The sequence below is a fragment of the Neopelma chrysocephalum genome, unplaced genomic scaffold (assembly GCF_003984885.1).
Source record: "Neopelma chrysocephalum unplaced genomic scaffold, ASM398488v2 Primary Assembly neopelma1_74, whole genome shotgun sequence".
Classification (NCBI taxonomy): domain Eukaryota; kingdom Metazoa; phylum Chordata; class Aves; order Passeriformes; family Pipridae; genus Neopelma; species Neopelma chrysocephalum.
The window spans coordinates 8,069,669-8,139,390 of NW_020897735.1; the positions used below are offsets into that span (position 1 = coordinate 8,069,669).

At 49.6% G+C, this 69,722-nt stretch overlaps 1 protein-coding gene and 1 long non-coding RNA gene across 8 annotated transcripts in view; both read left to right on the top strand.

The window, feature by feature from the left end:
• The first annotated feature begins 2,644 nt into the window (after positions 1–2,644).
• Positions 2,645–60,101, top strand: NACC2 (NACC family member 2). 7 transcript variants are annotated; one of them, XM_027687623.1, is made up of 6 exons: positions 2,645–2,738; positions 40,159–41,091; positions 49,948–50,115; positions 52,628–52,733; positions 53,030–53,127; positions 54,934–55,546. In XM_027687623.1, the coding sequence occupies exons 2-6, from the start codon at positions 40,221–40,223 to the stop codon at positions 55,431–55,433; spliced, it is 1,743 nt and encodes a 580-aa protein (XP_027543424.1). In that variant the 5' UTR covers positions 2,645–2,738; positions 40,159–40,220; the 3' UTR covers positions 55,434–55,546. The 7 variants fall into 7 exon arrangements, with proteins under 7 accessions (XP_027543424.1, XP_027543427.1, XP_027543426.1 ...); XM_027687626.1 differs by lacking the exon at positions 2,645–2,738 and adding an exon at positions 29,920–30,006; XM_027687625.1 differs by lacking the exon at positions 2,645–2,738 and adding an exon at positions 32,568–32,643.
• A 5,328-nt stretch (positions 60,102–65,429) lies between these two features.
• Positions 65,430–69,722, top strand: part of LOC113969827 — a 6,377-nt gene continuing 2,084 nt past the window's right edge. The window contains exons 1-3 of the long non-coding RNA XR_003534941.1: positions 65,430–65,676; positions 66,471–66,585; positions 69,274–69,722. The exon at positions 69,274–69,722 is cut by the window's right edge and continues 2,084 nt beyond it. This is a non-coding gene — a long non-coding RNA (uncharacterized LOC113969827). The remainder of the gene's footprint in view (positions 65,677–66,470; positions 66,586–69,273) is intronic.

Below are 69,722 nucleotides of genomic sequence, written 5' to 3' on the forward strand. Positions count from 1 at the left end.
GGGATGACCTGGTGTGGGCTGTGGTGCTCAAGGAGGGACAGGGGGATGGTGCTGGTCATCCCACAGGGGTCTTTGCCCCAAGGAGCAGACCCAGGAGGTGGATGGGGTGTTTTGGGCACACCCTGGGACATCTCCTGTGCCAGGCAGAGCTCTTGCAGGAGGTATTTCATATATTCCACATGTTTGAGCTGGAATGAAACTCAGCAGCTCTGCTCTGCTGGCAGGTGGCCAACAGGGACACCACCACCCAATTCCCTTCTCCATGGAATGGAGAGTGGGTGTCCATGCAGGGCAGAATCATGGAATCACAGACTGGTTTGGGTTGGAAGGGACCTTAAAGATCATCCAGTCCCACCCCCTGCCATGGGCAGGGACACCTTCCACTATCCCAAGTTGTTCCAAGCCCCGTCCAACCTGGCCTTGGACACTTCCAGGGATGGGGCAGCCACAGCTCCTCTGGGCAACCTGTGCCAGGGCCTCCCCACCCTCACAGGGAACAATTTTTTCCTAGTATTTATTCTAAATCTACCCTCTTTCAGCTTAAATCCATTCCCCCTCTTCCTATTACAGTTCCTGATGAATTGATGTTGAGATGCTTCAATGAAAACCAAAGGAGGGGAGCTGGGAACGTCACGTTTGAAGGGAATACAACTGCTCTGCCTCACAATGCAGTTTTGGGACATGTTTCTCATGCATCATTTCTGAAAAAAAAAAAACAAACCGATTTTATCTTGAGCAGAAAAGAAAATGTGTTTGTCCTGACCTGACACTGTTTTTATAAAGTGTCAAGTGCTAATGAAATTCCTCAGCCTTGAGCAGTTCTAGGCATCCGATGTTGATTTTTAAAATATGGGGATATTTCACTGCGGATTTTAAGGCAGCCTCGAAATGATGAATGTTCGGGAGAGCGAGAGAGGAAAGAAACTTCCAGATTCCGAGAAGTTCTGACACGATCTCGCATGCAAAGCAGGCAGCAAACAGAGGTGTCGTAGAGAGGGGCTTTGTTACTCCTTTGAAATGTGTTTAGCAGAGTCGGGCCGGCACCGCACACTTTCATCATGCAAATGTGCTGATTTTCATATTTTGGGCTTAGAGAAGCAACAAAGCAAAATGTCTTTTTATTTTTTTTTAGGCCAGAGGACGAGGTCTGGAATGGAAATGTGCCCGCAAGGCTGGAGCAGTCCCACCTCAGATAACTCTGCTTTTTGTCTGTGATGCTTTAAAAGGCTTTTTCCCCAGGAGAAGGGGATGGAAGAAGGGGCAGCCCAGGATATCGGGAGCTGTGGGTCCACAGGTCCCAGTTTTCCAGGGATGTCTCCCTGTGACATAAAATCTGGGCTGTGAGACCATCAAAGACCAAAACTCCAGTGGGTTTTCCCAGGGATGGGAGCTCTGGGCCCCCCGGGCCTCCCTTGGTGCTTCCCTTGAGTGGTGGGGATGGAGGAAGGATCCAGAGCTGGGAGTGCTCCCTCGGGATGCAGAATCCCAGTGGATGCAGCCAGTGGGATTGGGGGATGCCCACGGTGCAGAGTTCAGTAAATGCACCAAGACTGATAAAATCAAAGAAAAAAAATTACATGATGAATAAAGTAACAAAATAAAGGAATAACGGTAAATAAAACCAAAAGGAATAAGATTAAATGAAAAAAATATAAAATTAAGGGAAAAAATAGAAAATGAAGTGAAAAAATAAAGGAAAAATAAATTAGAAACAAGAAATGAAAATGAAATAAAAAGGAAATGACAAAATGGAATGAAAAATGAAAAAACAGAAAGAAAAACAGAAAATAAAATATGAAATAATAAAATGAAATAAAATATAAAGCAATAATAAAATAAAGTAAAATAAAAGAATAAAGTGAATAAATAGATGATAAAATATAAAGCGATAATAAAATAAAATAAATTAAAAATAAGGGAAATAAAATATAGCAAAAATAAAATAAAATAGAATAAAATGAATACATAATAAAAAAATAGAATAAAATAGAATAAAATAAATGAATAATAAAATAATAAATAAATACAAATTAAATAAAAATTAAATTAAAAATTAGATAAAAATAAAATAATTATTCAACAAAAATAAAATAAAAATAAATTAAAATGAAATGAAATTAAATAAAAAATAAAATTAAATAAATAAAAAATAAATGAAATAAAATAAAATAAATAAAAATAAAAATAAATAAAAATAAAATTAAATAAATAAAAAATAAATGAAATGAAATAAAATAACTAAAAATAAAATAAAATAAATAAAAATAGAATTAAATAAATAAAATAAAATAAATAAAAATAAAATACAAATAAATAAAATAAAATAAAAAATAAAATAGAATACAATGAGTAGAATAAATTAAATCCCGAGGGAACGATCCCGGCTCCCGCCGTTCCCGCCCCGTTCCCGGGCCGTGCCCGCCCCTCCCGCGGCCCCGGGTGGGGGGTGAGCGGGGCCGGGGGCGTTCGGGGGTCCCGCCCCCCGCGGCTCCTCCCGCCGGTGCCCCCGGAGGGGCCGGTGCCGCCCCCCTCGCCCCGTCCCCCGCCCGCCCCCGGGCGGCCCTGGCGCGGAGCCGCTGCCGGTGCCGGTCCCGCCGGGCCGGTCTGTGCGGCGGCTGCCGGCGCTGCTGGGCGAGGTCAGGGAAAGTCCATGTGAGGAGCGGCTGGAATCACTTCCTGCCGCCGCCCGGCCCCGCCGCGCCAGGCCCAGGGCAGCCTCGGGGGCCGGCGCCCCGCAGGTGAGCGCCGCGCCGGGACCCCGCGCTCGGGGGGGGAACCCCCGGCCGGGCACCCCCCGCCCCCGGCCCCGCACCGAGACCCCGCGGCCGCCGCAGCGCCCGGACCGCCCCGGGGGGGGCTCGGGGGGTTGGGGGGGGGGGTGAAGGGACACACGCGCATCGCGCCCTCCGCCCGCATCCTCCGGGGGTCCCCGGGGGGGCTCGGTCACACCGCGGGGTGCGGGGGGGGGCGCGGGTTGGGAGGGGAAGGGGTGACACCCCCCCCCACCCCCACCCCCGGCGTGGGGAGCGGGGTTTGGGGGGGGTCGCGGAGTTCCTGCCGGTCCTGCGGCAAAGGTGGGAACTGGGGGGTTGTTGGACACTCGCCCCCTCCCCAAGCTTGGAGGGGCTGCGGGGCTGAAGGTCGGGATCAGGGATAAATGCGGACTTTTCGCTCGCGCGGGGAGGAAAACGCTGCGAAAGGGGGGATATTTAAAAGGAAAAGGCGGCGGAACGCTGGAATTGGGGGTTGGGGGAGGATCCCCGAGTCGGGGGGGGGGGCGAAGTGCCCTCCTGGGGGGGGCTCATGGGGGGTCTCGCCATGTACCGTGCCCCCCCATCCCAGCGCGGGGACCCCTCTGTCCGGAGGGGCTTCGTGAGCTTCGTGGTGGAAAAAACTGGGATGAAAGAGCTGGGTTTGGATTTGGGGAGCGCCGGCGCTCCCCTGCCCACTGCAGCAGCTGTAGTTACAGCGCTGAAGGACTTCTCCAAACATCTTCCCTGCCGTAGGAAAACCCAACGCCAGCGGCACATCGCGTGCTGCTCCCGCCGGCCCGAGCGATGGCAAAGTGCAGGATCACTTCCAGCCAAGCCTCCATTACCCGCCGGGTCATTAATTTGAATATTCCCTTTTCTCTCCCCCTCCTCCCGTCCTTTCCGGAGGCATTTGCGAGGTTGCGGGCAGCTTGATGTGCTCTGTGCCTGCCAAGTGTTTGCCTCTCGCCCTGGGTAATTGAGGGGCTGGCGTGCCGGCTCACCTTCTCCAGCTGAAATATTAAACAGCAGGAGAAGCTGGAATCGGTAAACAAACCGGGAAAATTGCTGCTTCTCCGTGGGGAGAGCTGGGGGGACTCTGGCAGAGGGGTCCCCAGGAGACCCGGTCCTGCTCCAAACTGCAGCCTCCTGGCACAGCTAAGCCCGAATTTCCTGCCTGATTCACAGCCTGCTCTGAAATTATATAAGTTTTTCACCAAAAAGAATAAAGCTGAGCTGTTCCTTCCGAGCTGAATTGCTGAGGATAATAAGTCTGTGACCCCAAGGTGTGGATAATGGAGGTGATAGTAGTTGGATTTGAAGCAAGCAGCAAATATAAAATAATTAGGGTTCTTCTTCTCCTCCGGAGAATAAATGTCCTTCTGTGGTTGTAACTGCTGTGTTTTGGGTTTTTTCCTCCTGCAGAGGCCTTTTAATTAAGGCTTCATGGGGGAAAAGCTGTCGCATTGGGACACTGGAGGGTGGGGATGGATTTCTGGAACTTAAAATTTGTCAAAAAACCCTCCCAAGGCAGCTGGAAATACAGAGAGTGGGGTAAATCCAGGCGTCAGGGCAGGAGCAGGGGGGTCTCTGCAGCATTGGAGGGGTCCCACTGGGACCCTTCCTGTGTTGGCTGGGCTGTGGCTGTGCAGAATTCCCCAAATTGTTGTTCAGGGCTGCCCAAACTTTCCCCAGAGCCCCCCTTGTTTTAGCAGATGGATGCCATTAGCTAAGGTACATGCGTTGATGCTGGGTTGCTTTGGAAGTGATATTTTTGGAGCCCTCTGGCAATATAAAAGCCTTTTCCTTTCCCCAGCCGTGACTCTGTGCTTTCCTGAGGGAGTCTGCTGGGATTTGGGGCAGGAGGGTGGATTTTGCTTCCTCTCGGCAGGTACCAGTGACAGGTCCAGGGGACACAGAGCATCCTCACTGCTGGTAAATCCAGGGAATTAAAAATCCCCTCTCCTTGAACTTGATCCTGCCTGGGGCATCCAGGTGAGTCCCTTCTGGTCTGGGCTTTGGCTCCAATCCCAGCTGGAGTGTCGGGAGGTGTGAGGTCGGCACTCAGGGAAGAATAGCCAAGAAACCTTCTGCCAGAGCCTGATCCATCCAGTGAGCTCTGGGTTGGCTTGGGAGAAACCTCCAGACTGGCCCGTGCTTTCCCAGCCAGGGACACAAACCAGCTCACCTTGGAATGGAAATATTTATTTCAGACTGTCTTGTTCTCAAAGGCCCTTGGCCCTGCCAGGCCTTCTGGAGGGCTCATGCCAGGCTAGGCAGGGATGTGCTGGCCCTGGTGACACACCAGGACTGAGCTTGGCACTGGGGTGACGTGGATTGGGGACAGACAGCACGGAACAACCTGTGAAAGGGTGCTGGGACTCGGCTCCTGCTTTGCTCTGTGTTTAAAAATACTCAAGCCTGACAAAATGGGGTTAGAAGGGAGGGTTCAGCCATGGGTTTGAATTTTTCCAGGTTTTCTGAGCCAGCAGCTTTTCAGGTGGGGAAATAGGGTGGGATGTGCTGGGCCGAAGGGAACCGCTCCCAGAGAGCTCCGGGGATGCTGAGGGGCAGGGGGGCTGCACTTTAATGGCTTTTCCCCCCCCCTTTTCCTACCTTTCTTTGCATTCAAGTAAACTCAATGTAAGAAATAAAACCCAGGCATTCAGCTGGAGGAAATTAAAGGGGATTGTGAGGTCCCTGCCATACCTAATGGCCAGAGCGAGCATCAGATCTTGCTGCAATTAGGCTTCAAATCGAGCTGAGCCTGTGTTTGGCATCCAAAGAGCAGCTTCCCAGCCCATTTATTCCTCATCCAGGGAAGTGGCAGCGGATCCAATAGCCCTCAGCACCCACTGGGATGGGCACACCTACAGGAGGGTGGTGTGGAGTTTTTTTTTTCATTATTAAATCAAGCCTGTAAAGCAATTGAGAAATAGGTGAAGCATGCTTAAAAGAGGGTGAGGCTGTTGGTTTTTCTCTACCTGACTTTATTTGTGAAGTGACAGGAATTTTGACAGGCTTTGTGTCTTTTTTAGCAAATCAAGTGTCATGCCAGGTTTGCCTGTGGATGAGATCATTTGCAAAATATGTTTCCCAGCTTGCTTCAGGCATAATTCATTGTGTCAACTGCAATTGCTCATTTGCTAGGAACTGTGATTCATTAGCGGTTTATTTTTTGTTGGGGTTTTTTTTTGGGTGTTGTTTTTTTTTTTTTTAAGTCCAACTTGTTTTCAAGCGAATGTTTGGAGGCAGCGCAGGAATTTAAAAAAAAAAAAAGAAATAAAAAATTAAGTCTTGCATTCTTTGTACCCGCAAATTCTGCTGCTAAGGGGAAAACTTGCTAAAATGCTGTGATCCCAGGGAGGGAGAGGCAATCCCAGGCGAGCTCCCCGGGCAGGATTGCGCTCGGGTTTTGTCATGTGGTTGCTCCTAAATGGGGACGGAGGTAATAAAAATCGGACTGCTGGGACAGAGCCTGGCATGTAAATGATGGAAGCAGCCTGTGGAGCTGCTTCCTCCTTTTCCCTGCTGGGTGGAGGTTCCCCCACTCCCCCTCATCCCCGGGTTTGGGCAGAGGTTGCCCCGGGAGGGGTGAGGGGGATGCCGGTGTTGGCAGCCCTTGCACGAGGTGTTGGGACAGTGGTGTCGGGAGCAATTATTTGTTATGGTGACCGAGACCCCCCGAAAGCTCAGGGCTCAATGGGATAAAATGAAGATAAATAGCCCTTGGCACAGGTTTTGTGCTGTGTGTGTTCCCGGGGCTGCTCGCAGCCGGCGCAGTTTGGCCCCGGGCTTTGCAGAGGTCCTCACGTCGGACTTTTAAAAGAATTTTGCGTGTCAAGTACATTTTTGTGTGTGTTAGATTTCCTATGAAGACAAATAGTTCAGTGCATTTTTTTCCCCTAGGTGGGTGGATTGGGGCAGGGGGGGTAGTGGTGGCAGGAATCGCTGCTCCCGCTTCAGCAGCCACAAACTACCCTCCCCTAACAAACCAGTCTGTGTGGGCTGAATAAATTGATACACTTTTCACCACAAGATTGATTTTATTTAAAAAAAAAACTTCTAAGTGATTATGAACTGTACATTTAAGCATAAGTAACTTCACAGGTTTGTTTTGGTGGGGTTTTTTCCTCTGTAAAACACTCTTAAAATGTTTTAGGGGCTTGGGTTTTTTTTTTTACTGAGAGTATTTGTGCGTTCTTTGTGTTCTCCTGGTTTAAGATTTTTAAAAGCCGGAAAAAACTGGGAAAGGGAGAGAGAGAGAGCATAGGAACGTGGGGAGTCTGCTGACTTCTGGCGCACCGGTGCCGTGCCCGAGCCCTGCCAGTTTTGCTGCAGAGCCCAGTGCCAGGAGCGAAGGGCAGCGGAGCGTGAGGGGAGGGAGGTGACTCCATCACAGTGACCATATATAGTCACTGGGATGAGATTAAACACTTCACCTCCCGGGTGTCATCCCCGCGGCCGTAAAGCCAATATCAGGATCTATTAATCATTGGTTAAAACAGCAGAAGAAAATTCCTGCTCTCCTGCGTGGCACCTCATTTGTAGCAGTCAGGGCTCTCTTCTGGGGGTATCGATTATGGGGAGAGGAGCCAGATGTTTTTCATCCCTGGGTGTCTGGGGTGTGTGTGGGGGGGCAGAGTTTCAGCAGCACGGTGGGATGTGCAGAGAATTGCAAGTTAAGTGGGGGTGGAGGTTGTGCTTCCTTGGGCTCGTGGTGGGCCCTGTGTTCGGGTGCCAGCGCTGGCTCCGCTCCACACGCCCGTTCCCATCGTGGTATCCACTGGGATATAAGCATATGGCAGCCTTGGAGATATATATATATAAATATATATATATAGTGTGTGGGGGGACATGTTTTACATGCCAGTTCTCCCTGTCATAGGACAAACATTTACGCTCCGATTATACGAAGCATTAGGAAAACGGGGATTGGGTTTGGAGGGAGCATCGTTCCCCGCAGGGATGTTCTGGGAGGTGCTGTTTGGTGATGACAGGGCAGAGGAGTGGCAGTGTTTCGGTGCTCAGAGCTCTGGTGGCATTGTGCTGCGTACACATTACATGTATAAATAAAGGGTTGGTGTTTCAAGGTGTGCCATGCAGAAGGCAGGGCCCAAAAGAGATGGGCAGCGAGGATTTATACACTTGTAGGTGGTTAAAATGACTTGATTTCCAAGGGAAGAGGCCTGGATAGCACTGGTGGGAGACTTCCAGTGGGATAGGGTGTGCCTGGCTGGCCTGGAGGACCGTGGATGCCTCCTGGGAGAGGTGCTTCTCTTGGGTGCAAAGCTCATGGCTGAGATCCTGTGGGAATGAAATTCCCACAAACAGGAGTAACCCCTCTCCATAGATGCCCCTTCACTGGAAACCTGTCTGTGCACTGCACCAGCTGCAGCCACCCTAAAGGACTAAACCTGAGTAGGATTTGGTTGTTGTGTTGTGGTTGGAATCACGTTCTCGTTGCAGATGTAAAGTTGATGGTTTGCTAATGGTCATGTGGAGGGTCTGTATCCCTCTGACCGGATCTTGTCCCTTCTAAGAAATTCTGATGGACTGGTGAGGGAAAACACTGTATTTTTTGGATCACCCCTGGAGCTGCAGCCCAGCCCCTACTGCGTCGCTCCCTCCTTTCCACAAACAAAACTTGTTTGAAACTTCATTTGTCTGCTCCCCAATCATCCTCTCCTTCTGCGCCTCCCTCCGTTTATCCATGCTCACGCCATCAATACATGCCCATGCTTAATGAAACATTATTGCTTAGGTTTAATTGTCTTCTAATTAAGCAAAATAAAATTTTGTGTGGCAGTCGCGGCAGCGTCTCTCCCGTCTGTGGATTCTGCTGTGGTTCCACCTGAGCCCACGGTGGTGCTGTTCAGTGAAGGGGTGATGGACAGCAGCAGCCACCTCCTCGGAATCTGCTGCTCCTCTGTATCATCCTGGTTAAATCAGATTAATTTCCAGGTTTAGAGCACCCTTTTTTGGGACAAATTGAAGCATTTGGTGATGCTGCTGGGGTTATTGCTTCGGCACAACCCTGCTGAAAGACACCTGGGGAAGACAAAAACAGGGCGTGCAAGTGTAGCACTGAATTTTTGACTCTTGTCTGAGCACGGTTTCTACTCTTAATGCATCATTAACATGGTTTTCTGCATTGCATTCAGTTCCCATTACAGCACTCAGTTCCGTCTGTTAATTTTGGTATGTTGATATTTTTGTTGTCAGCAGTTTTTTTCTTTTTTGAAGCATATAAAACCATTAGTGTGAAAGAAGATTAAAAAGATACATTACAATTAAAATGTTAATGAAATCGGCATCATACAACTTTTGAAACCATTTAGGCATTAATCTTTCTTGGTCTCATGTCCATTAACTCGGGCGATTCTTATTCCACACTGACCCCTGCTGAGAGAGTCGTGCTATAATTGGATTTTAAGAACTGGGGGGAAGAAAAGGAGGGCGAGAGAAAAGCCTTGGGAAAAAGTGGAAGTTGGGAAGGTTGCCTTAGCTTTCTGCATGGTGTCCATGGAAATGAACCTGATATAAACCAGCCCCACGGTTCCATCGCTCCCGAGTCCTGCGTTCTCCCCACCGGGCAAGTCTTGCCTGGGAAACTGGGAATGCTGGTGTTGGAGGCTGGGGCAGAGCTCTGGGAAGTGCTGGGCTCCTTGGCAGCTGGCTGTGACCGTGACCTTGGGCAGGACACGAGCACCAGGCTCCGCTTTGGTTGATCCCAGTGTAACGTGAGCAGGGCCGGAGCCGGATGGTGCGAAGCCTTTTTAAGGCTCTCGGAGGAAGGGAATGGGAGAACAGCAAGTAATCGTTTGCTGTTATGGCTTCAGCTTTCCCCCGTTCCTCCAGAATAGTATTTCTACATTTTATCTGTTTTGGGGTGTTTTTTTTTTTAAGTAGCTCTTTTTCAGCTTACACAATATTTGGGTGAGGGCCAGCCCCCCCTCCCCAGGCGAAAGAGGAGGATTGACTAATACCCAGGCTGTGTAGTGAATCCAACAACGGGACTTCTTGCCTCATCAGACAGCTCCCAGGATCCGTGCCACAGCTCCATCAAGGCCATGGGCTGTGCTTGGCTGCTCCAAGGCTCCAGCCCATCCAGAACACTCTGTGCTGGTCAGTCTGAGGCTTAGACTCACTCCTGGGCACCTTCTCCAGAGCTTTGCCTGTGCTGTCCAAGAACTTCACATCTCCCGCACCTCCTGTGGGATGCTGGATAAATTGGGAAGGGCAGGTCCTTTAGTGAAGAACACAACTGTCCTTCCCAGCATGGGGATGGGGTTAGGAGTTGTTGGGAGGGTGGGTGTGCTGCTGTCCGGGCAGGGATGCGCCTCAGGAGTGGATGAGCTGGAAGTTGAAGGATGAGAACATCCCGCTGAGGGAGGAGTGGAGTACCAGTCCAGCTCATGTTTATGCTGCAAGCATGAATTTTATTTATTTATTTTAATTTTCTTATAAAGAAAATAGCCAAAGAGCACTGTGGAAGCTGCAGAGCTGTCGTCCTCCAGCCGCTCCGCTCTCCTCCCCGCTCGCTGTGCCATCGCTCCGTGTGTTACCACGCAGGCAGGGGAGCAGGGAGGGATGCTGGTGGGCTGACTGGGAAGCCCACTGGAGCTGAAACATCTGCAGGGCTTGGGAGAACACGCTGGCAGTCTTTGGGGGCTGAGTTCATGCCTTGTGAAGTGAGCCATGAAGCACAGAGCGTGCTGCTGGCACCACATCACAGGGACGCGGGTGTTGGACGGCCGGGGAGATGGAAGTGCTTTCTTGGAGCCGTGGAGTAGCTCTTTGCACACAGCAGAGCCTGGGGTTTAATTGTTTTATTCTCTTTTTATGTGGGTAAAAAAATAATTTATAGTGTTGTTGTTTTGTGTCAAGGCATTGCATGGATTTATAACCTGAGAGAATTTGGGGTGAGGATCCAGAATCTCCAAATAATGGCAGGAATGGGGGAGACCTTGCCCGGAGTGTGACCCATCCATGTCCCAGCTTGTGCAGTTGGATGAACTGGGGGTGTGTTTTGGCACAGGGGAGTGGTTTGTGCCTTTGGGTGAAACCAGCAGTGTTTATGCCACTCAAGTTAAACTGCCTTTGGGAAGGGAAAGGAAACCAACCCACCAGAGCAACAATATCTCGGTGTGTTTGACCTGTCTCTGCCTTCCCGTGCTACAGTCCCACGGGGATCCTGTACAAGGAGAGAATTCCTGGGAGCAGGAAGGCTGGCAGGCTCCCGAGGGTTACTTGGAGGTCTGGTCCAGAAGCCCTCAGAGGTGCAGCCAGGTGATGAGCACCAGGAAGGAGATGGGAGCTCTGGTGGGTGTCACACTCCCCTTTTCCTGTGTGAGCTCCCCCTGCTCTTCCATCTCTCTGGGTGGTGGCAGACGTGCAGGCAGGGAACAAAGGAACTACTGTCTGAGATTCCTGGCTTATTTTATTGATGTGCAGTGGCAGTTGTAGGCCAAGGGAGAGGGAGCAAGAAAAAGCAGCCCTAGACATTCCCAGTGCATGTTTGTGGCCCGGTACACAGGTGGGATTCCTAGCAAGGTGAATTTCTGTGCTGCAGACCGAGCACACCAGAATCAATATCTGAGTAGTCCAATAAAATCTGTGGGAATTTCATTTCAACTCATTGCAAGCAATCTAATAACTGGTTTTTCAGGCAACTGTTAGGTTGTTTGGTTTTTTGAGGTTTTTTTTTGTTGCTGTTTGTCCCTGTGCAGCTGTAAAAATGTAGATTGAGCCCAAGTTACTTGCAGTGCTTTGGTCTGACAGTGTGAGCACTGAACCCAGGGCTGGTTTGCTGTGGGGTCAGGCAGTGAGGGCTGGAGAACCTGTGCCACCAGCTCAAGGGGCCTGGCTCTGGGTGGTTTTCAGATCTACTGATGGTGGCAATGCTTCTACTTCCAGATTGCAGCACTTTTATATCCTTACATGGTGGTGTTAGGATTTCTACTCCCATGTCCTTGAAGGTTCATGAACCAGTTTGGGGAGGAGCCTGAAATGCCCCATCCTGTTCTGCTCCCCAGCTGGGACCAGCCTGGAGAGGAGCACAGGATTGGCTGCATCTTGAGTATCCATCCCTCTTCCTGGGCTGTCCAACAGTGCCAGCTCAAGACCCTTCCCAGGCTTGGGAAAGCACCTGGGCATTCCCTTGGGAGTCTGTGGCCACAGCAGAGCAGCTGGAGGTACCTGAGCCGTGTGGTATCTTGATGAGTATTTCTACAATCAAGTTTAGGAAGTTTCCTCATTTACCTCCCCTTTAAGATCCCAAACTGGCTGTTGCCTTGTTTGTGAGTGCCTTAGGAGAGGTGTATCCTGCAGTACTTGCTGACTGATCTGGATTTGGCACAAGAAATGATGCAGAAGGGAGGATTTAACTTCTTGCAGTGGGACTTGGAGGAGGTGGAGAAACCAAGTGAACCTGCAGCCTGAGCATGTCTGGTCCAGGCCATCACCCCACCACAAAGCTTAATTTTTTTGCTTGGCCACCGTCAAAATACAGAGGACCACTCCATGTACATGTGTCCCCTGGTGATGTCCACAGTGCATCGTGTTGATTTTCAAGTGATTTTAAACAGCAAAAATATTCCAGTGGCCTTTACTGCTCTTTTGTAAGGTTTTATAAAGTGAAAGTCATGATTTGTATGTTCTTTTTCCACCTGGAAAGGGAAACGCAGCCCTTGCACCTTCAAACTGGTATTTCCCCCTCCAGAATTCTTCAAGCACTCTCTGTGCAGTTCAATTGCAACATATTTATAAAGCAACACAAGTTAACGCCAAGTGCCAGCCCAGCCGGAGCCGTGCCCCTGCAGCCTCCCTTGGCTGCGCATCACGGATAAGTGCTGCTGGAATGGTTTGGGTGTCCCACAGTCTGTCCCCTCCCCACCCTCCAACCTGCTCCTGGCCTCCTGTGTGCCTCAGGAATGTTATGTAAAGCGTGATGTGCAGCATTAGCAGCAGAAGTATTTGGTTCAGGCGGTTCCCGAGGCGGTTCCCACACCCTCGTGATCTCCGGAGCGCACGTGCCGACGGCTGCCGGTGTTCGCCGGCACTTTGGAGAAGGTTTCCCTCTTGGCATCCAGGTGATGGTGGATTTGGAGCTTAGGAATTGAGTCTGGTGGTACCGGTGTGGATGGATGTGTCAGTCTGGGGAAGGAAGGGAGAGATTCGGGGAGGCTGGAGCGAGGTGTGGCGAGGAACTGCTGGACGCTCGTTAAAAGGTACGGAAAGGAGAGGATGGGATGGGGTGGAGGATTGTTGGAGGATTAACCTTCTTCCAGGTGGGGTGTTCTGGGACCTGACAACACACTGCCACACTGTCTGCCAGGATGGGGATGGAGGGTTTGTGCCCACAGTGCCAGAGCATCTGTTGGCACAGCTGGTGTGTGAAGACCCTGCAGAAACAGCTGAGCGTGTTCATGGGCTAATGACACTGTGACAGCCAAGCCACCAAGGGATGAGTGTCTGCAGAAATGCTCCCTGAAACTCTTTATAGCTGGTCTGTGGTCTGAGAACTTTCCCTGTTGTTCTCTTGCCTGTTGCTGGATGTGGTTGGACAAACTCTGCAAGCTCCCAAAACTTGTTGACGAGGGGAATGATCCCGTGTGTCTGTGGCGGTTTCACGCCGAGGGCAGCGGTTGAGCTGACATCTGAGAGGCTGTTTTCTCCTTGCCCTGACTGCACAGATCTGATATTTGAATTTTAGTGTTCGTTTTGTAGGTGGGAGAAGAACCACCCACCCTCCAGGCTGAATGATGCCCTGTTGTGTGTGTCACAGGCGTGGGTAGCACTGGCTGGACGATACGTACTTTCTGCATGTGGTCCATGGGCAGAGGCTGCGGGCACTGGCTCTCTCTGGGGCACATCCTGGTGTTGGCACTGCAAGGCAATGCTCTTGGGAGCACAGCCTACACCATGGATCCTGCTTCATGCTTCCCTCCAAATCTGAGGCAATGGTTTGATCTGAGAGTTTCTTTGCCTCTCGTACGACTCCTGTATTTTATCGCCTCGTGCGAGGGCCGTCCCAGGAACCTCTCTCTTATAGTTCAGGGAAGGTTAGCTCAGGTTTAAACCACTTGGTTGTGGTTGTTTAGTCTTAGTGACATATTAAGTATTTAATAACCAAGTGCATTAGCTTCCCACCCACATCCCCCGCTGCAGATGGGCTGAGGGAAATCGTTGGTGCCCACATCTATTAGGATGTTGCCCGGCATACTTGTATAAATGGCTTCCTCCTGGACCTCTGCTTTTATGTTTAGTTCCTGACCTAATTAGCCATGAACGATGGTGTTGGTGGAGATCTTGTGGCTGCATCAAACACGGAGATTTCGGGAAGATCTCTGCCTGCCAGAGGGGACACCTTGGTGGGATGTGGCAGCGGCATCACAGCTGAGATCCCCAGTGGCTCTGCAGCCAACTGGGCCAAAGCAGTAATAACCCAGCCAAACCAGTGTCCCCAGTCCCTGGTGGCAGGTAGGCCATGCCCTGGTGCTGCCACCTCCCCTCGGTGCTGGTGTGAGCAGAGAACCCGCCTTAATTGCTGCGGTGCATCTGATTGTGTTACAGCTTAATTTCCAGGCCCTTGCTTAACTCGTGCAGTACATCAGAGGCTCTTGTGAAATGTAATGTGCTGGAGCAGCAGCACAGGAAAAAGCTCTGCCTTCTGTGAAGCCAGACTGTTGCAGCGTAATTTGTTTTGTAAGATTTTGAAAGGCAGTGTTGCAATCTGTAACAGTAGAATAGTGGGAAGATGGTCAGGTGGTTCTTGGGACTTCAACAGACAGATTTCATGTCTGTGTGTTTTTGCAACACCTTTCTATAAAGGGAAACATAATTTAAAATATGATTACTTAGTGTTGTAACAGTCTTCTCAAACGTTTTTGCATTATGCAGAGATCATTATCAGAGGCTGATATTAACTTGCAAAGAATATTATGCAAATCATTCTCCTGTTCTTCTAAAAAGAAATTTCCTTCATAATGCAAAGCGTGACAAAAAAAATTGTGCAGAGGCTTTTGGCAAAATTACATTCAGAAGATGTAACAGTTTTTCTGCTTACTAGCACAATCCGTTTCTGCCTTTCCACTGGATTTGCTCAACTCAAGCTGATAAAGGCTGAATTTTAAAATGAGGGCTGGGGTTGGGGGGAGTGTGTTGTACCTCGTGGGTTCAGGAATAGACAGGGAGGTGTTTTGTGCTTAGATCAGTGTTTCAGATCCGTCCTGACAGTGATTATGGGCTTTGATGGTTCTCAGCTGTTCCTCACTCTGGAATTATTTGGGGGTGTTTCGTATTCCGTGGGTTTGGGGTGCACAGAATCACTCTCACCCTGGGAGTACCAGGCTGAGATAACTTTACAGGTCAGACTCCCCAGATGTGCAATATTACCCATTTATGTCTCTCTTTGGCCTCTGTGTCACTGGTACCAGTGAGACCATCCTGAATGAGGGGCACTGGGAGTGATGGGAGGCTGGACCACGAACACTGGTGGTGGGATGGGTGGTTCTGCCCTGAGGTCTCCCAGCCTTCCAGAATCCCAGAATCACTGAGGTTGGAAAAGACCTCTAAGATCGAGTCCACCCTGTGCCCAATCCCCACCTTGTCCCCCAGCCCAGAGCACTGAGTGCCACATCCAGTCCTTCCTTGGACACCCCCAGGGATGGGGACTCCACCACCTCCCTGGGCAGCCCTTTCCAATGCCTGACCACCCTTTCCATGAAGAAATTCCTCCTGATGTCCAACCTGAACTTCTCCTGGCACAGAATGAGGCTGTTTCCTCTTATCCTGGTGTTACCTGGGAGAAGAGGCCGATCCCACCTCTCTGCAACATCCTTTCAGGTGAAGCAAGAAGGTCTTACCTGAGCTTCCCTTTCTCCAGCCTTGGCATCTTCCTTGCATTTCTCCAAGCATCAGCATGTTCCTGGAGGTAATCCTGGCCTGGCTGAAGTCATTGAGGATTTTACCACTGACTTCATCCCTCCTCCATATATTTTTTGTGTGTGCTACAAACTGGTTGTATCAGTTCAGAGCTGCCCCATTTCTCACACAGAAACCAGACTCTCCTAAAATCGAGCGGATTGTTTTAGAGGTTTTGACTGTTCTGCTGTTGTTATGGATTGATTGACAAAAATAGACCCTAATAAATATTGTAAATGACTAAAATATTTGCAGGCTGTGCACTGCAGTCAGATTTGGAAAGGCTCATTTGCTGTAGAGCCCCGTTTTCCAGGCACTTAACACCAATTTATAAAAATGTACCATTTGTCCTGATTTTTTTTAAGGCATTTCTCAATACAAATTTGATTGAGAAAAGTCAGTAATATTCAGACATGTAGATTGAATTACAGCGTTATAAAATGGCAGGCAGAGTTCTCCCTAAGATTGGAAGTTTTCAGGCTCCTTTTTTTTTGTGTCTGGTTAGATAACTCAATATTTAAAAATCAACCCAAATTAGATAAATAAGCTGGAAGTTGTAGTTAGCATTCGTCAAGCAACTTAGGCTGGATGTTCCAGCACTGAGTGACTCCACCTCTAGCTGCAGGGTTTCCCTGTTATGAACGGGTGAATACTAATCCTTGTTTATTCCCTGCTGCAGAGAAGTGGATTTATCCGGAGTTTTCTGCCTTGAAAAGGAGCCCTGGGTGCCAGCAGGGTTGGAACGCCTGGGGCGGGTGCGATGTGCCCCATGAAATCCACCCTTCACACCTTCTACCAACACCAAATACCTTTTGTGGGTGACACAAGGGAACTTTTAACACCCTGAAAGTGGCCCTGGGGTGTGGTTGGGGTGTGATAATTAGAGCAGTGAGGCATTCCATGAGTTGGCTCTGCCTTGTGCTTCCTGGGCATCTCCCGGGGTCAGCCTCGCTCCCAAAGGGAGCTGCTGGTTGAGCGTGGAACCCATGGATGAATTACTGGGAAAGGGTGACTTTTTATTTATTTTTTTTTTCAAAGATTGTGTGGAAGGATGAATCAAAGCAGGGAGGTGTTTTATTCTAAACAGGGTGGCGGAAAGGAATCTTTTTATCTCCTGGGTTTCTTTGTTTCCGGAATGTTTTGTAGCGCAGACTTGTTGGTGGAGCAGTGATAGACACATTCCTTCAGATCTCCTTCTGGTGCCCTCTTGAAAAGGGTGATGCTGCCAAATACAAATATTTAGTTCTAAACTTTCGTGTTTTTTTTTTCTCCCAAGGACGCCTCCTTTTGACTGTATTTCTTGGGGTTTTATAGTATTTCTTAGAAGAGCATTTGCAGTGCTGATGATCAAGGCCAGGTTGGACAGGGCTTGGAGCAACCTGGGCTAGTGGAAGGTGTCCCTGCCCGTGGCAGGGGGTGGGAACAAGCTGAGCTTTAAGGTCCCTTCCAACCCAAACCATTCTGGGATTCTGTGATTCCCTTTGTTTTCCCCCCTTTTCCCAATTAACCTCATTTCAGACTGTTCATATCCACAGTGGCTTTTATTCTTTACTGCTCTACAGGTTTTCTATTCCTACCTGCCTTGCTATAACCATGTTCTCACCATCAGTCATTAATAAAACCAAAGCAGAGGCCAGCGTGATCTTCTGCTGCCTCTGTGTCTGCTGGAGGGAAACTCTTCCCAACAGAGGGAAAATTGCAACTGGTTATGGAAATTATGGGGAAGGGAAAAAAATAGGATTCACACCTGGTTTAATTTGTGGGTTTATGTCTTGGATATAAGTTATACCAATGCATAGCACAGGTTATTTTAATGTGAATTATGGGTTTGCCCTTCTGTGAGCCTGATGCTGCCTCATGATGTGGGAGCAGATATTATAACCTTGAAGAATCTTGTAGGACATAAAAGTTTTAATTAAAAATCCGGCTTGTATGAGGGTATTTTGGTTTAGTATGAATGTCTTCATTTCTCTTGAAAAAAGAATTAAATGAAACCCTCAGTATTCCTCCTCTTTTTTTTTTCTTTTTTGATTTCTGCATATTTATTCTTGAAGTCGGAGCATTAGAAAATAATTGAGTAAAACAAAATCCACAAGGCTTCAAATTACCTCTAGCTTAATGTTTTATTTAAGAGGTTTGCTAACTGACATTCTTTATAATGAATTAGGTCACGCGGCTCTAAAGAGTGTTGTCGGGGGTTTTTTTTTCTGTTTTACATTTAAATTTGAGGCTGCTTCCCTTGAAACTTGGGCTCTGCTGCCGGAGCCGGGCGCGGCCACGACTCCCCGGCTCGGGGAATCTCGCTCTAATTATTCTCAATCACACTTGTGCAAATGAATATATCCATGTTTGGAGGATCGAAGTGGTGTTGTCATGGCAATCTCCGTAAGGTCATGAGAAACTCATGGATATTGTTCGCCGCCTCTCCCGGGAGGCTTCTCTTCCTACCTTTGTGGAGCTGTGGGGTTTTTGCAGGGGTTGGGGAAGAAGTTTGAAGCGCGGTTTTGTAGTGATTTGGTTTGAAAGGGTTCGCTGTCTCCTGCTGGGGTTGGGAGGAAGGGGGTGGTGGGCTCGTGGCTCGCTGGTCACCCTTCTCTGGGCACCAGATCCCAACCAGATCCCGTGGACCAGGCTTGCTCTGGAAAGTGAAATCCTTATAAATCTCCAGGGCAGCAGAAGGGACCTGTTTGGTCAGTGCTGGTTGATGGGGCTCAGTGTTCTGGGATGGGGTTTGACTTGGGTTAGTTTTGCTTATACCTACTTAAAAAAACAAACAAAAACCCCCCAAAACAACAACAACAAACCCAAAGCAACAACAGAAAACCCCAACCAAACAAAACCAACTCTGTTTCCTTTCAGGCCAGGTTGGGTGGAGTGACCTGGCCTAGCGGAAGGTGTCCCTGCCCACGGCAGGAGGTTGGAGTGAGATGAGCTTTAAGATCCCTTCCGACCCAAACCATTCCATGATGCTGTGATTCTTAAGTGCAGGGGTGGTGGTAGCTGGAGCTGTAGCAATAGGAAGATGTCCCTGTCCCCCAGCATGGCTGGGACTGTCACCCTGAGCCCGTCCCTTCCCTCGGTGTCCGTAGCAGGGCCGGGAGCGCTGGTGGTGCTGGAGGCACATGGAGGGTGCTGAGTGCTGCAGTCACTGCAGAGGAATGTGGGCAGGGACACGCATGCCCTGCTTGGGCAGAGCTCTCCTCTCCTAAAAGAGATGGTGGCAGAACCACAGCTGGTTTTATTTGGGTTCTGGAAGGTAAGGAAGTGATAGCAAAGTGCAGCGAGGGGTTTGCAGCTGCAAATGGGAACCTTTGCCAACTTGGAGTTGTGAAATCTTAAATTAGCTTTAATTCTAATTTAAAGGAGAAAAAAAATGTGTAACAGCAATCCAAACAGTTAGTTCATTTTATTTAATAACTTGTATGGAGATGTTTTGCATGTTTGGATGCAGCAACAACACCAATGACTTTACACATGTCTGGTGTGGTAGGACAAAGGAATTCACTGAAATTGGAGTTCACTAAAATTGGAATTCACTAATATTGGCATTTAGCAAGCCTTGGTTGAGGTGATCCATGTAGTCGTGGGTTTATGGTTTTGTCTTTCTGAGTTATTTTTTGTTTTGAAAAAAGACCCAGATGCCACAAAGAAAACATAACCAAAAATAAATGGTTTCGATAGAGAGCCATCAAAGCATTTTGATTTGCAACTGAATTCGTGTTAAATCAGCCCAATCCCAAATATACATACATATATATATATTTATACATACCCAAAGATACACAGATACACACACACCCATCTTCCTGTGAGCCTTTAGACAGTTCTGGCACCTCCCTGTGCAATTTTTTTACGTGCAGGTTGCTTGGTTTGAAAGACCTGACATTACTTAATGATTGATATCAATATTCTACGGAAAGGTATGAGATCCACGTTGAAAAATTAAAGGAAAATCTGAAACTTTATTGGCTGTAGAAGAGAGGTGACTGTGCCTGCAGGGTGCTGGCTGAGCCTGTTATGTTATATGTGTTATCAGCACTTAATTGCTTCTGGTTGTTGTGCCTTTCAAGGTGTTGAGCCTCAGTGATCTCGTCCTCTCACACCCAACATGTCCTCACCCATCAGGGGAAGAAAACAGGTTTTCATGGGTTTTTGCACCTGGCAGGTTTTCAAACAGGTTCTCCCGTCCCTGCAAGGCCCAGCTCGCAGAGCCCCTGCCCTGCCTGGCTCTGCCCCTGCCCATGGAGTGCCCTGGCATGGGGAGGGTCCTGCACACGTGGCAGGGGACACCCCAGGCTGTCACCTCTGCCCTGACACTTGTCTGGGTCCATTTTGACCTGACTTTCTTTAGAACTTGACAAACATGTTGGGTTAAAGGGTTTTAAGATGGAATTTTAGGTAGTCAGAGAAGGGTTTCCATGTTTCCAGTGTAGCAATCAGTTGGGTTTAAAAACCCAACAGAACATGAAGCAAGTGGAAATTATAATTAAAGGGCTACTTACATTTAAAAATTATCTTAAGTAATTCTTTCTCTGCTTTCTGCAGAGGAGATGGAGCAGAGTCTGGGCTGGTTTTCTCAGTTGACCTTCTGGCACATGGGATTTCTCAATGACTCTGTACTTCCAGGTCTCCAGGACTTGCCAAAATAACCTCTAAATAACCTATTCTGACCTATTCGGGCTTGTCCACCCAACACCTGGAGAAGTGGCCAGTGAGCTGCTGCCCTGTGCGAGGGGCTCTGTGTCTGATGAGGTTAAAAAAGGCACGGGGGAGCCTTTAATGCTGGGAAAGCCATCAACTGCAGCTTCTGCAGTATTTAACGGGGCTCCAAAACCCCCTGATTATCCCTCCCGGTTGCTTTTGTCGATCGTTCGCTCGGCTAACGTGTTCCTTTCAGCTTTGGTGACAATAAAATGTGAGTAAGCAGAAAACTCAAATTTCTGAACGATGGCTGGTGGCGATTTCCTGATTTCCTGAGCGAGCAGAGGCTTCTTGGCGCTTCGTTCCTGTGCCAGAAAGACTATTTGCTCATACAAAGTTCTTTATTGTAATAGGAAAAAATCAATTTGATTACTTTCATGTCAGCATGCATGTCTAATGGCTTAGAAGTTATTGCAGCCATAAAATATACAGTATCATTTCTCTCTCACTCTGAAATTTGACAGGATTAATATAGTCAGCATGAAATCTTAGTCATAAAGTCGACCATAAGTGATGGTAAAATTAGCTGCTGAAATCGTCTGCTTATGGAAAGCATCTTCTGTTTTTCCTTCTGGGAAAAAATATCAAGGGGCTGCTGTGTGGATGGGAACAGAGCATTTACTCTGATGCAGAGATGGCCATTTCATCTCCTGCTGTTCTCATGAGGGACATCTGTGGTGTCCCCAACAGCCTGGGGTGGGGTTTAACAGCCTGTTCATCGCCGATGGGGCAGTGGAGGTGCTGGTGGGGCTGAGCTTTGTGTCCAGCACAGCAGTGATGGGGGATTGTAGCTCTCCTGGAAGTCATTCCCTGTGTGAGCCAAAGTGAAGTTCAAGGCAGGGCCTGAAAATATTCCCCACCAGAGGCTGGATTTTGGCTTAGAACCTGGGGTTTGTGGTGTCCCCATTGACAGTGCGTGTTCTCCAGCAGTGGGTGATGTTTGATTCATCCCGTGATGCCCTGATTTATCTCAAGCAGAGCAGGCCTTGGCATGGTTGAAAAGCTGGTTCTTTCCATGGTGCAGTGCTCCAGTAAGTTTGGAGGGAGGTGAGGCCCAGGTGAGGTGGTCTTCACCCGTGGGCTTCAGTGGATGCTCTTCCTGCTGGTGCAACCCACCACCTTCTTGGTCACCTGCTGTCCTCCTTGCACAGCCCCTTTGGGAAATGGGCTGGTCACCTTCACTAAGGGCAGAAACACCCTGTAGGAAGCCACCTTGCTCTGAGCTGAGATTGAGAAACCTCTGCTTGAAAGCTGAGTTTCCTCCTGCTGAGTGACTGTGCTGGGAGCCAGCGGGGCTGGAAGAGCAGATGGCCAGAACAGCCGCTCCTTCCTGCTCACCCACCTCCAAACCTGCCCTTGGAAGTGCAGATGAAGGGCTGGGGTTAGGCAGGCGTGTGATCCTTCACCAGCCCAGCCTTTGAACTCCTTGTTAATGGTTTTGTTTCGTGACGTCTCGTTTCGGCTGCGTCGGGTAAGGTGCCCATAGCAGCTTTTTCTGCTTATGAAGCTCATTCCAGAAAGAATTAGGGAGCTTGGTGCTGGTATCTTTAACATCTACTGTAAAATTAGACCAAGGGAAGACACCATCTTGCATCTGGGCATTAACTACCCATTCCATAGGTCCCACAGCAGGGTTTTGTTGCCAGTCCTTGATCTGCTTGGCTTTGCAAGGGGAAATTTCTCCTTCCCCTTGAGCAAAGACACGCAGGGTTTTGCTTCTCCAGGGGACCTCGGGGGTCCCTCACATTGTATCTGGACGCTCCCACCTCTGCTGGAAGCTGTCCTGCTGGTTTCACTCGTTCTGCCTGCCTTGGCAGCCCAGTGTGAAAAGTTAATATCTGGTCATTGGTTTTGGCTGCATCTCCAAGGCAACTTCATTCATAGGCAGCTCCCGGTTCATACCGATCCGGACATGCCTAGATGACTAACTCCCTTCTCCTGTTACATCCCAGAAGAGCTGTTAACTCCTTCAGCCCAGGTAGGTGTGATACAGCAGGGAATGGGCAGACAGGGAGGGTGGATGCCATAAACAACCAGAAAATCCGACCTGCTCCATCCTTTCTGCTTTGGTTTCTTTCCCAGCGCTTTGTTCAGTCCGGAGAGCAAAGAGCTCGTTGCTGTTTAGGATCCTTCTCAGTGCTGAAAGGTCTCAGACTAAGTTCGTTTCTCCTGGAATTATTATGCTTCATTATCCTTTGGTTTGGGGAGAACGTTGCCTTCGGGATCTACACTTACTGCAAAATTTTGTTGGGGAATAAAAAAAAAGGAACTTGGCCGTGCTCTGGCAGCGCGCCCTGAGATGCAGCAAAAATTTAATTCTGCATTTCATGCAAACCAAGGGGAGATTTTCCTCCAAGGGGCAGGTGATGAGGTGAGACAGCCACGTTCCCAGGTGTGTTCAGGGTCCATGAGCCCCGAGGTGGAGCCGTAGCAGGTTAAATGCACGGTCCCAGTCCCTCCCCAGTCCCTCGCTGATGCACCTATTCCTGTATGAGTTTGTCAGATACAGATTTCCAACCCTCAGGGACTCCTTTGATTCTCACCAAAAGATGTAGGAAGGAGGAAAATGAGCCAAAGTCTGGGGTTTTTGCTGTTTGTTTCTCTCACAGCAGTGCTGAGAGGGGATGTTGCAGTAGATGAGAATTTGTCCTTAAAATCCGCAGCGCTCGCTGGGATGGGTCCTGAAGCTCCAGTCCCCAGGAAATCTGACTCCAGGAAGGAGTGGGACTGGGAGAGGGCCAGAGCAGGTCTGCCTCACACCAGCATCAAGCAAAGTTTGGCTTGAACTTGCTGAGCATCATAGAATCATGGAGTGATTTGGGCTGGAAGGGACCTTAAAGCTCATCTCATTCCGACACCTCTGTCGTGGGCAGGGAACCTTCCACTTGACCAGGTTGCTGGGATGTGATGCTGCCCTCTCCCTTCATGTGTTTGAAGACTGACATGGTCCATGTCATGGTGCTGCTTTGGAGGTCCTGCAGGTGATTTGGCAGGAGCATAGGCACAGGTAGGAGAAGCACAGTAGGTTTTAGTGGTCGCATCCGTGCCCTCTGTGCAGCCTAAGTGGGGCATCTCAGCAGGAATCAAGGGTCAAGATCCCCCTGGGGATCACTGAGATGTACAAACCTGAAACCCTGTTAATTTTTTAATGCATTTTGGGAGATCTGTTACGCTGAAACATCAGGCAGAGGATTAAACACGCCGGGAATATGAACCTGCCGTGAGTCGGGATCGTGCCTGTGCTGTGGGATGAGGCTGGTACCTGTGGAAGAGTTAATTAGACATGGGAGAGATTATCCCAAGGACCTGGGGTGCAGCTTGGTTGGAGAGCATCTCCCAAAAACCCACTGCCTGGCCAACCTCCCTCCTCCAGGTGCTGCTTTCCCTTCCTGGAGAGGAAAACCTTCTGTCGGACTCTGTAGCTGCTCTAACTCTTAAATTTTAATAATAGATTACCATTAGTATCAGCCTTATATAATGCACAGCTCATTATTGCTTACTCAGAATAATTTCACAGCCTCCTTATAGAACCTTGGAACTTTATTTGCTGAGTATAAAATATGCAGAAATGCATGAATAGTTTTAAGACTTGGTACCCTAAACTAATACAGTGTGCTGCCTTTTTTTTTTCCCTGCACCATGATTGAAGTCAAATTAACATATTTACCTTCAGTGCTCCCAGGAGTAGCGTTAAAAAATTCAAGAGGTGATTCAGAATAGTCTCCGATTTACTGTGTTTAAAGCTGGATTTCATTTCTCAGTAAAACCATGCAAACACTTGACTCCCCTTCAGCTTTCCAGCCTCTTTCCCCCCCGTGCAGGTCCTTGGACTCAGCAACAGATGGGAGCAGTGTTATTACCACTGCGTTCCCAAAAGGAAGTTTTTTATTTTACTTTATTGGTTTTTCAGGATGGGGGAGAAAGCAGAGGCAGAGAAAAAAGGGAGGGAATGAGTTATAACTAATGGCCCAGAAGTGTAGCTGCTATTTTAATATGGAATCAGGAAAAGCATGGAGGGTGGTTTCTGTCTTTGTGCCTGCAGGCTCTGGTTCACTGTGTGATGTTGGGTATGTTATCCTGCTCTGCCTCAGTTTATCTCTCTGTCGTAAGTGTTTTCCTTGGACAAGTCATGGAGCTTAATTTTTGCTCTTTGTTGAGGTCTTCCCAGGAAGAAAAGCCATGTAAATGTGAGGTAGGAAATGGAAATGGTTGCTTTATTGCCCAGTGGTTTATTCTTACCAATGATACCCAGGCGCTCTCCTGCCCGTGCCGTGATTTATTCCTGCAGCTGCAGGGCAGTTCCTTCAGCTCCAAGGATTTCAGACCCCACAACAGTTGGGTTCAGGGATGTAAATCCTGCACCACACCCCTCCAGGATGAATTTGGACCCTCTCACTTTTCCTGACCCAGTAATGAATGTTCCAGGGAGAGGGTCTGTGTGAGGACCTTTTGCTCAGCTGGGGCCGCTCGGTACCCTCTGAGTGGGACAAATCAGCAGATTCTCTTCACCACGGATCAGAGATACTGCAGTGGGGGTTTTTCCATGCCTGCTGCTAGATTAGGAAGTTATTTCAGCAGATGTTGTTTCCTAAGAAAATGGGTTAATGCTTGGTGGTTAGAACGGTGTGGCAAAAAAGCCTATTTGTGTGAGGTTTTGGCTAATTGCCTTGCAAGAGTTACGGAGCGTTGCAGCAAATTTCCTGGATTTCGCAATCGCGATGGTTCTGGTTTAACTGGCCAGAAGGATTTGCAAAAATGCACAAAGAAGTGGAAAAATAGAGGCAAAGCACTTGCTGCCTTGCTGCAAAAAAGCTGAAAGGCCTTGGGTGAAAGGTCTGGGGTGAAAAGTCTCCAGGTTTAAGCGAGTGAGTGAGACTCAGGGTTGAATAGTTTTCAGGGGTTTATAGAATTCCAGAACAGTTTGGGTTGGAAGGGACCTTAAAGGTCATCCAGTTCCACCCCCTGCCATGGGCAGGGACATATTCCACTAGACCAGATTGCTCCAAGTCCCATCCAGCCTGGCCTTGAACACTTCCAGGGATGGGGCAGGACTGCTCCCCACCACTGCCTTGGCTCGTGGGACCGGTCCCACTGGCACTGATGGAGCTGGGAGCTGCTCCGAGCTGGGAGGACAGGGAGGAGTTTCCATCTGCACTCAGGGAAGGCAGCAGTTCAGTAAAAATGGGCCAGTGCACAGGAAAATGCAAATCAGGTGTTGCTATTTCCAAGAGAATCACTGTGAAAAGACTTTTTGCTGTGTCGATGAACCGGTGGGGCTGGAAAGGAACCTGGGGCTCTCTCCTTTGCTGTCCAGCTTCGTGATGCTGCAGGGAAAGGTGGCCATCCTTCAGCCACTCCTGCCATTCCTGTGCCATGGAGAAAACCCATTTTTGGGTGAGAATTCCCAGAGCCACGTGCAGGCACAGCCCCGGGTCGGGGGCCAGCGTCGCATCCCCCGCTGCTGCTTAAATCACTAATTAGATTCCATCTGAGCAGCAGCATAAACCAGGAATAAATGGACTTGGCTTCCTAAACTTAGCACTTAAATATTTTCCCAGGCTGGAAAAGAAACCCTACAACATTTGCTTTCCATGCAAAACATACAAATCTTGGAAAAGTTCCCAAAGTTGCCTGTTTAACTTTTCGGATCCGTGCGTTTGTGGGATAGGAGTGGTTATTCCCCTGCATAATTATTTTTCTTTTTAGGAAGCTGAAATGTTTGTGAGGAGGACATTTTAAGTGGGGATGAGGAAGAGTGAGGGGAGAGTCAGGTTGGATGGTGATGGCTTTGCTGTCGCTGTTGGAAAGGAAGCACCTTCCCCTCATCCCCTCCCCGCCAGGATTAACCACAAATGCTGCTTTTACCGTTGTGTTTCGGGGCTGTTTCTGCTTGTCTGATGAGTTGTAGTGAAACATGTGTCTGGTGGTTGGTTTCTTTTTAATCCTACCACAGTACAAGAGCTGTTACTGGAGTTTATTTAAAGTCTTTGCATAGTTAAGATTGTGGCTGCTGTATAAAATGCAGGCTCGCCCCTCCTTCCCAAAGCCCCGCTGCAGCTGGATGCTCCTTTATTTCCTGCACTCCCTCTCCCCTGTGCTCACCCCATGAGAGACCCCACTGGAACTGTTTAAATGCAGAGATACAGGGCATAGATTTATTTTGATATAAAATCACTGTTTCTCATAGAATCCCCAAGGAGATGCTGTGGAGACCCGTCACTGTGGGTGACACGATGCACAACTTGCACTGGCATCATCCTGCCCTCCTGTCCTGGGGGTGCAGGTGGGCAGCACCCCCAGCCCCCCTGTGGCACTGGGATGCAGTCAGGAATGGGGTTGGAGATGAAGAAGCAGGTCTGTGGTGACTGTCCTGCCTGGAACAGGGCAGGTTTTGGCACGAGGGCAGCTGAGATGAGTTTTGTGGGCTCCTTGTTTGATGGACTGTCAAAACAAAATTATCAGGGTTTCTCAGGGCTGGGATATGGTGGGAGTGGAGTGCACCAAGCAGGAATATCCCCAGGCTGGTGGTGTGCTCGAGGAGGAGGCTTCCCAGCACACTGACCCTTCGTGAACGCCATGAAAACACACTTTGAAAGAAACCGGAATATAAAATCTCCTCTAGGGAGAAAAAAAAAAAACAACACCCATCCTCAGCTTCTCCCCACAGCACTTTGTGCCTTGCTGTCATTGCAGTCCCCATTCCAGAGCTGGAGATGTTGAATTTATTTGTGTTCTCCTAACACCTTTCTGTTTCATAACAGTAATCACTCCTGGGCTTGGCCGGGAGGCAGCGGAGCCGCCGCGCTCCCTGTAATCCAGGAGTGAATCAAAGCAACTTTTTACAAAACAAGATTCTCTTCTCGCTGTTGCAAAAGAGCTTTGGGGAAATCTGGTTTTTGTGGTTAAGGATCTTACTCTGATGCACAAGGAAAATTATGTGTAGCTTTTATTTGGCCCAAAGGATTCTTACAACATTATCCGTATTTCCTTTAATTTGTGGGATTTCTAGTAAATGGGCTTAAAAATAGGTCTGGGCAGGGTGCCAGGGTACATAAGAAGAGCAGAAAAGCTTTGCAGGCTGTGAGCAGCTCGCTTTCACTTCTCCCTCGGCGCGGGCAGGGGGCACGGAGCGGTTGCTCACCTTTTGGGGTTAAAATTTAATGACGTCTCTGGAATTCTTTGGAAGTTGATATTGCAGAAAAGATCTTTTTAACTCTTTCTTAGAGCTGTTGCCACGTTGTTGTTGAGCTGGACACAAGTTCTGGAAAGGGGCAGGACAAGCTGTGGCACCAGGGGAGGAGGAGGACAGGGCTGGGGAACCCTCACCCGCTCACCGATGGGATTTGGGAACCCCAGAAAGCTGATGTACACATAGGAGCAGAACATGATATTTATAAAAATGTTTTTTTTATTTCTTTCCACTTTTCACTCTCAGAAGTCTCTTTAACCCTTTTGTTAAATGGGAGGAATCTCATAAGGGAGTGGTGATGGCTCAGAGTGGCTGCAAGTGCCCGGCTCCCTTTGGTGATATTTAGGTCCCTTTTCAAAATCAGTCTCAGTTCAAGTGACTCAAAAATGCATTTTTCCCCAGGGACAGCCACCCACAAAAGCCTTTCATTAAGACCTGGTGGGTTTATACTGCTGGAGTCCCAGTGGGAAGGGGAAGGTAAGTGGGAAAGGATCCGACCGGGCCGTGTGGGATCCACCCTGCCTTGCTCTGCCTTCCTCTGCTGGGCCAGGGGGCCTTGTGGCTTCCCAAAAGTTGTGGGGTTTGTCCTACTCCTGTAAAATTCAGTTAATTTGATTTTAATTAAATCTTTGGACGCAAATCTGTAGAAGTTTGGTTTGAGTCCCGTGGATGCTGCGCCTCTGTGTTGTGAGCGGCTTCTTGGGAGAGGATGAGGAGGAGCAGGGAGATGGATGTAGAAGAGCAGCACAGAGAGGGATGAAGACTGGGGAGGTTTTGAGCTTCCTGGGAACAACAGAAGTGTGTAGGATCAGTGTCTAGGAGTGGGGAGCTCTTGAACTAAAAACGTGCATTTTCACGTATTGATGGCGATGAGATTCCATAAAATCCAGAGGATTTTGTGGTGCCTGATGCAGAAGCAAGTGGTCCAAGGGAAATTATTTATGCTGTTGGCAGTAATGTACTAATAACTCTTTTTATCCGAGGGTATTGAAGAGCTTTACAGGCATAAAGTCTTCTGATGCCTCTGTGAATTGGGGGAAGTGGGCTCAGCTTGGCTGTACAGGTGAGGACACCAAGCCTCGTGCCTGTTTCCTCCCTGGGAACAGCCTGGCTTCCCAGCTGGTGCCACACTTTTCCCTAAAAGTGGATAAATTGAGAGTTGTTGTGGAAACCAATCCTCCAGGATCGTGGTGGCTGGGGACTGAAGTCTCACGAGCCGTTCCCGACACCACACAGTTCCCCAGGATCCTTTCCGGGGAGGCAGGTGGATTTGCTGGAGCTCCTAAATTAAGGGATAACATTTGGGATGCATCTGGAGAGCACACGGCTCCCTGATGCCAAACTTTTCCATGGCGAAGCATCAGCAGCAGTTGAATGGGATCTTGAGCCTTTTCCATGGGACTGATGCCGGGGGATTCCATGGAATCACCGTGGGGCAGCTCCCAGCCCTGAGGGCTCTTCCATGTTTTGGGAGGAAACAGAGCAGAGCAAAGCACCCTGTGCTGCCTCAGGGTGGTTTTGGTGCGCTGTGAGCAGAAATCATCTGTTCCCTCTGGACATGACAGCGCCCCAAAACACCTCTTTTCCCAGTAAACCTTGGGATGGAGCAGCTCCCAGCCCTGGGAGCTGCTCTCCCTCCCAAAGCCCCGACCTCCAGCCAACCCAACACAGGGGCACAAGTTCACATTCGAGCTGATTCTTCAAATTTGCCTCCTTAGCCGGGGATCAGCTTTCCCGGCCGCGCCGCAGGGAAAGGCTCCTGTTGTTTCTCCAAAGACCAAGGTTAAATGAATGGCTGCAGCCCAGTTTGGTGGGAGAGGCAGGTTTTTAGGGGTGGTTTTGGAGAGATGAGCTGAAATTCCCGGGAGGTCATGGCCAGAGCACACCAAGGTCCATCACCAGGGTTGGGGCTGGGATGTGTCATCTCCCCTCTTAGAACAGTGTCATCCTGCTACTCACAACATGAGCCCCTTGGATTTCTCTTTTTAAAAATAATTAGGTTTGTGTGTGCGGTTCAGGGTTGGTTTTGTTTTGGTTTTGGTTCTTTGTGTTTTTTTTTCCTTTAAAAAAGATTTTTTAACCACCAGCCAGCAAATTTAATATTTTTTCAGCGTCTTGGCTGTGTTGTGATTTACATTTGATTTTTAGGCGTAATTAGAAATGCAAGTGGAGCGCTTTGTGTTTTACCTCTGCTTCAACTATTTATGGCATGATATGCAAATGAGGCGAGCTATGAATATTAAAGATTAGAGTGTGTTACAAAGTATCACTGTCTTTAATGAGTTCGGTAATGGGCACAGGCTCTGCGTAGACTTTAATATGGAGGTATTTTATGTTGTGTGCCGGCTCGGCGCTCCGCAGCTCTCCGTGCAGGCTTTGGTTACATCCCAGGAGAGCAGGGCTGGGATTTTAAACCCTCTCCAGCCCCGGCTGCAATAGGTAGGTGAGATTTCCGAGAGCGTTCCCATGACAAAGGCGGCTGCGGCTGCAGAAGGGGTGGTGGTGATGGATTATTTCACGGGGACTCTCTCCCGGTTTCCCGGCGAGGTCAATCCCTTTTCCGTCTGCTGCAGCCTCCGAGATGGATCCGAGAATATGAAAGCGCTCGTCGACCTTTCAAGGTGCTTTTGAGCAGCACTGGGAGGGAATCTTAAACATGCTCCTGCCAAAATGGAGCTGCTGCTCCCGACGGCACAGGCACCCCAAGAAACCTGTTCAGGCACCCCTGGCCAGTTAGGCTGGGTGACAGAGAGTTATCTGGGGGGTTATTGGCTTGTCTGAAGGAACATCTTACCCACTGGATAGAGGGGTGGGAGTGGATTAACCCCTTCTTGATGTAGAAGTCTGGGCAGCCCCGTTTTAGCTTTAAACCAGTGACTGGTTTTAGTGTTTTATCTCTAAACCAGTGACCGGTTTTAGCTCTTAAATCCGTGTTTTCTCTCTGGTTTTATCACAAACCGGCATCAGAGTTCTAAAAAAGAGGAAGGTGGTGGTGCTTTGGGGGTGCAGCAGTGCACACCAGAGGTTTAATCCAGGAAGAAGCAGCTCTGCTGAGCAGGGGGGGTCCCCGCGGGAGGCAGCGGGTGCTGGGGGGGGCTGCGGGAAGGAGGTGGGGGAAAAAACCAGCCAGATATGGAAAGCCAACGGATTTTATTCCAAATGGGGCTTGGGGAGGGTGGGCGGTGGGGAGGGAGAATGAAGCATGCCCCAGGGAGCGTGCTTTTCAGATTTGAGGTATTTAAATTACAAATTTTGATGAGGGAGATTGTCAGCAGTATTCAAAACAGTGCTTAAATTCTTTTGAAACACTGTCGAGCTGTGCTGTGGCAGTTGAAAAGTTTGGCACACAGGAACTTGGCCCAGAAGTTGCTGCTTGGGTTTTTTCCTTTAAAACTCAATTCATCTGTATTCAAGTGTCCCACATGCTTAAGGAAAAAAAAAAACCCACCAGGCTCACAGTGGTTTGAGACAGACCCTTGCCTGCAAGAGAAGCTGCAGAAGTGATTGATCTCTGATATTGGGGGGGGTTCTGTGTTGGTTAATCAGCATTAATAAGTATTTATACTTTGAAAAAAGAAGTTTTATGGTGTTTGTGCCTCCTCATAAAAACAACGGGCACACTAAGATGGGGTTTAGCATATTTCGTGATCCACTGGATTATTAATCCATATGCATTAGCTATCCTTGGGTTTTTTGGATGATTGATTGGTGTTTGTTGTTGTGGGATCAGCTCAGTGTTTGCAGCACGTTGTGAATATTGGGGAGAAATTTTTGCCTTCAACCTCTGACCCTCCTCTGCTGCATAAGGTAAAATCCTCTGTAAAACCCTCAAATTTAAGCAATGTCTGTGCTGGGCTCTCCCAGGGACTGCACAGCAGCACAGAACTTGTCACATGTTGGTATTGGCTCAGAAGTTGTAGTTGACCATATTATATATATATATATAAAAATATATTGACTATGTATGATTTGTATTCTAATATTTCATATATATAATCATAGAATTATCCTCCTCATCACCTATATAATACAACATTCTGGGCTGCAGTGCTGTCTGGGGGTGTTTTAGGGTGTGCTACAGAAATAGGCACGTTCTGAAGCTTTTGGGCACAATTTGTTGCCTCGGTGAAGGGTTTTGTTGCAGGAGCAGAGGAGGCAGAAATGAAGTCAGTGTTGAGGCTCCTGTACTGTCCTGCAGTGATCCTGGGAGCAGGGATCAGTCTGGAGGGGTTTTCCCCCTGGGAAGGGGGGAGAGAGGGAATTGTTTGCCAAAATACAGGCAGTAAATGCAGTGTACGAAAAATGCAGGTTTTCAGCTTTGCCTCCATCTGCCTGGGGAAAGTGGGCATCATGCTGAGGGGAGCATCTCGTGGCACCAATTTTAGGTTTTTCAGGGTTTTTGCTTAACGACCTAACCCCTTGTTTTTGAAGAACCTCCTGTGCAGTCTCCTATTTGCTCCTCTAAGCCCAGAAGCGCAGAGTTAAATGTCTGCAGTCTATAACCTCCCTTGTCTGCAAGCTTATATTTCCATTAAGGATCAAGCTCGGATGCAATTGTAGCTTTGCTTTATAGACTATTAAAAGTTTAATGTATAAATGTCTCCCTCCGCCAGAACTTTTTTGGCAGGGTTGTTTTCCAGCCCTGAAATTCCTACAAAAAACACGCAGATCCCGGTTGCTGCGCAGGCTCGGCTGCCCTTGAAGGGTTAATTATATTATGCCTCTTTTTTTTTTTTTTCTTTTTTGAAAAGCAGGGAGAATAAGCTGCAGCCAAAAGTAAAAGTCATTAATTTTAAGGCAGAGATGTAAGCAAAGTTTCCTTCCCCTCTGCAGGTTGGTCAGGGTAGGCTATGCAGTAATTGAAAAGTAAAGGCAATTGAATTACAGGCTCCTGTCCAAACCGAGTGCGATTTCTTCTTCTTCTTCTCTCTTCTTTTTTTTTTTTTTTTTTTTTTTTTACAACCTCCATTGCATCAGAACTAGGCAGTATTCCTGATGTTCTCATGTGTGTTAATGCTGACTCACAGACTAACTTGCACAAGAAAAAAAAACACACAGGCAGCTCCACCATACTAGGTAATGAGCTCTAGCAAGAAGCAGCGTCTGATGTTTTGTAAGCTTTTCTTAATTGACCTTTTAAGATATTTACTTTTATTTTAAAGCTTTCTGTTCCGTAGTGGCACGGTGGTAGGACTGAGTCATGCATGTTATATATTGCCTGCTCTGCTGTTGTGTACTAGGAGTGAGGAGAATAGGATTCAGCATGGCACTTGTCTTTTTGATGTGTTACGGATGGGAATTAGTGCTTGTGCTGGGATGCTGGAGGCAGGGTGATGGGGTGCTGTTTGCTTTCTGCTGGCTGTAACTTGAGTTTTTATTAGATGGCAAAATATTCCATCCTGCTGGAGAATTGTATTTTTTTATCCAGGTCTCTCCCTTCTTGCAGCAATCGGGGGGGGGGGAACAACATCAAAATGTTGCGTTTTCTATTTTTGCTTCTCCTTGGTTTGAGAGGCTCTTAAAATCAGTGATAGGGAAGGGGAGAAGAAAAAAAAAAACAACAACTAATGAAATAATAATGGCAGTAACACGCTTCACCCGGGCTGAATGACGGCACTTTTTGGAGGCTGCCGGGTGGGTGACCTCAAGGAGCCGAGATGTGCCCGGGCTGCTGGTGACTCACCTTGCAGCAGGACAGAGCCCAGGAATGGGGCTGTGCCAGGGCTGTGCCAGGGGCCTGGGGGAGAGACCCCTCGGGACTGTGCCAGGGTCTCCAAGGAGAGACCCCTCGGGGCTGTGCCAGGGTGTCCAGGGAGAGATGCTGGGGGCTATCCCGGGGTCTCTGGGAAGAGACCCCAGGGTTGTGCTGGGGTTCCTGGGGCTGTGCTGGGGTCCCCAGGAGGAGATGCTGGGGCTGTGCTGGGTCCTCAAGGAGAGACCCCTCAGGGCTGTGCTGGGGTCCCCAGGGAGAGATGCTTGGGGGTCTCCGTGGAGAGACCCCAGGGCTGTGCCAGGGTCTCTGGGAAGAGGTGCCAGGGCTGTGCCAGGGTCCCCATGGAGAGACCCCTTGGGGCTGTGCCAGGGTCCCCAGGGAGGGATGCTGGGGGCTATCCCGGGGTCTCTGGGAAGAGACCGGAGGGCTGTCCTGGGGTTCCTGGGGCTGTGCTGGGGTCCCCAGGAAGAGATGCTTGGGGCTGTACCAGGGTCCCTGGGGAGAGAGACCCCAGGGCTGTGTTGATGTCTGCAAGGAGAGACCCCAAGGCTGTACTGGGGTCCCTGGGAAGATCCCCCAGGGTCGTGCCGGGGTCCCCAAGGAGAGACCCCAGGGCTGTGCTGGGGTCCCTGAGCAAAGCCCTGGAGGCTGTGCCGGAGTCCCCAAGCCGAGCACCCATCACCCCACCCCAGGCTGCCCTGGCAGTGGGGCCACACTCACCTCCTGAGCTGCATCATGGAGCATTAATTCAGCTCACTTTTCCATCTTCTCCCCCCCATTCCCTGCCCGAGCCTGCAGGTCTGTACTTTCTGTGCGAACTTCCAGGATTCTGAAGCCCCGGTGCTGCATGTCTGCTGCGTGTGGGCTGCTGGTGTGCTGCCGAGGAATATTTTGCAAATTCACTTTTGGGGCTCTTAATAAGGCAGAAATAATCTTCTTTCACCCATTGCCACTGGCTGCCACACTAAAAATAGGGGCCGTCCGCGCCGCTTGCCACTTGCAGCATTTCAAAAATAAATACTTTGGAGCTGCAGCTCCCGGTGCTGCAGGAGAGGAGCCTCGCTAGGACTGGCATTTGATTACTGAACTTAACCTTGTTTTCCTCTGCACAGGCATCCACAGCGTTCCATGGCCGAGCCCCAATCCCTCTCCCTTCCCCTCCAGGATTTTCTCCCCCTGAAAGAGGGGGATGCTCAGTTTTGGGGTGCAATGACTTTTTGGCTTCTTGTCTCCCTGCGGTGCAGGGGGGGAGGAGGGGGATGCACAGCCCAGACCTGAAGTGCATTTTATTTGACTTAATTTAACTCTTTATTTTATTTAACTCTTTATTTCATTTAACTCTTTATTTCATTTAACTCTTTATTTAAGGCATTACAGCAGCTCTGGGCTCAGGGGATGGTACTTGGCTGCCGAGTTTGCAGGGAGCTGTTGCGTATTTTCCCTTGGGTTTGTGTAAAAGTGCATTTCCTTTGCATTAAAAGGAGGGGGGAAACAACCCCAAAACCGTGTACTGAGGGCAGGGCAGGTGGCACCCTGTGCCTGGGGGTACTGGGTGGCTTTGGTGGATGACAACCCCTGCCAGCCTCAAATCCAAGGGTGGGATTTTTTTCCCCCCTCTCTCCTCATTTACAGAAGAAAGAGAAGTTTCCTTTGACCCTTTGGGGCCTTCAAGGGCAGGACTTTTCAGCTCTTTTCTTTCGAGGGGCTTGGGCTGGGGGGGTGAAAGCCTTTGGCTGCTTTGTCTCCCACCCCCAGAGGGTCCCTGTCCCTTTGTCCCTGTCCCAGCTGCTGCCCAGAGCACCTTCCTGGGGGAACTGCAGGACTTTGGGGATATTTGGGGGTTTTTTGGGGGGGTGATTCACCACTGAGGCTCTTTGCATGTTGTTTGGCTAAGAAAAAAAGACAATTTAAATACATTATCCAATTATTTCTGATTACTCCTGGGGGAGCACTAATGGCAGCATCTTACTCCAGGTTGATGCTTTTTTCCTTTGTTGCTGTCGCCTCTTCCCAACCTTTCAGGCCTCGGAGCAGGGATTTAGTTTGGAAAAGTGCAAACCTGCTTTTTTTTTCCCCAAAGCAGATGAGGGCAGAGGCTGAGAATTCCCAAACTCTCCTGGAAGTTGTCTCAAATAACGGCTGCATTTTTTATGAACATCTTGTGACAAAGGCTATGACTTTACAAAAATCAGGCAGAGATGTACAAATTGTCCTGCTGCATCCAAGTGCTGGAAAAAGAGGCTGCCATCAGAAAACAAAATGATGTTTTGCCTGAGTGGTCACATATGTCAGATAATCAAAGTAGGAGGTGCTTGGCTGGTTTTAATCCACTTTGGTCCAAGTTTTCCCATTCGGAGGTGTCCAGTTGATGGTCTGTCACCTGTAGGACACAGCAGCCCAAAGGGGACTGGATTTTTTTTGGGGTGGGGAGGGTGCTGGGGGCTCCTCCTGCACCGTGGGGCACAGCTCAGCTTGGGAGATGAGGTTGGAAAAATACAGTTTACATCTGGAATTGCAAAGGTCATTTTTCCTGCAGCGCAGCTCTTCCAATGTCAGATGGGCTGAAGCCATTTCAAACCCTTCAGAAGTCTCTTGCTGCTCTATTTAAAAGAAAAATAATCGTATTTAGTAGAGGATCTTTTTAAGATAGACATTATCAAGTGTTGCTGCATTTGCCATCTAGTCACAGTAACATTTTGTTGCTGTTGTTTTTAGGGAATGTGAGCTTTGGTTGTGAGCAGCCTCTCCTTGGCTTTCAAGACTTCTTTTATTTCTTGGCTTCTTGGGGGATTTGGGGTTGTTGGTGTTTTGGGGTTGGGGTTTTTTTTGGATTTTTTTAAATACAGTCTGGTCATAAAAAGGCAGGGGCAGAGGGAGGAGGAAGAAAAAAAATTCCAGCAGTCCTGGCTGGCAGTTTATTGGAGTGGTTTGGGCTTTTGCAGCTTGCTGGTACAGCTTGGCTTGTGTTCCTCAATGCTCTTTCTAGACCAAAGATGGTTACTTTTCTCACCATTTCCCTGAGAGCCATATTTTGGGAGGGACCAGTTGTGTGGAGCATCTTGGTTCAAACTCTGATCTCTGCTGGGAGGTTGTACATGAGACCTGCCAAGGATTTGGAAGGCTGGGGCACTCTGGTGCTTCTCTCTGACTTAAACATACCCTAAACCAGCTCATTTTTGGTGTTTTTAGGGAGACATGGGTTGCTCCTGGCATGCCTGGCTTGTTTATAGAGCAAATTCTAAGCAATATTAATAATTAATATCTATTTTAAGTTGGCTTGTTCTGTGCTACTGAGCTGTCCTTGGCTGGTCCCTCACATCCTGCCCTGCTGGGTCCAAGGAGGTCCAATCCAGGGCCTTCAGCTCTTAGGGGAGCCCTTCCTGGGAGAAAAAGAGGAGGAGATCTTTCTCCACCCATGATCTGCCATCACCGTGGTTGAGGCTTCCTTCAGGTGCCCGAGCAATGAAGTTTATTCTGTGAAGCACATTTTTCTCAGTAATTCTCCCAGATCCAGAGTGGATCTGCATTTGCCAGGGCAGACTCCATCCCTTCTCCAACAGAGATGGGTGGGTGGGATGATTGGAAGAGGTTTAGGGGGCTCTCAGGCTTGGCTGTCAAGGGGTCATCCCTGAGCTCCTCACAGGATGTGTCACCTTGGGCCGCTCTCGGTGCCTTTGCCTCCTCATCAACACCAGGCAGAGATCCCAGTCACCTGCCCTGGGGTCTCTGAGCATTCCCAGTGCCCAGAGGTCCTGCTCTGGGAGCGGGGTGGCTCTGCCAGGTGCCGGGAGGCTGCAAATCCCATGGGATGCAGAGCAGCTGTGCTGCTGGTGTCGCTGGAAGTGCAGGGCAAGGCAGCCCAGCCCCAGTTTTGCTGCTCTGGAGTTGAACTTCGTGCAGCAAACATCTCTTTGGATGTGGGAGTGGAGATCTGAGCAGCATCAGGAGGGAAAGGGTCACACCAGAGCATCCCCAGCCCTGTGCTCCCTCTGCAGTTGCCCTCTGCTAAGGATGGGTTCACCTCCCAGCTCCGAAATTTTAAGTGTGTGTGACCATCCAAGCAGAGCAATTGAACCAAACTGGAGACCAGGGGCAGAACTAAAAACACCCTGGGCAAGGCAGAAGTGAGCAAAGGGAGGCCCCACCCTCTTTCCCAGAAAAAAGCACCAAACATGCTCAATAAATGCGAAGGTAATTTAAAATCTGAATCCAGGAGACAATGTGACTGGGATTTCATTACTTAAGCAAATGGATTTGCTTTTAGTGGATTCAGCCACAGACTGAAAGAAGCTTTCCCCAAGGGGTAAACATTTTTCCTGCATTTGAAAGGCTTTCTTGTATTGGGGAGGGGCTGGGGGGGGCCAGGAGGCAGGACTGTGGCATCCCAAGGAGCACCTTTATTTTGGGCAGATCTGGGCATTCCCAAAGCTCTGCTTTTGGGTGGGTGGTTTTGGGGAGCTCTTGGGGTGGGATGCTTGGGCAGGTGGGAGGATGCTGGGGAGGGTGCAGGTGTTGCTGGGGGGGATTCAGGGGATGCTGGGCGGGATGCAGGGGATGTTGGGGGGGATGCAGGGGACATGCTAAGGATGCTGGAGGGATGCAGGGGTGATGCAGGAGGATGCTGAGGGGATGCAGGATGATACTGGGGAGATGCTGAGGGCATGCAGGAGGATACTGGGGAGATGCAGGACGATACTGGGCGGATACAGGGGTGATGCAGGAGGATGCTGAGGATACGGGCGATGCAGGAGGATGCTGAAGGGTACAAGGGATGCTGGGGGGATGCTGGGGATACGGGAGAAAGCTGGGGGGATGCAGGGGATGCTCCCCACCCCTGCTCAGTGCCTTCCTCCGGCCGCAGGAGTTAACCAGCAGCAGTGCCAGCTCTGCAGACTGTTTGGAATAGTTTAAATGCTTTGACACTCTGGATGTACTAGATGGCAGGGGAGGCAGTTTACAGCGTAATTCATATGCAAAACTGCACTATAAATTTAAAACCTGTCTCAGTTGCCGTGGCACCACTAAGCATTTCATCAGCATACAGTACAGTATTTCTGCCATCTTTGTTTGCATTGCAGTGACTCATCAAAAGTCTGTCTTGTACCAACACTGAGAGCATTCCTCTGGCACTGATATTTCTCTGTTTTTAAAGCTTCGGTTTGAAACTGGCATTTACTTCAGGTCCCTAATCAAAGGGCTCTATTCATTGCAGAGAGCAGCCTGAATGTTAATCTGCATCCGGCCTATTCATTTAGATGCTGTGCGCTGCCGGGGAGATTTGACTTGGTAAAAGCTTCAGCTCCAGCAGATACAAACCCGGGGCTTGATACTCTGTTTTATTTCCCCCCCTCCCCTGAGCCCTCGGCGGCAGCGATCGGGGGACCCGGAGCCCCTCGGCGAGCGGACGCTGCTCAAGGTACGTTCGCTCCCAGCCGGGCGAAGGCACCGGCAACTTCCTCGCTTGGAAGGATTTTTTTTTCTTTTTTTTTTTTTTTTTTTAACCATGCAGATACAATTAAATTGGCTCCGAGTGTGTTCCCTTTTCTTCCTGTTACCCCGTGGCCTTGCAGATAGGACTTTTTTTTTTTTTCTTTTTCTTCTCTCCCCAGCAATGGGAACAGAGCGGCTCTTTGTGGGTTATTATTTTCTTTGCAGAGATTTTTTTCTTTTTTTAATCTTTCGCAGATAAACTTCTATTTCCCCCCCTTCCTCTTTTTTTTTTTTTAAATATCGTTCTTCCGAGCTTTCGGTACTAGTTAACCGTAGTTTTGCTTCAGTAGCGTTGAAGGCAAACAGGATTTTAAACCTCCTGGACTCTTCGGGGAGGGAGCACGGGGGAGGAGGGGGGTTTGGGCTCCGGCTCGTGTCGGTGGATCCGCAGTGATTTGCTCCGCTGGAGTTTTCGGAGCTCGGGCTGCGCTGGCATTACCCACTGCGGGTTTGCACGAGGTCCCTTTCCAACGCCAGGCTTCCTTTCGGGTGGTGGAAGCAGGAATTCTCCCCCGCGGCCAAAAGGTACAGCTGGCCCTGAGGAGCGGCCGCGCTGGGATGCGGAGCCGGGATGCGGAGCCGGGATGCGGAGCCGCCGCCTCCAGCCCGGGGGGTTTTGCTCGGAGGGTCCTCGCTGCCGGTACCCGGTGGGCTGGGGGGGGGCCGGGGGGCTCTGGCCGCAGGAGGGGCTTGGCTGGGGCTCCCCCTGCCCCGCTTTGGGTTTGGGGGGGGGGAAATTAGAAGACAACGTGGTAGGCGGCTCGCTGCAGCACTTGGGGCTCAAATATCTGGCTTAATTTGGAGCTAAGCCTCGTTTTGTTGGAGGATAAATCTGTTGAGAAGGGGTTTAACTGTTGAAATGCTCCCTCTTTCTGGTGCAAATGGGAAGATTGCTTTTCAAAGTGCTTTTTCCTGGGAGCTGTCGCTCCGGCAGAATCCTGTATTTATTTCGGGCAGAATGGCACATTGTTTTATAAATATCTTTTCTGTAGTTTCAACAGAGCTGCTGGTTGTTGTGTTTCTTATATAATGCTACCGAGATCTGTCTGACTGTCTTTCGTTTGCTTTACTGTTCTCTCCCATTATCGTTCAGATTTTCCTGCGTAAAGTAAAAAGCCCCGGGGGAATAAATCAGTGGTGCATATTTAAACAGACCGCAACTTGAAGGAAATACTTGCATTTTTGGGGGAATATCCTTGGAATAGCGTTCCCAACGTGGGTTGAAGACATTGATAAGTAATTTTTATAAGCGATTGCTTTTTCCACATCGGCTCTCAGAGCTCATTTTGAGCCTTTGATGTCGGGTGAGGTGGGTTCCTCTGCTTCGCCTGCTTGGGTGAACTGTCTAAAAACGCTGTTCCTCTCTCCCTGCCTTCTCCCTCTTTCAGATGTGCCCTACTTTGGATATTCCTGCATTGAATGTCTGAGGAGCTCCAGCCGATCCTGAGCCATGTCGCAGATGTTGCACATAGAGATTCCCAACTTCGGGAACACCGTTCTGGGCTGCCTGAACGAGCAGCGGCTGCTGGGGCTGTACTGCGATGTCTCCATCGTGGTGAAGGGCCAGGCCTTCAAGGCTCACCGGGCGGTGCTGGCCGCCAGCAGCCTCTACTTCCGAGACTTGTTCAGTGGGAACAGCAAAAACGCCTTTGAGCTGCCGGGCACCGTCCCCCCCGCCTGCTTCCAGCAGATCCTCTCCTTCTGCTACACCGGGAAGCTGACCATGGCCGCCAGCGAGCAGCTGGTGGTGATGTACACGGCGGGCTTCCTGCAGATCCAGCACATCGTGGAGAAAGGCACGGACTTGATGTTCAAGGTCAGCTCGCCCCACTGTGACTCTCAGACCACCATGATCGAAGACCCCAGCTCGGAGCCGCAGAGCCCCTGCAACCAGCTGCAGTCGGCCTCGGCGCCCTACGTCATGTCCCCCTCCATGCCCATCCCGCTCCTCACGCGCGTCAAACACGAGAACATGGAGCTGCAGGCGGCCGCCCTGCCCGGCGGGCCTGGGAAAAGGCCCCTGGATCCCGGCGCCCGGGACGGGGCCGGAGGCGGCGGCGGCGGCGCCAACGCGGGGCCCCTGAAGCTCTCCCGCGTGTCCTACTACGGGATGCCCAACCTGGCCACCCTCATCCCCAACGTGCAGCAGGTGCAGTACTCGCAGGGGGAGCGGACGAGCCCCGGCGCCAGCAGCATCCCCACCACCGACAGCCCCACCTCCTACCACAACGAGGAGGACGAGGAGGACGACGAGGCCTACGACACCATGGTGGAGGAGCAGTACGGGCAGATGTACATCAAGTCCTCGGGAGGCTACTCTGGTAATGGGCGTCTCTGTCCTTGGGTTTTCTGCTCCCCTGCAGGGGTTGCTTGGCCGCCATGGGTCAGTTTGGGTTGTTCCTCGGGGTTTTGTCTTTGAAGGGCTTCGTTTGTTGGTTTTTGTGGCGTGGCGCAGGAGGCGATGCACGTGGTGGGCTTGGTGCTGGTGTCCCGGTGTGGCATGGGCAGGTCCTGCCATGCCATCGCTCCTGGGTTGTGTCCCCAACTGGGAGGCCCTTTAAATGAGTGGCTGCATCGTCCACCACGGTCACATCATCCCCCATGGTCAGCTCAGCCCTTCACTTTTTGGCTGAGGTGGCCAACAAGGAGCCTGATGGTTGCATGAGCCCTGTGCTGGTGACACCCGTCCCAAGGTGATGGGTCTCCTGCCATGGGTCGTCTGAGAGAGGTGGTCATCCATGGGGAAGGAAGCATCAGTCCTTGGTGGCCCAGTGAAGGCTGGGTGGTTATTTTGGGAATTAGTCTTCAGCGAGGTGCCAGACATGGCCCCTCTGTCCTGGTATTTTAGAATAAGATTTTTTTTTTTAAAGTGGTAAATGTATAAGAAAAACATCAACTAAATCATTTTAATAGGTGTCAATTAGGAATATCTTCAAAAAGAAGAAAAGGAGGACTTTTCTCCCCACTGCCTGAAGTATCCCACTCTCCTTAGCCAGCCTTGCCCCACACATCGCTGTCGGAAAGGGAAAAGCAGTTTGGGGGAGCTTAATGTTTTTTTTATTCAGCATTAGAAACAGAACTAAGTAAAATCCCTCTCTTGCCCTTCCCGAATGCATAAGGGATGGTAGTGTGAATCCCTGGGTGGGCCTGAGGCAGAGGAGGTGGCTTCATTTTGGTGTTGCTCATCCTGGAGCTGCTGCTCAACCCCCAAGTGGGCACAGGGGCACGAGAGGCCTCTTTCCTCTCACTTCCTTGGACACACACCCCCTTTCCCAGGCACCTTGGAAGGCTCAGACCCTCTTGAGGATCAGGGGCAGGTACAGAGCCAGGGGCTCAGGACCAGAGAAGGTGATGCCCCCTGGGCTCTGGCGTGTCTGCATCCCACGTGGAAGCAGCTCACAGCATCCCGCCTGGACGAGGCTGGCAGCATCCCACATGGAAGCTCAGCCTCACAGTGGCCTCCCTGTCAGAGCTGCAGGTGTTTGTGGCAGCAGCTTTGATCCAGGGGTGCTCCCTGGGGAGGGACATCTTCCCGTCGGCTCCGGCCGCACGCGGCATCCGCTCGCCTGGAGCCGCCTTCCCTGCCCTGGATGCTGGAATTGCTGGGCTGATGTTGCAAATATTTAACTCTGGTTTGTTGCTGAGCTGGTGTTGATAAGCTTTCCTTAAAGTGGTTTGATTTTAGTCTTAACCAAGGAACAAGATTTGGCAAATAGGACAATTTCTGTTACTCCAAGCCAGGCTTCCCTAGTGCTGGGAACACGCTCACCCCGACACCCTGTGCCATCCTATCCCATTCTATCCCATCCCATCCCAAGGAGCAGGAGCTCAGCATCCCCTTGGTGTGTCCCTCTGCCAGACAGCGAGCAGATAAGCAATATTTTCCAAGGTTTTTTTCCAGACTGTGTGAAAAAGAGGGAAAGCCATGGGGGTAGCAGGGTTACTATTTCAATATTAGAAATATTTGCTGAGAAAAGTGGACCAGCAGCTGTGGAAAATGAGCCTCAAAAGCCTGAGTGCCCTCGCAGCTGTGCTTCAGGTCCCAATAGTTGGGATGGGACGGGAGAGGAGCAGGATCAGGGATGGGGACAAGGTTGGGGTCTCCTCCACAGCTGCTGTTAGAGGCAGATTTAACAGAAATGGGGCTGTTTCTGCACACACTTGTTTTGATTTTATTTTGCTTTGCTCTTCCCTGCTGTAGAGCCTGTGGTGAGTAATGTGGGTTTGCCTTCAGTGCTGGGCTCACACGTTATTCCTCAGAGCAGTGGGATTATGCCCTTGGACACGGAGTTTTCCACCCCTGTCTCGGGGCCAGTTCATGCAGAAACAGAACAAAACCAACTCAGAAGGCGAGGGCAGGACCAGCAGCTCTGAGGGTGTCCCTAATCCTTGCGGGGCAGGAGTCATCCCAGTTGAAAAAGTGAAAATCCGAGCAGCTTTCTCAGGTGTCACTGGAGATGCTGCAGCTCGTGCCGGAGCTGGGCATCCCACAGCCAAGTTTTCCTGCTTGTTTTTCTGTAGGGAGAAGGCTCAAACCACGTCATGATGCCGAGGCAGGGAGGAGACAGGTTGTGAAGCTCCAATATCCCACATTTCTGCTCAAATTCCTCTTCCTCACCAGCACATTTCAGGGGAGTTTCCTGTTTTAAAATGAACCAGCTATAGTATTCAGGCTTCCTAGAAAAGAGGGCACACAAGAAAGAGATTACGAAAAAAATAAAACCTAAGCTATTCCATTATGGTTTGGACTTGTACAGCTAACTGTGTTTTAATTACTCGGGATAAACTGTACCCTCAAAAGGTGCAGAATAATAAACCCGTGAGATGGAAGAGAGAAGGCAGCTAATCCTGCTCCTGGCATGTCGATCCCGACAGCCTCACAAAGGCCTGGGGGAGGGGGGAGCCCTGTAAAATAGGGATTGCCAAGGTTTCCAAGAGCCCTGTTTGCGAAAACAAAAACAAAAGCCAAAGAGGAGCAGAGCAGATGAAGCCCTGAATTTCAGAGAGGGTTGGTTGCAGTGGTTTTTTTCCTCCTCTTTCTCTGCTTTTTTCATTCTCCGGCAGAAGTGTTGACTGAGCTCATGCTGGTGAGTGTGTGGTGGGACACTGGTGGCTGGTGCTTTTCACTTGCCTTGAGCATCACCTACCACCCGAGGATCAATCCTCTTCTTGCCCCAAGACTAGGGGTTTTTTATTTTCTTTTTTTCACCTCTTTTTGTACTCAGAACCATTCTGAGTCTCCAAAGCTGGATCAGAGGCACATCTCCAAATCATACAGTCATTTAGGTTGGGAAAATTCTCCAAGATCATCAAGTCCAACCTTTGACCAAACAGCACCTTGTCAACTAGACCAGAGCACTGAGTGCCACATGCAGTTGTTTCTTGAACACTTTCACCATGGTGACTCCACTATGTCCTTGGGCAACCTGTTTCCATGCTTAGCTACTCTTTCCACAAAGAAATTGTTCCTAATGTCCAACCTGAACCTCCCCTGCTGCATCCTGAGGCCATTTTCTCTTGTCCTGTCGCTTGTTATGTGGGAGAAGAGGCCAACCCCACTTCGCTCCAACCTCCCTCCAGGTAGTTGGGGTCAGAGAAACAAGGAGCAGATCATCACCTTGGCCAAGGGTTGGGTGGTAGAAGAGGGAGTGAGGGGTTGAGTGATGTCCCTCCTGCAGTGGTGGCTCTGGTGTGAGGGACCAGCACGAGCGTTGGACCTGCAAAAGGAGCAGCAGATAAACGGAAGGACAAGCCCAGGGTTAGACACAGGCCGATGGGAGGGTCAGGCTTAGGTGTTGGTAGACAGGGTGGCAGCTTGCAGAGGGATGTGGGAGAAGGTGGCTCAGCTCCCACTGTCCCCTGGCCACGCTCAGTGGTGTCACCATCCTGGTGGCAGGACGGGAGCACTGCGGTAAAATGGCTCCTCGTTCCATAAGTAGGTCTGGCTGTGGAGAACATGTGGGCCTTGAGGACACGAGCGAGACTTAATGAGGTTTCCAGCATCTGATCTGAGGAATGCACAACTCCAGAAAATATTAAACAAAAGCAAAGTATTTTTATCCCTGTTAATTACAGCGTCGTGGGCCTGAGCTGAAGTGGGTTTGAGCAGGACTTGCAGATGCTCGGCGTTTTTCTGCACTGAGCCACGTTGTTGTCAGTCAGCTCCAAGCTCAGCAGATGCAGTTAATTTAATTTTGACAGGCACAAGTGAAGTTGTGTGAGGGTCCGTCCTCCTCCCCTGCTCCTGCTGCACCGGTTTGCAGGGGAGAGGAAAAATCTTTATGCAGCAAAGGGCTGGAATGCAAAGGCTGGACTTGAAAGTTATGAAATCCTGAACTGACAAGAGCACACTTCATTAAAAATTCATCTAAAATAGCCATTATAGAATAGTTGTGGTAATTAGCTGAGAGAATAGTTTTCTCTCCTGGCCTCTGATTCCTGACAGTAAGGAAAGAGGGCAGGGAACAGCCCAGAATCCAAAATGATGCAGCCCGTGCAGATCCCGACCCGAGCCTGGGCACGAGGCGCTGCAGCGACGTAAATCACGGCCGTGCTGCTGGATAATTGCAGCCTGATGGAGGAGCTGCTTCCAACTGCAGGAATGTGACCTGATCCTACAAGGTCCCACTTGTCCCTGCCCACCCTGCAGTGGCCTGTCTGACCCTGGGGAGGGGATGCTCAGCAGCAGAGAGCTCATGGTTATTTAGGAAATAAAGCGGTCAAGGGATGCCCTGGTTATCCACCAGCTCACTTTGGAATTTTGCTGTGGGATTCAAACATCCCAACTGCTGGAAGCAACTCTGTGTGGCTTTAGTTGACAAGGTGCTGATTGGACTGGATGATTTTGGAGGTCCTTTCCAACATGACTCTGTGGTTCTCTGTGCCGACGGGAGCCGGGCAATTCCGGCATTTCCCATCCCGACTCCAGGACTGGTGGTGCTGAGCGGGAGGAAGGCTCAGGAGAAAGGCTGAGCCCCACACTGGGGGCTCGCAGCCTCTGGCCTTTTTTGGCATTAAACTTCCAGTCCCATTTTCCTCCCTGTAAAACACAGATGTTTAATTTTAGGCTGGCAGATGTTTCACTCCTGGCTGAGATCTGAGGCGAAGGCAAGATAGGGGTATTTATAAACCAGTAACATTTTTCCTATACTAATTCCAGATTACCTCCCTGTATAAATAGGTCACAAATCAAATCTCTGCATTCCAGTAGGTTGTTGTAAATGTGCTGTTTGGACAATGTAAACTCTCCCCGTTGGGACTCTGTGATGGATCTGTCCCGCGATGTCTGCGTGTGTCCTCTGGTACAGGTTTACATATGCAGCAGATGCTGGTGATGCCATGGCAGGGATGCTATTTTTGGGGTAGTCAGCCAGTGGAAAATAGGCTGATGGGATAGAAATGTTGGTGAAATGGTGCTGTTTGAAAAGAGACTTCTTGCCATGTAGGGAACAGGGGAGAATCATCCAAGTGTTGCATCTGTGGTGACTGGTGGTGCAGCAGGTGGAGGTGGTTTCTCAGACCTTTTCTTCCGGGCTCGAGACTTGTGGTTTCATGTTGGGACTGTCTCAACATTAACTTTTGGGTGAGGCTCCATCACTCTGCTCTTTCTGTATCTCCAAATTCCATTCCTAAGTGGTAAATTTTTGTTTCGTGCCCACGGGAATGTCTTGAAGTTTGTGTACGGTTTGGGGAACCCAAACTGGTGGGAATTGGGGGTTCATGGGTAATTTTGAAGCCCTGGTGTTTGGACTGTCAGGAACTAAGGGGATAAGTGAGTGCTGGTGCCAGGTGTGTGTCCAGCCATTCCCAGTGATGCCAGACCCCCGAGCAGCTTGTTGCCCATCGCTGGTGCGGGTCAGTGTGGGCTCAGCATCTCTGGTCCCAAACACCTCAGGTGGGATGTGCAGCCATCCTGGTGTCCCCAAACCCTTGTGGCCTCAGCACAAAGGTGGTGTAAGGGACTGCTGAACAGGACAATGTGTTCTAGGGACAGGGTGGACATGTGCCCCAGCATCATGCAGAGCCTGGAGCTGTGGAGCACAGACCAGTGAGTTAGCTTGAGGCTGTTTCTTCAGCCAAAAAACCCCAGAAAAATGGATATTTCCCATTCTGGACCACCTGTTGCAGCTGCAGCATCCTTATAAGTTTGGGATGAAAGGATATATCCAAATAAATAAAAATATTCCAGTGTTTGGCTGGCAGCTCTCGTGGCTTCCTCCGTAATGATTTCCTGCCCCTCTCTGCTGGCTGGGAGCTCCTTTCTTGGTCAGGAACAAAACTGTATCAAACAATACTTCCCATTGTTTGTCCTTTCATTCAAAGGGAAGGAGCCGCTGCCCTCTGAAGATACAGATTAATTAGAAGCAAATACTATCCTGTTCTCCGGAGCATAAAGGCCAAAGAGACTGGCTTTCTTTGGAAACAGGGACCAGAGTGGCTCTTGTGTCCTGCTCCTTTACATAACTGATTGCTATCTGCTCCATGGAGGTGGCACTGAAAGCCCAAAATCTCTCTAACAGTTTTTGTTTGGTGTGGTTGAATTCGTGCTAAAGCCTGAATGGAAACAAAGCCCCCAAAGTGATTCACGGCCGTGTTTAATAAGAGATTTATAGACAGCGAGTCAGCAGGGCAGATGTAACCAAAATCCAGGGGCGGGTTGAGTTACAGTTGGTCTTTTTAGCTGCATTTTGGGTTGTTTTAAGAAGTATTTGATTTCACAGGAAGAAACAGAAACTTCTCCGTGGCTCCTTGTGTAGGAAGTGAAATGTTATCAAAAGCCAGGCTCTTCCAGGCAGGATTGTCTTCCTGAAAAGCTGCTTTTCTTTCAGGCAGCGGGTTCGACACCAAATCCGGGTTTTTCCAGGATGCAGTGCTTGTCCTGATCTTTCTCTTCCCTGCCTCGTTATTGCTATTCTCTTTGACCCCAAAATTTGGGATTTTATTGGGTGTTTGCCTATGGAGGGTGGCAGAGCAGTAGGTTTGTCCTTGTCCACTGGAACTGTTTGCACTTGGATGTTGTAGGTGTTTAATTCCTTCAGTCTTGAGGAAGACACTCGATGGAAAAGGGAGAAGGTTCAAGGCTGAGTTCTGTTCCCATCACAGGCTGCAAGGACCTTCTGCTCTGAACTCTGTCTCATTTGGGTTATTGGTTGCAACTACTTTCCCTGGAGACCCACAGCCTTTATATCACTTTAAAAATACCTGGAAGCCTCTAAGAAACCTTCTGAGAGTCCACGTGGAAGTCTGAGCTTCCCTTCAGCAGCTCCACATCTGCTGGTTTTAGGGGCTGACGAATATTGTGGGTTAAAGTAAAAATGAAATATTAAAATGCAATTTTACACAACCTGGGCAGAGAGCTGTGCTCGGGGGGGGGGGGAGTGTGTATAGGTTATATATACAGCTCAAAGAGGTTTTATATATAATTTTACCTTTTAATTTAGCCTGTGTGTGAGCTGCAGAGGACTGTGGTGGGAGCCAAAAACCCCTGGAAGGACAGCAGAGCAGGACTTCCCTGGGTGCTGGTTCCTCCATACCCACCACCCCTCTCCTTTTGGTTTGTTTAATCTGGAAAATAATAGTATTTCATTGGATATACTCTGCTTATCACTCAAAATCTCAGATCTTTGAGATTCTCCCTTGGTGTGAGCAGAAGTTGACCCCCATCTCCAATGGGATCTTGGATCTGGATGCTTGGGAATGCTGCTGAACAGGGAATATCGCAGCTGGGGAGAATTCTGTCTGTCAGTGGGGCTGTGATGGCAAGAGAAGTTTGGTTTAAAAACATCCTCTGGATTCTTCTGCCGCTGTTTGGTCCTTAATCCCTGAAGGATGAGGAGGGGGCATCCTCCTGGTGTTTGGAGTTTTTAGGGAAGGAGGGAGCCCCGAGGGTGGGATGCTCCCAGCCCCGTGCCTGCGATAGGATGCCACGGCACAGCCCGGCGTGCCGGGCATGTCCTACTTAGAACAGTGCTCCCATTGTCCCAGAGCCATCACCCCCTGGTTACTGCAGCAACAACTCTGCAAAACTTGTTATTTTATCTGGAGAGAGGAAAAGTGGCCCCCAGAACTCCGCAATAATCGCAGGAACAGGCACCTCTGGAGCAGGAGACATTTTGAGTTCAGAAACGCTCCTTGCTGCGGGTTTTTGCTTCTCTCTGTGTTCACAGATATTGAAGCACAGGGCTGGGTTTGATTTTTTACTTGGCATTTGACACATTATCAAACAGTTTGGGGGGAAAAAGGGAGGTCATTGTAGAGCTGGGCTGCAATTCAGCACTGTAGCTGCTCCCACCACACCCTGGAATTGATGTGCACCTGTTTTGCTGTCAAAAATTATCATTTTAAGCAATCCTGTGGTCTTGAACTGTAAATGTGATTTAGAAACAAATCTGTGCATCCACAAGTCCCAGACTTGGCAGTGCTGGTAGGACTGCTCAGTACTTCCAGCTTCTCCATGTAACTGGTTGCTACTGGGTAATGAAGGGCTCTGGGGATGGTGCATTGGGGCAAGCTGGGAAAATCTGATATTTTGGTTTTGAAGCCACATCTCACTAACATTTTTTGGCTTTTGGTTGGGGTTTTTCTTCTTACTGAGAGGAAATGTTGGCCTGGAGAAGGCAGAGGAAGAGAAGGTGCTTTGGAGGGTGAGCCGGAGGTGCCGTCCTTGGGAGAGGCTGGGGTGACCTTTCTCAGGGCAGACAGTGTCTGCAGGGTCTGGGTTGTAACTTCAGCAGGAAAAAACCATCAAGAGAAGTAGTTATGGTACTGATGCAGATGTTTATCAATTTACTGCCTGTTTTAGAACCCTCTGGTGAAGTAACCTGCCGTTCTTCTGGGAGCGTTTGGGAAGCAGCTCCGTGTGCTGCGCTGGCAGAGCGATGCCAGCTGTACAGAGATGCCCATTTTCATAAATGATTAACTCAGGAAAAGTTAAAGCATAATTAGTTTCTAAGAATCCCTCTTGCAGAACGTGAAGCTGCCGTGGTGGATGGTGGGGGGAGACCAGGGGATTTTCCTGTGCTTTCAGGTGGCACCTGCCCCGCGGCCGAGCGAGCGCTCGTACATCTGGAGGGAGGAATATTTCCAACTGCTCCGTGGAAAAGTCAAAGCCTGACCTTCTGGTGGTGCTGTGCCTGCATAATAAGTTATTTTAACCGTTTTCCCTTTTAATTCTTAAGTTGCTCAAGAGAAGCCGGAGCAGATCCCGCTGGAGAACCGCTCCTGTGTCCTCATCCGACGGGATCTTGTTGCTCTCCCAGCCAGTCTTATCAGTCAGATCGGATACCGCTGCCACCCAAAACTCTACTCGGAGGGAGATCCTGGAGAAAAACTTGAGCTCGTTGCAGGTAAGGAGGGGTAACTTTTCCTTGCTTGGGAATACCTGGGAATCGCTGATGTTTTCCTTCTGGAACTGCATTCTCCGTCTTGCTGGAGTCGTGCGTCTTGCTGTGCCCTTGCTGTGTCTTTCTGGAAATTATTCATCACCAATCATCTTTTAAAAAGTTCTGAGTTTCCTTTAATTTGCTGATAGAAAAATGTGTCATTAACAGGATTTATTCAATTGAATTAATTTAGCATTTTAATTGAATTCTGCAGCTTGTGTTCTCCCCGCTCGGTGTGAGCTGCAGCGCCAGCGTGTTTTCATTTAGATGCTCAGATCTAAAAACCCACCAGACCCCCCCCCTCCAAAAAAATTATCACATTATAAGATTTACAAAGCAAAGGAGATAAAATTTGTGTCAGTGAACAAGCTTTGAAAAACCTGTACAAGTTTCTTTCAAAATTTACTAAACAGCCAAACGCTGCAGCAGGAAGGAAGAGAAGGAATTGAGTTTGGTCCTTTCTTCTGTCTTTATTTTCATTTGGGGGGAATTTACAATATTGGGAGAATTTGCTGCTTCTCTGTAAAGGGTTTATGGCCAGTGTGAGGTGGAAGTTGTTTAGCTTTTGATGACACTGGTGGTGTAGAGCTGATATAATACCTGTAAAGCCCTTGGTACAAAAAGGACGTGTGGCAGCACAATCCATCCAAATCAGTTGTTCTTCCTTTCTGGTCATTTATCTCTTGGTGAGTAGCATGATTTTATTTTCAGTCTGTAGAAGGAGTCAGGATTTCAGGGGATGCCCAGAAAGGTTTCCAGCTGATGGAGGATGGGACTTTGATGGAAGGCAATACCACAAGTATTTCTTTTGTATCTGGAATATTCATATTGTACCCATTTACATTTTCTGTGAGACTTCTTAAAACCATCAAGTGGTGCAGGTTATTTTCACAGTGAGAGCTGCAAATTGGCTTGAGGCAGCTCTGCTTGATTTACATTTTTCAATCTGGAAAAAAAAGCAGATTAATATCAGTAACCAATAGTGGCTGCCTCGGTTATTTATCATTTATTAAAGTGAAGTTCCCCTCGGTGGTGTCTGGTGTTCACTGTGATGCCTTATCTCTCCAAAGACAAAATAAACCAACTAATTCCTGTCTCAAACCTGGGGAGACCTGGAGGGGGGGGCTTGGTCCTGCTGGGAAAGTTTTCCTCAACTCTCCATTGGGAGCGTTTTCCTTTTGTCTCTGATTTTTCGTGCCAGGGTTGATTCTGCAAACTTGAGCAGGAGTCTCTGAGAGGGTCTTCAACAAGGCTTGCAGTCATCCCAGCCCATCTGAGGGACAGAGGCTGTGCCTGGAAGGGAGTGTGTGGAAGATAAATAGGGAACACGTACATGGAATGAGTTGGAAGGGACCCTTAAGGGTCACTGAGTCCAACTCCCTGTTGCTCACAGGACTATGAAAATTGAAATTAAGACTGCTAAAACTCCAAAAACTCATTACATGGAAGAGAATACATGGATGATGAGGCTGAGAAGTGGGAGGGCTCAGAGATCCAGGGGGATGCCGGATCCTGGGATGGGATTGGTGGCAGGGAAGGTGCAGAGGGTCAGGCTCAGGCTCTGCAGCTCTGGTTTCATCCAGGAGGTCAGGGACAGTCATCTTTCCTGGAAATCCAGGAGGTGATTTAATTTCTCTGGTAGATGTTTTCATATCTTGAGGACAGAGTATGTTCTAGATCCGGATATGACCCATTATTTAATCTTAATTAAAAGCAAATACCAAAACCCTCTCATGTAGCAGAATGCTGGAAAAAAATCGAATAACATTTCCCTGGAAGCCAGTGCTGAGGCAGGAGTGGTTTGTCTGTGTGCAGGGTAAAAGGGTTTGGTTCAAAACCTGCTGTAAAGCTCTGCCAGACCCCTGGACATGTCCAGCTGCTTTGCAGGGGCTCCTTTTTCTTCCTGAAAACATCTTTAAAGGCAGCGTGTTCAAAGTCAGCCATTCCTGCGCATTAGAAGGAGAATTCCCTGCTCACCAGAGGTATCAAGAGGTGATGGGCTGGGCTTTTGGAAAGGGTTAGATCTGTAACCAAGTACCTTTTCTGTGCTAGATGGGTTTTTTCTTTCATTCCTAGCTACAGTCTTTCACTGGAAAAAAGAAAAGGTCAAATGGATTGGGGTTTTCTCCCTTCAGAGAGAATAAATAATCTGATCTGTACATATAAAATCACAGCATAAAGCCCTGCACTGTGTGTGTGTTGGTGAGAAAATAAGAGTCCTTTCATTTGATTTCCATGGACTTCCTTTCTGTACAGATGAAATTAGGAGCTGGGACTTGCCAAGGCCCCAAGGCACCGTGATAACAGTCCCTGCTGGGCTTTTCCACAAATCCTGCCGTCCTCGTTGGGCTTCCACAGGAGCGCATGGGGAACACTCTCCCACCGTGTCGGGCCTGAGCGGTGCAGGAGGAGCTGTTGGTGGCTCTGTGAGTGTGGCAGGGCTTTAATTTCGGGTTCTCCCTCTCCACCCTTCCAGGCTCAGGCGTTTACATCACCCGGGGGCAGCTGATGAATTGCCACTTATGTGCCGGTGTCAAACACAAGGTCCTCCTGAGGCGCCTCCTGGCCACCTTCTTCGATCGGTACGTCCCCCCTGCTCCTTGTGCTCTCCCAGGGGATCTATTCCAATCATTTCCCAGAGGTTTAACCTTGTGCCATGAGTTCTTCATCCTCTGCATGCGCTGCTCTCAGTTCTGTGCTTTCTCCCAGTGATGCTCAAACCCAGTTTTCCATTTTCCATTTCCACTCGCAAGGTTTTCCCATTCCTTACCTTAAAGTCACGTAATGTGGTGATCCCTCCGTTGGAATCTGAAGGGAGGAGGACAGGGCTGGCCCCTGGAGTCCCCACTCTGAGGATCTTCCTTTGCCTTTCCTGCAGGAACACTCTTGCCAACAGCTGCGGAACTGGAATCCGGTCCTCCACGAGCGATCCCAGCAGGAAGCCCTTGGACAGCAGAGTCCTTAATGCAGTCAAATGTAAGGAGAGAGATGTACTGCTGCCTGGCTGGGACAGCATTCCAAGGGCAGAGCCCAGACCTGAGCAGGGAGGGCCATCTCTGTTGTGTAATAATGGTGAAATTAAGTTATTTTTTAGTTTGCATCATTTTTTGATTGACCACAGAAGCTGTGGCTGCCCCATCCCTGGAAGTGTTCCAGGCCAGGTTGGATGGGGCTTGGAGCAACCCAGGATAGTGGAAAGTGTCCCTGCCCATGGCAGGGGGTGGAACTGGATGATCTTTGAGGTCCCTCCAATCCAAACAATTCTATGATTCTCTAATTTTGGGGGGCTGAAGTTAATTTTTGGTGGGTTTTGGCAGTATCTTCATATGAAACATAATTGCTACTTGACTGGTTTGCTCTGTTTTAAAGCACTCATTTTGCAGTTAATTAATTTATTGATAGGTGCTCTAACAAGGATATTTAAATTGTGGGCTTGGCAACATTGAGAGCTGTTGGTCTTCAGCAATAAGTGGGCCCCCAGGAACCAGGGAAACCCTCAGCTGCTCTAACCCTGCTGGGTGGGATCTGCTCTCCATCAGCTGCTCTGTAGTTTTAGTCTATTTCTTAAATATATTTGTAAACTCTTTTTTTTTTGAAATATACATAAAATGGGAGCCCTGCTGCAAATAATTGGAGGTGCTGGGGAGTGAGGAGCTGGGAATTGTAGGAAACTCTGAGGGGTGCAGAAAGCCCGTTGTATGCAGTGGAAATCAATGTGTTCTCTCACCCTGGCTGGATTCTGGAGAGTAAATCTTTACCTAAACATTACCGTGCTGGAAAATGAAACTCTAAGCAGTTTTTTAAATTTCTTTTTTAAGATTTGGAAGATAAATCTTTCCCCTCCCTAATTGTTGCTGTGCTGCTGAACTCCAGGGGCCTTCCAGCCACCCTGGGAGATCTGTGACATGCAGAGAAAAGGGGTAGGATGGCAGATGTTCAATAATGTGATTGAAGGTGGTGCAGTCAGCTCCCTGTCAGCAGCTTCACCCTGGAGAGTCCCAGGTCTGCACCTTCCAGCTGTGGTCCTTCCTGAGGCTGGAGAGGCATCGTGTCCTGTGGCAGGTTTCAGGATGGCTTCTCCCTGCCTGGGTTTCACCCTGTGCACAAGTTTTAGTTGATAATTATTCACAGTGGCAGTTCCTTGGATGTTGCTCCATAACATCAGGTGCTTGGCTCCTGTGGAGGAGCACGGTGAGGGGTCGTGGGGTTCTGCAGCTCCCAGCTCCTGCTGGATCCCAGTGGATGTGCCAGTGGAGTTGGAGCAGCTGCGCTGACCGGGCTGCTGCTCCGTGCAGGGGACAGGCAGAGGACAATCCTTTGTGCATCCCCCTCAGCTCCCACATTTCCCAGGCTCCCTGCTGTGCCTGTGGGTTTGAGAGCCATCGATGGAGCTGCTGCTGTGGAGTCTGTGTGTCCTTTCCTGTGTCCATCTCTGGTTTGGTGGCTGAAGGTCCCAGCTCTGGCTGGAGCCTGAGGCTGCAGGCAGAACCTGGTCCCTCTGGGGTTTGTTGCCTCCCAGGGAGCGAGTTATCCTTGCCCAGCCCCCTTCCCCTGCCACCTGGGATGTTTATGCCTTCTGCTTTTATCCCTTCCTGACTGTGTCTGTCTGCAGCTGAGGAGCCTTGTGCGTGAGTGTCTCCTTGGAGAGCTCTGCTCCGCGGGTGAACCTCCGGCCCGTGGCACCTGCCCACGCCGAGGTCTCCGGAGGCCGGGATCGCCTTTGTGCCTCCTCCGTGCCGGTTCCCCTGAAATCCTCAGCTCTGTGTATCCCTGTCTTTGCAGTGTATTGTCAGAATTTTGCCCCGAGCTTTAAGGAAAGCGAGATGAACGTGATCGCGGCCGACATGTGCACCAACGCCCGCCGCGTCCGCAAGCGCTGGCTGCCCAAGATCAAGTCCATGCTGCCCGAAGGGATGGAGATGTACCGCACCGTCATGGGCTCCACCACAAACAGTGTCCCCCTGGATCCCGAATTCCAGCCCAACACTGCTCAGGTCTTCGAGCAGCGAATCTATGCAGAAAGGAGGAGCGACTCGGGAACTATAGTAGCCTTGAGAACTAACACAGTGAATGTAGAGCTGAGCAACGGATCCAACCAGTCCTTCGAACAGAGCGAGGACGCCGAGGGGGCCGGCTCTGTCATACAGGAGGCAGCTGCCACAGATGCCATGGCATCGGATACCCAAAGCACTCCCCAACCTTTTGAACAAGGTTCGGGCTCCTCCAGCCGGCCCGAGACTCCCGTGAGAAGACAGGATGGTACTTACGGAGGGACTTTATAGAGAGAGAGCAAACATTTCATGACCTATAAGGGATCTGTAATACTAAAGCTGCTTGCATGCATTACTAATACAAAACAAAAAAAAATGTGATCAAGCCACTTACCTACTGAACTGCTACTGTTGCCTGAAAAAAATGTGATTTTTATTCTGCTTGTATTTAAAATTTATGAAGGAAATAATCGCATTCGTTATACTGTAAACGACTAGGTCTGTGGCGACCTACTTAAAAAAATATTGGGCTCCTTTTTTGATATTCCTGAGGTTACTCTATAAGATTGTAGCTTTTTCTTTTTTTTTTTTTCCTTTTTCCTTTCCTTTCCTTTTTTTCTTTTTTCCTTTCTTGTTTTGTTTTAAGAAGGGGAGGAGAAAAGCTAGCCACCCCCCCCCCACCCACCACCACCCCGTCATCACCCCATCCATCACTCAGCTCAGAAGTAAAGCCATCGTTAACCTTGTCCTCTAAGGGAAGTTTTGTCACTGAACAGGAAAGCGAGGTGTGTTCGGGTGCAGGTGCTGTGACTGGCCGTGTTTGTCTCTGGAAGGGCTCGAGCCAAGTGGGACAGGGTGGGGGAAATCTGGTGTCAGAGGGAGAGCCCCGGGTGCTGCGGGGCTGGGCTGCGGTGCTGTTGTCCCGGGGAGTTTCATCCGGCTCCCGGGAGCTGGGAAGGTTCCTTGGGAGTTCAGGCTGGCACGTGTCGGGAGGACTGTGTGGGATGCAGGTGGAGAGCCTGGCCGGAGTTGTGGTTGTTGTTAGTTGTTTTTTTTTCCCAATACGGCTGGGGTTGGGTTTGGTTTCTCCCTCCTTCCCTCCCTCCCAGCTGCTCCTTTTCCTTTGCTTCTCCGCGTTTGCACCTTCGCGTCACCCGCTCCCGGGCGGACGGGCTCGTGTCACCCCCCCTGCACCAGTGCAGGTCCTGGGGGCACCTCCTAGGGGGGAACACCCCCTCCTCAGTGCCTGTGAAGGGGTTTAGGGAGGAATCTGAGCATGGAAAGCACATTGTTCTTGCTCGGAAGGGCACGGAGCCGGGAGCTCTTGGCATCGGCTCCCAGCGGTGTCTGCACCGGAGGCTGCACCGCTGCAGCCACCTCTGCCCCCTCCCTCCTCTCCAGGTCAACCAGGCTCTTGGCTTTTAATAATTTGGAGTGTATTGAATGCAAAAATTTAAAAAAAAACAAACCTAGATTTGTGCCCTTCTGTGAAGAGGTTTTGGGGAGGAGGAAGCGTTTTGCCTCCCGCTCCCCCTCCGACAGCCCCTTCTGGGGAAAACCCAATGTGGAGTTGTTTCGTCTTTATTTTTGTTGTTGCAGGCTGATGTCCCCAGGCTGTGGTGGCTTTGGTGGCCCCAGCTGGCCCTGGGATGGGAACTGTGGGTGTCCCTGGAGTCTGGTGGGCGGCAGGTACCAGCTCTGCCCCTACAAACCCCAAAGTGACCGGAGTCCTTTCCACAGATCTGGCTCCAACAGGACCCTGTGGTTCCACCCAGAGTGCTGGGGCTGGGCTGGAGGACCCCGGGCACCCACAGGGATGCCAAGGCCAGGGTGCCCCCAGGGGATGAGGGCAGTGATGTGAAAGCCAAGTTTGGCTTTTTCTTTTTTTTTCTTTCCTTTTTTAATGCTGATTATTTTTACTGTGACTTAATGACCTGCTTTAATGACATTTGCAGCTTGTTCTTTAACACGTTTGGGACTAGGAACAAGGTGCACAAAGAGTCACTTTTTGGCTGCTGTGGCTGTGCTCCTCTTTTCTTCCCTGCTTTGGTTCCCGAATCCAGACAGCGCTTTTGCTCAGGGTTTTTCTTCCTTCTTTGTATTTCCATTGGGAAAGGGGGAGCGGGGAGAGGATAACCCAACTTTTGGCCATTTGTTTTGTTTTCTTTGATACTTGAAGCAGTTTTTTGCATCGTAATAACAAGGTTGCCCAGCCTGTGCCACTGCTCCTGACACAAAAAAAATCAGCGATGGGGAGGTTCCTGCCCCACGTCTTGCACAGCTCGTGGGTTTTGGCACAGCTTGGTGGGGGGACCGTGACACCCTGGACCAGGTGTCAGGGGGCTGATGCTGGTGGAGAGGTGTGGGATGCTTTGGAAGAGTGGGAATGAGCACAGCCAAGGGCTCTATTTGCACTTTACCCACATCACTAAACGAAACTGGGGACCACAGGGCTGAGCTCGGGGTGGGCTTTGTCCCCAGCCATCCCCAGCCCTCCTTGGCCCTGGGGGTGTCCCCGTGCCCCCCACAGTGGCTGCTGGAGGGCACCTTGGTGGGGCTCAGGGGGGTCAGGTTTGGCTGAGGACCCTCCTGATCCCCAAAAGTTTGGGTTTGCCAAAAGTTTTGAGGCAAGCTGGGAGCGGATCCGGGTGTCAGAGATCAGAAGTCGTCCCTTCTGTGTGTGTCTGTGTGCATATATATATATAAATATAGAGAGAAAAGATATTGCAAAGGATTCCTCCTCCTTTTTAGCACTTGCTGGGGGTGGGGAGCAGGCTGAGCCCCCCAGCTGGGGGCTGCACTTGGCTGTAGGGATTAATTCTGGACCAAACCTGTTCCCAGACAGCCAGCAGGGCCTCCAGGGGGGCAGCAGCAAAGTACTTGAATGGCTTAGGACAGAGAGTCTGGAGAGAGTCAAGTTGCACAGTGAAAATATATATTTTTATACCTAGCACAACTTCCTGTATATTTTGGGGTTTTTTTTCTTTCTTTTTTTTTTTCCTTTCCTCTTTTTTTTTTCTTTTTTGATTTGGGTTTGTTTTATTAATTATTATTATTGTTATTAGGAAGGCAAACTTCTAAAATGTGAAGGGCGTTGGGTTTTTCCTTATCTGGTAGATGAGGGCAAGCATTTTGCACTAATGTTTCCTGTGTGTGGAGGATTAATGATATGTTTGAAAATGTTATATGGTAATGATTGTATTCTTCCGAGAAAAAAAAAAAACAGCGAAAAAAAGCAAAAAAAAAAAAATAACCCCTTTAAAACACTGAATGTAAGGTGAGAACAGAGCAGTCCATCGATTGTATGCGGCTTTCCTGAGTGCCTTAGAATTTTTTGATCATTTTTTTTCCAAGGAAAACGGATTAAGAAGATCAGATCATAACCGACTCCTTCCTCCTCTTTGTTTACGACACTATTTTAAATTCTAGAATTTGGGGCTGCTTTATAATGTGAATAGGAAACTGCATTCATCTAGGTCTGAACAGTGTAAAAAAATCAGAGCATCAGTATTTATGGTATGTCTGCACCTTTATTCTTAATGCTTGACTATTAGCAATATTACCTGTATATTATATATCTAAAGTTATACCAAGCACCTTTAAAGAGCGCAGAGTGTAAGCACCCCGTTCCTGCAGCTGCCGTAGTGTAGGACCAGCTCCTCTCCTCCTCGTTAGCGCTAATTAAAGCACCTCCCCCGCGCTGCCGCTTCGCCGAGGGGCTGCATGACCCGCACCCTCCGCCGCCCCCCGCGCTGTCCCGCGGGACGGTGACATTCCCACATTCCCACCCCGGGATAATCGGCGCTCCCGCCCCGGTTCGATCCCCGCCGAGGGCGGGAGCTGCCCGCGGATGGGGCTCGGGGAGGAGGGATGGCAGCGGGTCCTTTGGGCCACCTCCATGGTTCGGTTCTTCGAGTTGGGGTTTCCCTCTGGGAATTCCCCTGGAGGGCGTGGAGCCGGCGGTGGGGAGCTGAGGTTGTTGGCACGCTCCGGGGCTCCCCAAAACTGGAATTGCCCCCGGCTTCGCCGGCGTTTGGGGGAGCAGAGCCGTGGTCCTCCTCCCAGCCCTCGGCCCCCGGGGTTGTGCTCAGATCCCTCGTTTTTTCTGGAAATCCCTCGCTGCGAGTGGAGAAGGACCCGTGGGAAACCGGGATGAGCCCCGGGTGCCTCCCTGGCTGTGTGTCCCCCCCACCCCAGCATCCCATCGCCATCCGCAGCCATCCCGGGATTCAACTGCTGTTCCAAGTGTTCCTGCTCTCCGAATCGTCGTGCTGTGAGAAGGGACCCCCGCGCCGGGGCCGGAGGGAGGGGCGGGTGGGACCCCCCAGCCCCACTCACCCAGGGAGGGGGGCTGGACTCGAGCTCACTCCCTTTGGAAACCCCCTCAACTCCTCCCGTGAGTTTCTTCCACTGTTAAAGCGTTTTGCACACACACAGATAAAAAAAAAAAATATAATCGTGATTTTTATGTCAAGGTAAAAAAAAAAAAAAGCCAAAACTTGCAATACTATTTTTAGCAGACGAGAAGAAGAATAATAATTAAAAAAAATAATTATTAAATAAAAAAAAACCAACTGAGTATAAATGTATAAATATTTTTGACTTGAACATTTGGATGGCACTTGATTCAAATAGAACATTAATCCTTTGGACAGAATGTTTGGGATAAAAAAAAAGGACTTAAAGTACAAGGTTGTTTTTAAAGCGTCTTCATAGGGTATTAAGTAGTACTGTAATTCATGACTGTTAAAAATACTTTCTGTGCTGTAAGGAAATCTCACAGTACCACTGAATTATGTTCCTCAACTGTCTCAGCCACGAACGATGCTAGCTTCTTTTTTTTTTATTTTGTTTTTTTTTTATTTTTTATCGTGCATTATTCACTAGTATTTATGTGCTCTTACTCTGTATAGTTCAGACTGTTATTTTGTAGCCATGGCTGACACGATATATCAGTAACTAAAAAAAAAAAAAAAAGAGAGAAAAGATGAAGACCCCCCCCCCCACCCCCCCCCCAACTGGAAAAGTGCTCATAACTGTTTTTATATAATAAAAAAAACATTTAAAAAAAAAAAAAAAAAAAAAAAGAAAAAAAAAACAACAAACCAACCCAATGTGATCATTAATTGTAAAACGCTTTGTAAAATTCACATTTACAAAATAATAAAGTAAATTACAATTAAAAGGTTTTCTTCGCTCTGTTTTCTGTTTTTCTGGGTGGTGGGTGGTGAACAGGATGGATTGCTAAGAGGTGCTGACGGGACTCCGAGGGTTCAGGCTGCCATACCAGGTATGAAACAACCCCCAAACTTGGCCAATTGAAGGGTTTTGCCCAAATCTGGGGGGTTTTGGAGTTCCCTACTCTGCTCTGGGCTCTCTCCTCCCTCTCCTGATGTGGTTTGGGCATCTTTTGGCTTTTTTTCTGGACACATCACACACTCCCTCCCTCCACACTTATAAAAAAATAATCCTTATTGTTATTTTTATTCTTATTATCGTGATTTAAATGTGCAATGGTGCAAAATGATTTAAAATTGAATTTGCAGCCCCCCTGATCTTCACTCAGGTGTTTTTGCCAGAGTGGGGCTGAGACCGGAGGATGCAGCACCAGCTGAAAATGCCACTTCCCTGCTCCATTGGACCTTCCAGCCTCTCCACCAGGGGAAAACCTTAACCAGGCTCCGAAAACAGGGGCAGGACAGCTCCTGGACACGTGGAATGAGTTTGCCAAGTCTCATGTGTGGCTCAGGCCCTGGCAGAAGGTGAGGATGCTCCATAAGATGCAGCGCTCCTGGGGACGAGGTACCGGGAGAGGTTCTCTGGAGCACTGGGAGGTCCAGGGGCTCCTGGTGCTGCCCGGGATGGGGCTGTCATGGGGGATGATGTCCTGTTTGGGATGGGGAATGGGGAAAAGGGTTTCAAAGCTGAAGAGGCTGAGGTGGAGCGGGTTGGGGGTGTCAGAGCTGGGAGGGTGTAATTCTGCTCTCTGTCATTTTTGTCTTTTTTATTTTTTTTCCCCAACCCAATTGGCCATAAAATTGCTGAGGAGCTGCATTTCCCTCTGCTTAGCAAAATAGAAGTGCCCAAAACCACTTGCATTTGGGGTTTCATTTAATCTCGTCTCACTGAAAGGAAAAACACAGAAACTTGGATGCTCGCGTACGGCACATTCCGCCGCGTTATATAAACCATTTCAAACTGATTTATTCTAAATGAGTTGTTATAATCAGAATTTTCCTTATGAGCAGCTTTCTTGCAGACGTCAGTATTTCAGGGGGAAAGGAAAAAAAAAAAGAGAAAAACAACAAAAAAAATAAAAACCCCGAGCCCATCGTACGCCCGCTCCAATATTTCAAACTGATTACTTCTAAACACCCGCGCTAAAATTAGGTCTTTGGTGTGCGGTATTGTCAGAGTGGGTGTATTATGATCTGCAGAGAGTATAAAAAGATAAATGAGTTATTTAACCAAGAAAACGACGTCGCTGTAGAAATGTGCTGAGGGAAAGCGTGCAGGGGAGGGGGGGATTCAGGCCCTGTGGGCCCTGGGGCTGCGGCAGCGTGAGGGGAACCGGGGGAGAAACGTGGGGTGGGTGGGAAGGGTCTCTTCTTGGCATTAATGTTGTTATTTTTGTTGCTATTGTTGTAAAACAGGCGGTTTCCCCCTGCCTGTGTGGGGTCGTGATTTTGGCGGCGCCCTCCAGGTGAGAGGGAGGTGGCTGAGGGAGGTGATGGGGGCACCCACGGGGTGTGCTCTGCCCCAGGGTGTTGAAAATGGCTGTTTGGTGGTCTGTTGGGTTTCTGGGAGCAGCTCTGAGTTTTAAGACTTGGCCTGCCTTAGTTTTCTTGGGATGTGCTCCATCTGCAGCACTGCACCCGCTCAAACTCTCTGTGTTTGGCTCTGCACCTCCACCCCCATGGCTTGGTGCTACAGGGGGCAGGGGCCACCAGCCCAAATTCAGTGGGACCTGTTCCACTTGCTGCAGATTTAGGCGGCCCCAGGCAGATGAACTCAGAATCATGGAATATTCTGAGCTGGAAAGGGACCCACAAGGATCATCGAGTCCAACTCTTAAACAAATGGCCCACACAGGGTTTGAACCCACAGCCTTGGCATTATTAGCACCAGGCTCTGGCCGGCTGAGCTCTTCTCAGGGTCACGCTTGTGTTGACTGGTGCTAAAGGTGTTGGCCATGGCAGGGGTTGGTCATTTCTTGTGTTGGACATTGGTGGCATTGGCCATTGCAGGTGTTGGTCACTGCAGAAGATGTTGGTCACTGCAGAAGGAGTTGGTCACTGCAGGAGTTGACCTCCAGTGACTCCTCCATTGCAGGAGTTGGTCACTTCATGAGTTGCCCATTGCAGATGTTGCCCATTGTTGCTGGTCCTTGCCTTTGTTGCTGGTCCCTGCTGGTGGGCAGCCAGCAGACTCTGGGGGCTGGGATATCCGGCTGCTCCCGTGTGAACCTGGCACCATCCCTGCTCTCAGCCACGTGGCAAAGAGAAGGGAGCAAGAGCAGCACCCTGGCAGAGCTGAGCCCCTGGTCACAGCTGGATCCACCCACACATCCCCCTTTCCTGAGGCTGTGCCTGGGGGGCAGTGAGGGGAGGGAGCAGCAGGAGGGTGTGTGCCAGGGGTGCCAACATTCCCCCTCCTGCCTCTGAACATGTGAGTGAAGTGTGAGATTGATGCCAGCAGGGCCCGGGGAGCAGATGCCATAAATCACATCCGCGAGCGCTCCCTGCGCCGCCGGCTCAGGAGCACTTCAGGCTGCTCTTATTTATATGCATCTTTTGCACTGAGCCATTTTATAATCGAGAGTAGAGCAGCACTCCAGCGCCTGAGACGGCTCAGAGAGACTGTGCAGGACAGAAAACACAAATAAAGGGGGAAGAGTAGGAAGAGCATCACTCCCAACACAAACCGCTGTGCCCGCGACGCTGACCGGAGAACACCGGCACCAAACTCACCGTGCCACCAGCACATCCATCAGCCACGAGCAGGGCTGCAGGAGGGGCTTTGGAGAGTTGGTGTAGGGTAGCTTAAGGATAATAATGATGATAGTTGTGATAATGCCACAGGGTTGGTGGAGGGGTGGCAGGGATGGGTTGGAACTGAGCCCAGAGGATGGACACGTCACTGGGGTTGGCGAAGGGATGGTGGGGAGTGGCAAGAGTGGGTTGGAGTGATGGCAGGTGGGCACCTCCTTGGGGTGGCACTGGGATGGGGACAGCCCTGGACAGCAGCGGTGGCACGGTGACAATGAAGACATTTGTACAGGGAGGCTGCCACGGGCGTGGAGGTACCGAGGGATGCGCTGCAGGAGCGGGGCCAAGTGAGCCAGGAACTGGAGTTTTGGCCCTGGTGATCCTGTCTGTGCTGGGGCTGGGATGGGGCAGGGACAGCAGGGTGGGACCCCAAATCCCTGGTGATGGGTTTAGTCCTTGCTGGGTTCAGATCCCAGCAGCCCTCACCCAACCCTCACCTCCCAGGGCTCTGCTCACTCTGGGAGAGGAGTTAGATCAGCCTAATTCAATGAAAGGACAAAAAGGAGGGGAAAAAAAGCAGAAAATGCCGAGCCACAGACCAAGAGGAGAGATAAATCCAGGAGGGGAATGTAGCCTCACTCCCTGGGCCTCACCAGAAGTTACAATACATAAATTATTGCATCTAAAAGCATCTATAATTTCACTTGTGTGTGATTCACCATAACGGGCCGCGGTGCCCTCGGCATCTCCCCCTTTGATTAGACATTTGTACCAAGGCACAGCTTATGCCTAAAATAACATTACTGGAATGGAGATGGACAAGAGAATTCATTTGAATGGAAATCAATTTGATTAGAAAAGTAAATTACCCGCAGTCCATGAGCAGCATATTGCTGGTTGGAATAATAATAATAATAAAAAAAAGTAAAGCAGCGGCAGCAAAAGATCTGAAATGTTTTCACATCTGAGCTGTGATTGCTGCCCACATGGAGATAGGGATGGATCCCCCAGGGCTTGTGCTGGGATACCCCCAAGGCAGAGCTGTCCCGTGTCCCCGGGGTCCCCTGTGCCACCAGGACCCTCTGCAGGGGATGAGCCCCTTCGTGTGCCCCAAAATGATGTGCAGGGCTTGGTCAAAGGGGATGTAAATGGGTTTATGTGGCTGGAAGTGCCTTCAAGGCACCTTCACACCTTCAGGAATGTGATTTTATGTACCCAGGGGTGATGCTGGACAGCAGTGTCCCTCCCTCTGTGTCCACCCTCCACTGCCAAAGGTGTCACCAACAAGGTGACAAAGAGCCAGAGAGGCCACTGATGCCTGGCAGGATCCCTGGAAGCTCCCTCCAGGTGTCCTTCCCCTGCTCCAGCTGCTGTGCAAGAACATGGCTGAGCTGCACACTTTGCTGAGCTGTGATATCTTCTAAATAATCAATTGGTATTTAATTCCCATGTGATAACTGTCTTATTAAATCTAAATTTAATGTGTATTTGGGAAACCCTAATTTAAAGTGTTACTGCATGCACCATCTGGTGTGCTCTCTAAATACAAATGCAATAACATAATTCAGAATTACATCATAAAAGTAAGTTATAAGAGATTAAAATGCACAACTATGTTCTTCAGTCAAGGCAGCTTTTATGCTTTTGCTCCTGATTTAGACACAAATCACAGCCCAAACACCCCTACCCTGATTAAGTGATTTTCTGCAGGGATTTGGGGTTTAGTGGTGAGCAGGAGTGCAAGGGAGAGAGGCTGGAAAGATCAGGAGCCAGCACTGTTGAAGCCACTGGAGATGTGGAATTGTTGCCCAGAGAAGCTGTGGCTGCCCCATCCCTGGAAGTGTCCAAGGCCAGGTTGGACAGGGCTTGGAGCAACCTGGGAAAGTGGAAGTGTCCCTGCCCATGGCAGAGGAGTTGGAACTGGATGAGTTTTAAGGTCCCTTCCAACCAAAACCATTCTGGGGTTCCATGATTCCATGAAACCCTCTGCTCGCTGGTGCTGGAGAAGTTCAGGGCCAGGTACAGGGAGACTCAGCTGCCTTTTGTTGAAAAATCAGTCAAATATAACCCAGAGTCGGGTCCATCAATGATCTTTTATAGTGGCAGTAAATCTAATATCTCTGCGAAACCCCCTATTTTCTCCCTACGCTGAATGAAACATGAGATTCCTTAATAGAGAGGGAAATTAAAATCTAGTTTTATTGCAGTTCCTGTAACTGGTATCTAAGCTATTAATAATCAATCCATTCTTGCTTAAAAGCCAACATTTATCACGCCAGCGAAGAGGAGCTGACGGGCACTGGGGGGAAAGTACAATTGACTGCAATTACACTTTGAAAAATGTTATCTGTGCCACTGACCACTGGGGATAAAGGATGGGGCTTCAGTTGTTTCTTCGAGCTTCACATTCTTTTTCCCAACTTTTTTGTTGTTGCTGGGTATTTTTTCCTTTCCTTCACCCTACAGGTCGCCTGAGGTTGAGGAAGGGCTGAGGGAAGGGACGTGTGCTGGCCCAAAGTTGTGGGGACCCCCCTTGCTGTGCCCTGGTGAGTGCAGGTGCCATCCCTCTGCTCCTGCCCCAGCTGGGGACATCGTGTCTTCCTCGTTCCCACCTGGGGACATCATTCCTGGGGACATCATGCCTTTGTCATCCTCACTGGGGACATTGTGACTGCAGCCACGTGGCCGTGTGTTGAGGCCAGAGGGTCCCATTCCCTAATTTAGGATAAAATTTAATTTAATTTAGGGTGCAAACCCATCCAGCTGCAGCACAAGAGCAGTGAGTGCAAGAGAGACTCTAAAACCTCTTCTAACAAAACCTCCCCACAGAAGTTTATTAGTTTTATTCCTGCCCTTTCCAACAGGGAGGAAGAGGCTGGTGCAGGAATTGATTTCCTGGAATTCCTGGTATTAATGAAGCCTCTGACCATAGATCTCCCCCAGCAATATTCTGCTCCCCACGATAATTCTCCAGGCTCCAAACTTTTCAAATGAGTTTTTGCAATTTAAAATTAATAATTGTTCTGTCTAGAACAAGGATAATTAAATGCCTGTTCATCCTCATTATTGTCAGCCGTGTGATTTGTTGTTTTCTCTGTAATAAAATTAACCGGTTTAACTAATGGGTGCCAAAACTTGATAATTAAAGCTGAGCAAATAATTCGCAACAAATAATTTACCCAGTGGGGTTGGGGGGGTCCGTGGTGGGTCTGTGGCTGATGGTGAGGGGCTGGGAGCCAGCAGAGGTGCCCAAATCCACTCGGGGCACCCCAGGAAACCCCCTTTTTCTTACAATGGTCATTTTTTTAATGAAAATTCTTTTGTTTTTTTTATTTCTAAGGAAAAAGGGTCCCACCACGGGCTTTTTCTCACACCTGGAGCACGAGGCAGATGGTCCATCAGTATAGGCTTGCCCATGGATGAGGAATCCCACAGGAAAGAGGAGCTGCTCTCAGGTAAATCCCAATGATGACGTGCAGGTCGTCAAAAAATGGCAATTCCTGGGGAGGAGAGAAATTAAAATAACGAGCCAACAAAAGGAGTTTGGCCAGACACAATCCCCTAACAAGAATGGACTTTGAAATTATGGTTATTAGCAAGGTTTCATTCCAGCAGCAGTTAAAGAAGCTTTAGAAGGTACCGCAATTAATTTGTACGTTTATATTACACATTATAATGCGAGGGGCCATTAACGAGGTGGTGACATTAAATTTAATGGACTTGGTGAATGGGACACTCTGTCTCTCCCTCCTGGGTGTATTCCCTCCACGGCTGGGGTTTGGTGCTGCTGGATTTCTCCGCAGGGGCAGCGATTCCATGGCTGTTCCAGACGTCAGGGAGGACCCTCCGGCACTGGGGGGGGGGTTGTTGTGATTCCAAGCTGGTTCTGGGGGACACTGGTGGGATGCAAAGCCTTGCCCCCAGTTTTGTGGCACGGCCAACAAGGCTCAGATGAACACCAGGAGAATATGAAACGTCTCATACCTATAACTTTAAATTAAAAAAGCAATGTGCTGTTTATTGGCGCTGCCGAGTGTCTCCGGAGCGGGAGGCTCATAAAGATCATATTACAGTACAAGCCATTATGCAAAGAGTTTACTATATATACATTTCTAAATGCTTCAGCAAACAGCAGCCTCCTTATGAGCAGAGCAGGATAACTGGTTCGTTTGGGGTAACAAATGATCCTTGATTTGATTTTAAATGCAATGACAGCAAAATTTATTTCTTATTTAATCACTTGCCAGAGCTGTTGAGGACGGGATGGTATTAAACTGCACAATGCAGCATATGACTACTGAATCAGTTGAAATAGGCATAAGAATATATTATGTTTATAGGATAGAAAAAGATTGTACAGCAATGCATATAACTAGAATGGGTATTTTTGTCATTTATACAGTGGCTTATATCATTATTCCTTCCCGCTTCCAATTTTTCAGTAATAAAAATACAGGGGATGTGATTCTCTTTGCATTACAGATAAAGCATCTTGATTCTTTATTAAATATTTTTATTAATCTGAAGTACTACAAAGCATTTGAGCAGATAAATCAGGCTCCGAATAGTCATTTCCTCTCTGCTATGGCTCTATAAAGTGGATTCATTTATGAGTGCGCAGCACCCAAAGAGAAGTTTTCCATATTCATTAATATGCTTCCTTATGCTCCTGTTTTTCTATCCCACTGTACCATGCAGAAGGGTCCCTAAAACAAGACAGGTCTTGGAAACCCACTCTGTGATCCCTGCCTGGTTTTGTGTCCGATTTAACGAGGAATCGCTGCTCCAGCAGCACTCACAGCCCCAGTGGGAGGATGCTCAGGATCCCTCCAGCTCCAGCTCCCCCAATCCCAGCAGGAGGATGCCCAGGGTCTCTCTAGCTCCAGTTTTCCCAGTCCCATGGGAAGATGCCTGGAGTGTCTCCGTGTCCAGCTCCCACAGCCCCAGTGAGTGAATGCCTGAGGTCTCTCCAGCTCCCTCAGCCCCAGCAGGATGATGCCCAGGATTTCTCCAGCCCCCTCAGCACCAACAGGACGATGCCTGGGGTCCCTCCAGCCCCCTCAGCACCAACAGGATGATGCCTGGGATCCCTCCAGCCCCCTCAGCACCAGTAGGATGATGCCTGGGATCTCTCCAGCCCCAGCTCCCCAAGCCCCAATGAGTGGATGCCCAAGGTCTCACCACCTTCAGCTCTCCCAGCCCCTTGCACCCCACCTGGGGACACCACCGTGGTACCTTTGGGGTGATTTAGGGACAGATCCAACCCCAGGGTCACCCTCTCCTTGTCAGCACCAGATCAGCACCTTTCCCATCACTGCAGCCGCTCTCCCTGTAGGATTTGGGGATCCAATTATTCAGCAGAGAGGGATTTGGGGACCAGCCCCTCCTGGGAGGATGCCCAACACAATGGGGCTCCCCCAGAAGCTTTCTGAGCCCCTAAGGTGTCTCTGGCCTCTTGCCACCCTCCTCCCCCATCACCCCACATCCTCCCACCCCATGGAAAGCAGCATTTCGGGGCCAGCCCCTCATTTTTGGCCAAGCTCGCCCCCTGCCCGAGCAGCTCCCAGGCACCCCAGGGGATGCTGCCGGTGGGGAAGCAGTGCGGGGGCAGTTCGGAGGCAGCCGCGTTCAGCCTTCGACAGCTGACAAGTCATTTACTCATCGGGGGAAGCTGCGGAGAGGCACAAAGGAATTAAACCTATTTAAAACCCAGCCAGGTGTGCAAACAAGTTTATCCTCTTGTAACAGCTCGCGGTGAATCAGGAGGGCTCCATAAAGGTTACAGCAGCCATGTGGATATTTAGGGCTCCCCGGGAGAGGTGACATTTAGCACCCGGGTTTGCCGGGGCCGTGGGACTCGCCGGGACCCCCAGAGCCGCTGCCTGAGCCCTGCTGAGCCCAGGGCTGCAATTCCCTGCCCCGCCCTGGGATCGGCCTCATCCTGCCCCTTCATCCCTCCTCGCTGCTGGCACCCCCGGGGGGTTTGGCTTTGATTCCAGGTTTTACTGCAGCAGCTGTGTAACATTTGTTTGCTGTTCGGCAGCAGGAATTACGGCGCTCGGAGAAAGGCAGGGACCCGCCGGAGCTGCTGCTGGCACAGACCCAGCCTGGCACCACCGGGCTCCAAAATGTTCCTCCTCCAGGTCCCGTCTCCAGGAGGATTTAGCCATCCATCTGCCCAGGCTGCTGTTCGTTCCTGCCCTTGAGCATCCCTGCTCCCCCCAGGGCGTCCTCACACCCTGCACCAGATGGAGTCCAGCACCCAGGTGGGAGCCCACCAACATCACTGAAGGGTGTGGATGGGGCTTTCCCCCCTCCTTTCCCACTGGTCAGGCTGGAATAAGGTGAAGCTGGGGTTTGTGCCCACAGGGAACAGCACTGGGATGGCTGCTTTCCTGGCTGGGGATAGTTCAGGGGCTGTTACTCCTCTCCGTATGCACTGGGGGTGTTTTCCTTGCTGGGAGCTGCTGGGGCTGCACGTAAATCCTCCCTCAGCCACAACTGCGCCACAGATGTCCCAGGACAGGAATTTTTTCTCCAGTTTTAGTGCTGGTGTAAAGCTAAATTATGGGAGTTGTCAGCATTAGCAAAA

Excerpts from the sequence above, each read along its gene's own strand:
- NACC2 (XM_027687623.1), top strand. The coding sequence starts at position 40,221 with ATGTCGCAGATGTTGCACATAGAGATTCCCAACTTCGGGAACACCGTT. Across the intron at positions 52,734-53,029 it reads CTGGCCACCTTCTTCGATCG|GAACACTCTTGCCAACAGCT; the intron begins GTACGTCCCCCC and ends CCTTTCCTGCAG. Across the intron at positions 53,128-54,933 it reads AGTCCTTAATGCAGTCAAAT|TGTATTGTCAGAATTTTGCC; the intron begins GTAAGGAGAGAG and ends CTGTCTTTGCAG.